Raw genomic sequence first — 72,089 nt, 5'->3', positions numbered from 1 at the left:
ATGTATATATATATATATATATATACATACATTCTCACATATCTATATCTATCTATCGATGTATCTAAACCTCCAATTTCATATGTGTTGATATAGTGTCAGGAATTTGCTTAAAGGAATTTTAGATCTCATAGTGTGATATTTAGGTTTCATTTATGGGCAACTTCAAAGCTGTTATAAACTAGCACAGGACTTCACAATTAATAATTTTTTTTTTATCTGCACCTGAAAGCTAGAAGAAAGCCAAAGCTTGAAGGCAGCTTCTGATGAGAGAATTTAGAGGGGAGAGCCTCAGAGTGAATGAATGTAGAGTAATATTTGGAGCTATAGAGAAATACTTGAGAATAATTAAATGTTTAAATTGTGGTATTATGTTTCTGATTGGAACATAATTTAATTCAAACTTCTTGAAGATAACAAAACTTCATTACTATATATAATCAGTCTTAATTTTATATATTGTTATACTGATTTAATAGCTGAGACAATATTTCCATTTTATTTTCTTTAGTGTTTTAATTGAATACGTTCTGAATAAAGAATCAAAAACCAAGCAATAAAAATCACACTTTGGAACATGATCAAATGAAGCACAACATAATCAATCTGATGTCAGCCCTTCAACTACAATTAATAAAAGACATAATCAAGTACCAGTGAACATAGCTTTTAGTATAACTCTAGCTAATTGCCTTTAATATATTATATTTCCATATAAAACTATTTCCTACATGTTAAAATGGTTCCTTGGTTTATATTTTTATCCCCCAAAGTATGGATAATACTTAAAATGTTAATATAATTGAAGCCTAGAGTTGTACTACTTATATGGTATGCAAATCAAAAAAGGTATTAAAATGCATGTGCCATTTATAGAAAAAAATATGGGTATTTATTTATAATGAATCACAGTTTACCTTTAGCTTCTATTTAAGACAATAGCTATGTTTCAACTCAGTTCAGCAGTCTCACTGTATAATAAAAATCACACTTAAAAATGCCTGTAATATTTTAAAATCACTAGTTAGAGGTAAAAAAAAGATAATTATTTGAGGAAAATATCATTAATGATAGCAACCAAGTTAAAATATACAATGTAAGACTGCTTCTTTGGGACATAAGTCATGTTTGTTGCCTTCATTTTTAAATTACATCATTGGCTTATCTTCCTCCTGCCATAAATATTCCCTCTTAAGTTTCCAAGCTTTTAGTCATTACTTCCAAAAGAGTTTATTTTGTGTAAAATGTGCTAATTGTTTATTTTAACAGTCTTAGTCAGGCTTCGCAAGTATTTGTTTAATGTATGTAGTAAGTTCTTTATAGGTAGAGCTGGTTTATCTTTCTGCACAGTAAGGTATCAAGTGCCATTAAAAGGATCATTACCATGATTTATTACTTCAGCAAGTGTAAATTTCCATAAACTATGTTTACTTTAAAAGGAGTAGTGTAAAATTAATTATGGGTGAGGCTTAACATTTCACCCTCTGTTCTAGGAGTTATAACTTAACTGGAGGTGTGTGTGTGTGTGTGTGTGTGTGTGTGTGTGTGTGTGTGTGTGTGTGTGTACAAGGGAGGGCTTAGAAGGGAGCCCCCAAACTAGAATATGCATGTGCACATATGAGTGTATTGTTTGTTTTTTTGTTATTGTCTTTCTCCAGGTCCATTATTGTGAGGAAACTATGATTTAAAATTTGAAGAGAATTCAGTAGCTCCCTTTGCTTTTTTTCTCTTTTGAAGTTGAGTTTTTGTCTTTTCAATTTCAACTAGATGTGATCATGAGTATAAGAGAATAAATAGCTAATTTCTAGTACTGTAATATTGTATTGTTTTTCTTCTTTTTAAACTGAAAAGATTGTTAAAGTGAAATCCCATTAATAGAGTTCATTGGATATATGAAAAATCTGTTTATGTAAACATAGTACTGTAATGTGGGTTAATAATATCCTCAAAATCCAAAAATCTATATTTCAATATTTTTCTCTACTCAAAACAATTAAACTGGAGTTTTGAAGTTAACTTCATGGTTTTACCATTGGCTGTATACTTGTTAATATTGTGATTAGAGGGGGGGAAATAGGCAATAACAGTGATTCTGACCAGCAAGCAAACAAAAGTACGAAGAGACCCAGGGTGGGTGAAACTGCTGCCTGGAGGGTAAAGAAGACCATAGGGAGAAATTAGAATGACCAGGTTTCCTGGTTTAAATTTCACTGCACTAAAATTCATTTCGCCCTGATTAAAAGCTAAATTTTTCTCCCTGCAGCCTGACAGTAGCTGAATAATCGGTGGAACCTATTATAAAAGTCCTAGTTATCTAAGGAATACTGGCAATCTACTATTGGTTCTTTTCAAAAACAGAAAAAAAAATCAGAATAGCTATGTACAGAGCACTACTGATTTTATTTCTCTTATGATTCCTGAAGTGATTGTCAATATATCAGGGCTGGCTTCTTCCTGAAGTGTCTAGTTTTAGCGCTGGGTGTCTGGGAACATTTCTACTTCTCAAATTTGATCATGAAATAAAAAAAAGTGGTATAAATTATCTTTTAAAAATTTACACTTTGGAATTATGGGTGCTTATAATTTCCCCATTGTTTCTAACCTATCCACACCCCCTCAAAACTATACCCAGTATAGTTTACAAAATGAAAATTTCTCTTCCTTGTTGTATTGTGGAACATTATTCAAAAGTAATGATGGTTAATTTGCAATGCCAAGGGTAAGAACATCTTGGTATTTTACCTGGTGACTCACATTTCTCCTAAAGCAACATTGTAGAAAAAGCTGTTTTTCACATTGGTTAATGGAGCCACCATATTTTGAAGTGTAAAGACATCTAATTTGAAGATGTCATCTATGATGGCTGGAGGACCGGGAAAAAAAATCACATTTGAACAACAGAATATAATAGCCCCAAAAATACTAAGTACCTATGGTCAACTTTTGATTGGGTATATGAGTTTTCCATTTTATGGGTTATCTGGACAACTTTTTAATTCCCCATACTTCCCCTATGACTTAAGCTTTCCATACTAGCCTAATTACAAAGACTTGGCGGGTGTCCAGGAAATGCAGATTGATTTTAATGCTAACCCAATTAAATCAGAATAAGGAAGATAAATAGCCCACAGGAAATAAATATTATTATGCATTCTAAAGCAAAGCATAAATAATTTTAGAATTATTAGCACCACAGCTTGCCTTCATTAAGTTGGAAAATTGAGAAGGCACTGTCAACAATGTATTTTCAGAAGTGATGTTGAGGAGCACTCATTGGGACTGAATCATTAACAAATGGAAATGTAATTGGCTTTTCAAAATACCTAAAAGTGTTTAAATTTTGAAAGTTAAATAGTTTAATATTTCAGTGAGTCTCTGATTTCATCAATATACATAGTCCCTACACTAATGTAGACTGAAACTAACATGCTTTTTCTCATGCTCTGTGACTCTGGGCAAGTCACGTAACCATCGTATGCCTTGTTTTCTTCCTCTATAAAATAGAAGTAATAACTTCACCTACTTCCCATATTATTTAGAATATAAGATGAGGTGATTTTGTAAAGCATTTTTCAAACTGAAAAGTGATGCATAAATACTAGTTATTATTATTGCTCTTATTATTATTATCCATATTCCCCCATAAACCCTAGAAATATTGGGAGAAGAATATTTTCCCCCAAGTGAACAATTTAGGAATATTAAAAACAGTATAATTTTTCAAACACTTTCAAACTTGCTTTCTCCCGTTGAATTCGGCAAACAGCTTATTAGACATCTGCAGTATCTATCACAGATATACATATACACATACACATACATATTGCTGTTTGTCCTTCATTTTGAAGAGAATGAATGACATCAGGAGGTGACATCTTGACTCAAGCTTGAATTGGATATAAGTGAGACACACTCATACAAAGTTATCAGTACCTTTCTCTCTTCTCCAGTGGCAAGACAAAAGTCAGAATGGCTAGCAATAGCCAGGGAAATAGTAGATAATCTTAGTGTCTTCAATATCTGAACAAACTCCAAGTGTTCTACAATGCTTGTTTTAGTGACCTTCATGGATGTTGAAACAAATTGCTCTCATCTACTCATTGACCTGGGGGAAGTCTTCACATACTTGAGGCAGAGATTCCTCAAATTCACCTGTGGGTTTAAGGTCTGTTGGTTTACCTCAACCTGGGTTAGCCTATCTACTGTGACAGTTTTACCAGGATTTCTGCTATTTATGCTATTGTTTCTTGTAAGCATGGGTAAAAGTTGGGTGAAGGTAGACAGAAAAGGTAGGTGAATCGCCCTGAAATGGGCTCAGGAAGCCCTCATAAGAAGGGTACTAAACCTCTCTGAACACCCTATACATCTCATATATATATATATATATATATATGTGTGTGTGTGTGTGTGTGTGTGTGTGTGTGTGTGTGTGTGTGTGTGTGTATATGTATCTATATATATATATATATATATACATATATATACATATATATACATATATACACACACACACATATACACACACATATATATACACACATATATATACATATACATATACATATATATGTGTGTGTGTGTGTGTGTATATATATATATATGTTGTTGTAATTGTTGTTGAGTCATTTAAGCTGTGTTTGACTCTTTGTGACCCTATTTTGTGGTTTTCTTGGCAAAGATACTGAAGTGGTTTGTCATTTCCTTTTCCAGCTCAATTTACAGACGAGAAACTGAGGCAGACAGGGTTAAGTAACTTGTCCAGAGTCACATAGCTAGTAAGTTTTTGAGGCTGGATTTGAACTCAGGAAGATTACTCTTCCTGATTCTAAGCCCAGTGTTCTAACCACTGTACCTACATATATGTACATAACTGTGATGTACAAAAAGAGACATAATTTCTGAGTAATTAATCATTTTATTAATTATGGCAATGTTCTTCAGAAGATGATTGGACCTAGTAGGCCACTGCATCTGGGGCTATCCCCAGTTGTCCTGATCTATATCTTGCCACTGGACCCAGATGGCTCCATAGGAGAGAGTGAGGCTGGTGACTTTGCACAGCCCTCCCTCACTTAAATCCAATTCACTTGCAAGTCATGACATCTCCTGCCTAATGTCATGGTCCTCTTCAAGAACAAAGGACAAACAACAACCTGACCTAGCAGAGAATGAGGAAATGGGAAGGGGAAAAAAAACCCAAATCCTCTAATATTAGTGGCTTATTAACATGAAACACGTCATCATTTCTCTCATATACAAATATACATATGTATGTGTGTGAAAACATATGTATGTGGACATATGTGTGAATATATATACACACAGACATAGGCATACATATGAGTATATATGTACATATACATACACACAGGCACACAAAACACATATTATATTTACATGTACATACACATAGGTATAAATGCATAAACATGCATATACATGTATATGCATATGTATCATATACACATATGCATGCACATACTGTATATATGTATATATGTGTGTGTTTCTGTGTATATATATATATTTGTGCATATGTATATATACATATATACATATACATGCATGTGTTTACACACACGTACTGATGGACTAACTCAAGAGACTGGTCATTCTAAGCATAAGCAAAAGGCATTTTGCAACTAATTTCTTACGTGTGCGTTGTTAGCCTAGTTTGTTTTAAGGAGTATGGATCTCCTTGAGAAAGCCCTGTAATGTTCTAGGAACTGATTGAATAAATACACTGTTTTTTGTTTTTATTTTTATTTTTTTGAAAAAGAGCAGCTAGTGGGTTTTGCTATCAGTAAGAAATCTTTTTTTTTTTAAATTTTGAGAAGGGGATAGGAACTGTACTTTGTGATTTCATTGATGTAGGAGATTCCTGAGAGAAAAAACTCCCTGCACCAATGCAGGTATCCTAGAGTACTGAGTGGTTAAATGATTTGCCCAGGGTCACCCATACAGTCAGATGTGGGATTTGAGCTCAGATCTTCCTGACTTCAGGGTTATGCCTCTATCATGTTACCTTCCATTTGGACCTTATGTCCTACATCATGGTGGCAGACATCTTTGCCGAACATGTATTTTCCTATTTGATTTACTTGACAATAATCAGAGGTTAAATTAACAGCTATCTCTGTGACTGCATTGAAAATAAATCATATATAATCTTTGTATATGCATGAAAAACTTCTCAAAGTGAGGGATGGAAATAAACATCTATATAGAATCTACTATGTGTCAGACATTGTTCTAAGCACTTTACATATATCTCATTTGATCGCAGGAAAAGAGACTTTAAGACTACAGTTTGCTCCACTGAGGCAGCAAAAATCAGATTTATTTATTTTATTTAATTTTTAAAAAGTCAACAAGCAATAAAACTAGCAGAATCTTAACTTATCTGTACTGTTCTGGTAGTACTGTGACTGCAAAGATGTGGTCTACTATAGAGAGTCATTTCTGAAGATATGCTTACTTTCTCAAATTTTCATCAAGTATACTCTCAATAAGCATGGAGTTCTGATTGAATATTTGGATTGTATGTGGATAGTGGTAAGAATGTTGTCTTCTGATATTTACTAGAATGCAAATGTAGGAGACCAGTAAAATAGAATTGACTCAGTCTTTCCAATTGTGAACAACCCTTTTTGATAACACTATCACATATAATATGCACATTAAATCTATCCATTTGCATTTTCATCTGTTAGATTTTTCTATTTATTCTATCCAAAAAGCAAATTTATTTTTGCTTTTCATTTTCTTTCTTCTTTTCTTTCCACCTTTTTACATAAATTTTCTTTAACTGAGCCGTGTAGAATGAATTTTCTTATTTTAAACCTATCTGCTACACCCTTTCTCTTGTTCTTGAAATCCACAATTTGGCCAAGAAATTTTTGTAAGACAGGGAACTAAGAAGCTATTTATCTTACTGAACTTTAATTTTTCATTCAGTGAGCCAAGTTCTTTCTACCACTTTGCTTATTGCCTGACCAGCTTCATAAAGGCTACAGCAGTGTTACCAAAGAGTTGTGTGTAACAAGTATCAGGAAATACCACTAGGGACAACGAAGTACCTTATCTGTGTAGTAGGCTGCTATTAGGTCTCAGTGACTTCACTTAGCCTTTCAGTAAGTGATTTGAAAGTGCCATAAACCACATATAATGAAGAATTACACCCCTTTCAGCCAGACTGTCAGCAACTTAAAATTTCTCAATAAAAAGAGATTTGGCTCTTTTATTCCACCCCCTCATATCCTCTTTTAACTGAAGACAGAGTGAAGACAGTTAAAATTGTGTGATAAATATATTGCCATATCCTGGGCTTTATTTTTATCAATTTGAAAATCATGTTTTCCTAGACATAATAAAATAGATAAGCATTCTTCTCTTCTTCTATGACAAGGAAAATCAATTTCTGTATTTTCCTGATCTCTGGTTCTTGTATAACCTACCTTGTTTTACATTTTATTTTGAGGAAAAAATCTTTTAGTATAACTTAAGGAAGATCAATTTAAGGAAGCCATATTTCTCAATTTTAATTAACTCCTCCTTCTACTTACTTTTTTTGTCTCAGTCTTTAGGTATTTTTATAATCCCACACAGAGATTAATTATCCTGTCATAAAATCTCAGGAATCATAATTATTCCTAAATATTGATTGCAAAATTAATTTAAATAGGCTATCTGCAAATTCAATTTGATATGTTCACATGTATGGAATTTCCTCAGTTCAAGAACTGATTCCTTTCTATATGATATTATAAGTGAAAACTAATTGCCTTAGCCATATAAAACTTGTATTTTATTTGTTATTTGATGCTCTGACAAATTGATTTGAGTATATGGCCAAAATGCTTTAATTATTCTAGTTAGGTAACCTTTGCCAATCTATAGTAAATGTTCTAACTGATAATGAAGGAAGGAAGCAAACATTTGTTAAATGTTTTTTTATTTACTCAGCAATATGGTAATCACTGGGGAGAAGAAGGAAGAAGAGGAGGAAGACAAGGATGAGAATGGTGATAATGACAACCCTAGCTTTTAGGAACTTGCATTCTAAGAGGAGAAGCTGGCACTAAAAAAAAATGCTAAAAGGGAGGAGGGGTGAGAGATTAATAAGTATTTTCTTGATGTTACTGCTGTCAACTTATTAACTATGAGTAAATATAAATGTCCAGATTTTAAATCAGTTTTGAGTTTTGAAGCTTAGTTATAAATATAGAAGTTCTAACTTTTTTACTAAATTACAGGAAAAAAATATCAAAAAGAACAACTAGGACAGTTTTCTACTTCTAGCTCTGCCACCAATTGGCTCTCTTAGTCTTGGTTTTCTCATCTACATGTAATCCATGGCCCAGTATTCCAAACTCTGGCTTTGTGTCAGCTGGATCATTTCTAGGAATGGTCCTGAAAAATCATGCCTGTTGCTTCATTTTGCTTCCATCTAGAATGTTATCAGGAAAACTTCAAACTACACAAATTATATTTAGACAAGAATATATGTCATGTCCATGTCTCTAGAGAAGTAGGTAAAAAATCCCTGATGCCCATGAGCATTGAAGGTAATAGAAAAAAGTGGGGCCAGGGCACTTTCATGTATACATTTTGCACACAAGACTTCGGCCTTACTCTAAAATTATGGCACAGAAAGGAGAGGTGTGATGGGTAAGAAAAAAAAATAGCTATGCAAAGGCAATATGACAGGTGATGAGAATAAGTATTTCGGGAAAGTTCATATATGATTAAAGTGAAGTATAAATGGGGCCCTTCCTAAAATGAAGGTCCCAGGAAGGGAGTCACTAATGAAGAAAGGAGGGCTCCAGGATGGAGGTTTCTCCTGCACTTAGCACAGTATGTGGTGCATAGTAGGTACTTAATACATGTTTATTGCTGTCTACCTAACTGAGGTGGCAATGGGGCAGGTGAGGAGAATAAAGATCTGCTTAATAATAATATATATGGCACCTATATACGTAGACTTTATGATTTATAATGTCTTTTCCTCCCATCACTGTGTGCTACACAAAGCATATATTGCCACCCTCACTTTATATATAAAGAACCTGAGGCTCAAAAAACAATTTACTTCTAGACACTTAAGATTTGGGGTTTCAAACCAATATCTTTTGATTCCAAGTCTATTTCTATTTCTACTACAAGAAGAAAATTTAATGTAGTTTTGCTCCAGGTTCTGAGCTTAATTTAATTAGACCACTGTACTACAGGTCCTGATTGATGTCATCCTCTTTAAAAATATTAGTCTAATCTTTGGAAAGCTTTGAAATGTCTTCAGGCTTATTTAGAAGAGTAAGATGTGTATGTCTACTATAAATATCTAGGTATAGATTTGTCTTAGCTCTTTACCTATCTTATTTAAATTAAATCATTAAATTATCAAAAGTAGAGATTTTATCTCAGTATGTGTTTTAGGCTTATATATATATTACGTTATATTATATATACGTATATTATATGTATATTTTTCCTCCTTTTTCATAATGCTCTCTCCCTCTATACAGAGATTCTTGCAGTCTGACTATCTGATTTATGGCAGACACACAAATATTTTTAACTGAAAAAATGAGTCCAAATTTCTGATTTGGCTATATTCCTTCATGTGTAGTTTAAATAGACTTTTTTTCCTGCATAACTGTCCCTCATATATCCCTGTGTTTTTACACAATGTGCTTATTTCTTAGAACTTGCTCTTTAAGAGACAATATGGTATAATGGGGGGAAATGCAAGCGTTGGAGTCAAGGGACCTGGATTCAAATACAGCTTCAGTATTTACTAGCTGTGTGGCCATAGGCAAGTTGTTTAAGTTCTTACAGCCTCAGTAGTCTTGACAGCAAAAAGTGGAGCTGATTGTAACTATCAAGTGACCTGCCTCATAGCCTGTTATAAAGAAGATGTTTTGTGAACTTCAAAACATTTATAAACATGAGCCATTATGCTTACTGTTTTGGTAGAGGTGCTTTATGGTCTGAAAAAGGAAGCTGAATTATATTAAACATAAAAAAGTTAAATACGTATTTTTTTCTGAAAAAGGACATTTCTAATTTATTTTATATGAAGAAAAATAGTAGAAAGAACACTGACTCTGAAATCAGTGGACCTGAATTCAAATTATATCTCTGATGCTTACCATCTGCCATGAGGATCAGTTTCCTCATCTCTAAAATGGGTAAAATGTCCTCTGTCAGTTCCTAATCTGTGATTCTATAATTTTATTGACACATACCATAAGTAAAATTACCATGCATGCTTCTAGTCTACAATGTAATATATGCTGTTTCAGCATGTTGGTTCTTGGAGGAGGATGAAGCCACTGGATATTTCTAGACACCTATGCGTCTCAGAACTAAAGAACTTGGGTTATTTGGAAGTGACAACGCAATCCCCAAAGTAATCCTCTTGTGGACTACTGAATAGGAACCTCCAAAGATTCAGTAGACCTTTAAAAGGAGTGACTTTTGCCTCTGCCATTTTCTCTCTTCCCATTGAAAAATCATGTAAGGACTATATAAGTCCATCTCCAAAGAGGTGGAAGAAAAAGAAACTGGTATTTTAGTGGATCTGGAACTAGGTCTGGAATCAAGAATGGATCCTTTGCACCAACTGCCCAAATGTATGCCAATAAGTTTGACAATCTAAGTGAAAAGGATGAATATTTACAAAAATATAAATTGCCCAGATTAACAGAAGAGAAAATAAAATATTGAAATAACCCCATTTTAAAAAATAAAGAAAAAGAAATTGAACAAGCCATAAATGAGCTCCCTAAGAAAAAATACCCAGGGCCAAATGGAATTACAAGTGAATTCTACCAAACATTTAAAGACCAATCATTTCCAATAGTATATAAACTATTTGGGGAAATGGGCAAAGGAGTCCTACCAATTTTTCTTAAATGATACAAATATTGTGCTGACACCTAAATTGGGAAGAGCCAAAACAGAGAAAGAAAATTATAGACCAATTTCCTAAATGAATATTGATGCAAAATTTTTGAATAAAATATTAGCAAAGAGATTACAGAAACTTATCCCAAGGATAATATGCTATGATGAGGTAGAACTTATACTAGGAATGCAAGGCTGGTTCAATATTATGAAAACTATCAGCATAGTTGACCACATCAACAACAAAATAACAGAAATCATGTAATTATCTCAATAGATGCAGAAAAAGCTTTTGACTAAATACAGCACCCATTCCTATTAAAAATACTAGAGAACATAGGAATAAATGGAGTCTCCCTTAAAATGTTAAGTAGCATCTACCTAAAACCATAAGCAATATGTAATGAAGATAAGCTAGATGCTTTCCCAATAAGATCAAGGGTGAAACAATGATGTCCCTTATCATCACTGTTCTTTAATATTGTACTAGAAATATTAGCTTCAGCAATAGGAGAAGAAAAAAAACTGAAAGAATTAGAATAGGCAAAGAAGAAATAAAGCTATCACTCTTTGCAGATGATATAATGATGTAGTTAGAGAATTCTAGAGAATCCAGTACAAAACTACTTGAAATAATAACAAATTTAGCAAAGTAACTGGTTATAAAATAAGCCCACATAAATCATTGGCATTTCTGTATATTACTAATAATGTCCAACTATAAGAGATAGAAAGAGAAATTCTGCTTAAAGTAACTGTAGACATTATAAAATATTTGGAGTCTACCAGCCAAGACAAACCCAGGAACTATATGAACTATATAAAACATTTTTACATGAATAAAGTCAGATCTAAATACTTGGAAAAATTTCAGTTGCTCATGAGTAACCTGAGATAATAAAATTTTTAAAAATGACCATTATATATAAATTAACTTACTTATTCAATGCCATACCAAACTACCAAAATATTTTATAGAGCTAGAAGTAATAATAAAATTCATCTGGAAGAACAAAAGGTCCCGAATATCAAGGGAACTAATGAAAAGAAATGCAAGGGAAAGTGGCTTAGCTGTACGAGATCTTAAATTGTATTATAAAGTAGTAATCATCAACATTACTTGGTACTTGCTAAGAAATAGAGTACTGGATCAGAGGAATAGGTTAGGTACACAAGGCACAATAGTCAATGACTACAGTAATCTGCTGCTTGATAAATCCAAAGACCCCAGCTTCTGGGATAAGAATTCACTATTTAACAAACCTGCTTGGAAAACCAGAAAAGAGTATGTCAGAATCTAGGCATAGGCCAACATGTTACACTGTATACCAAGATAAAGTCGGAATGGGTACATAATTAGATATAAAGACTGATATTATAAGAAAACTAGGTGAGCAAGGAATAGTTTTTCTTAACAGATTTAAGGAGAAAGGAAGAATTTCTGACCAAACAAGAGATAGAGAACATTATGAAATGCAAAATGGATGGTTTGATTACATTGAACTGAAAAGTTTTTGCACAAAAAAGCCAATGCAACCAAGATTAGAAGGGAAGCAGAAAACTGGGAAAGAAATTTTAGAACCAGTGTCTCTGATAAAGGGCCTCATTTCTAAAATATATAGAGAACTAAGTCAAATTTATAAGAATACAAGTCATTCCCCAAGTGATAAATTGTGAAAGGATATGAACAGGTAGTTTTCAAAGGAAGAAATTAAAGCTATCTATAGTCATAGGAAAAAATACTCTAAATCACTATTGATCAGAGAAATGAAAATCAAAACAACTCTGAGGTTCCACATCACTCCTATTAGATTGGCTAACATGAAAAAACAGGAAAATGATAAATGTTGGAGAAGATGTGGGAAAACTGGAACACTAATGCATTGTTGGTGGAGTTGTGAAATGATCCAACCATTTTAGGTTGGATGCTAAAAGGGCTACAAAAATGTGCATACCTTTTTACCTAGAAATAGCACTTCTAGGGCTATTTCCCAAAGAGATCATAAAAATGGGAAAAGGACCCACATATACAAAAATATTGTATAGCAGCCCTTTCTCTAATGGCAAAGAACTGGAAATTGAGGGGATACCCATCAATTGCGGAATGGCTGAACAAGTTGTGGTATATAAATGTAATGAAATACCATGGTGCTATGAGAAATTATCAGCAAGTGGACTTCAACAAAACCTGGAAAGACTTGTATGGACTGATGCTGAATGAAGTGAGCAGAACCAGGAGAACATTGTACACAGTAACAGCCAAGTTGTACAATGACTAATATTGATAGACTTAGCTCTTCTCAGCAATGTAAGGATCTAAGACACCTCCAAAAGTCTCATGAAGGAAAATACTATCCACATCCAGAGAAAGAACCATGGAGTCTGGGCCCATGTTCTTAAGATCTGGCCTGCTTGCATTAGCGATACAAATGCTTAGATTCCTTAATAGTGTGGCCAATATTGTGAGTCTTTAATAAGTCTTGTCTTTGGCTGAAAGAAGACTTGGGTTGAATTCAATTGACCAGGACCCATGTGTTGTGATTTAGGGGTCCCAGCACCCTAACATCTAAACCTCAACATTTTGATGACCCATGTGAGAAGCTACCTAACTCAAGCTCTTCTCCAGCCTGGACTGGAAGCTATCTAAGCCACCCCCACTCTTTCTTGCCCTGCAGTTGGGGTCACTGTCCAAGAACTTAGAAAAGCTTAGTGGTGCTTTTCTGGCAGACAATTAGGAGGTTGTCTTGCACTTGGCCTGATGCATTCATGCTCTTGGTCCATTGGTTCAGTTTGAGGCCATGGACCTGAATACACCTTCTGCAGCATGGAGGATGAGGACAGATGCACTATCTGGAAACATATGCCCAATTCTGTCAATTCTCTTGGCACTAAAGAATTTGGAAAACTACAGGTGCTTTTTGGTTCCCTGAGGCTTACTTACTCCTTTCCCTTTACAAATGATTCCTCCTTCATGGGGGCTACAGGGAAAACTCAGAACAGCTAAAAATATCTTAACAGATTTTAGAGGTTTTGTGATCAATCATTAAGGAGTTTTGAAACACCTCCTTACAACCCTGGTCACTCCCTTCTCCCACTCCCTTCTCTTGAGTCAAGAGGGCCATTAATCCCTCTCATGGGAGTAGAGAGTTTTCCCCTCCCCCCACATTTGAATTTTCCCTCCCCAACCTGGTAAAAGGAAGGAGGGGAGGGGCACAGCTACAGTGTGAGTCCCACTGGCAACGGCCTTGGTCCTGGGGCAACTTTTGCCTGGAAGCATCACCCAGGTTTGACATATCCTCTTCACCCCCCCCCACCCACAGCAGCTGTGGGGTAGAAGGAAGAGGGATGGATCAAGGTAAAGAAGCTAGCCAGCATCTAAACTTAGGTAAGCCCACTCTTTCAAAATTGCAATTTTAAACGTGTTAATGGTAAGATGCCAATGATTTCCTGTGTAAAGTAATCTGGAAATGCATTTTAAAAAATTGAGGTCACCTGATTGGTATAAATTTCACATTGATTACCTTTTCGTATCAGTTATATAAAGCAACTTTTCATGATTTGTTTACCACTAAAACAATTTGGCTATTATTGGTTATTGTTTTAATGTGTAAACTTGCCTAAAAGCTTGTTTGGGTTGTGGCTTGCCGAGAATTTGCAAGTATATAGAAATAATCTCTAAGGACTGGTTTTTAACACCAGAACAAATTTAAATTTGAGATGTAAATCCTGGAAAAGTTTTTCTTAATCTGTGATTAGTGAAACTTTCTGTTTGAGGTAAATGCTCATGGGACCATATATGATTTTATTTTGAGTTGTCTGATGGATCAAAATAAACCATCTATAATCAGAAATCTGCCATTTCTGAGAGAGGTGCTGAAGGCTACTCGGAGAGAATGTGATTCTGGTGGGAAATCTTCATTGAGAAAAGCTGAGAGGACAGTTTTAGCCTCATTCTAAGATGGGATTCTCCTGGCTCAGTTTCCCCATTATGTTCCTTTGAAAAGGAATGTTACCCATATGGCTTTTCTTCAGTGTGGCTATGAGGTAGATTTGATACTGCATGGTTGGAAAACTGTGAATTATCTGGATCCAAGCAGAGCTAAGGATATTTTATCCTCATCATATTTGGGCCCTAAAATTTGTCCCAGCTTTATCCTTTTATAGCAAATTTCTATAATGAGAGGAAGTGCTCAGTAAAAGATCAATGCAAGTGTGTGAGATCTGCTGTTTTGACCTAAATGTATAGTTGTTCAATACCCCAAACATCTAAAATTAAGTCAGAAACATCTTCAATTTGGTTTGGGAAGGAATATTTCATTGATAACTGAAGTGAAAGTCAGTCTTTAGAAAATTCATTGACCCCAGGAGTGGAAAACTTCTACTTGCAAAAGTGTTACTTAAACTTTTGAAAAAGTAATGAGATCAGATAATCCTGCAGGTCAATGTAAATGATTTTAATGGGGCTCTTACACTTTTACTTCCCCCTCTATCTGGGCTCTGCAGTCTTTTCTGTCAGATTTATGTCTTCCAGACTACAGACCCTTCACCTACAGTTGGTAGAAAACAGTGGGCCAGCCAATGTCCCCCCAGTCTGTGCTTGGTTCAAGTCAACCTCCTCTTTGGGGCCACTTGATTCAGGGAAAGCTCTATGCCCCTCACCAGCAGTAAGCAATTTCAGAAGTCAAGACCTTCATGCCTTACTCCAAAAGAATTTGGGTCCCATTTATTTGAGGGGGCAATGATGGGAATGGGATCTGAGCCCTTAAAAGGAAAAGACCATATCTTTGGGATCTGGCCCTCAAAAACGAAAATCCCTGGACTTTCCCAAATCTCTGACATTTGCCTGAGGATTACTTAACTAGCCTCTAATTATCACCTATGCCCAATTCTTTGTTATCCTTAACCTAGCCTAGCCCTCCATTGTCTTAACTGCCTGTGGTCCCAGGCTACTCCCCACCCTTAATACTATCTAAACTCCATTCTCCCTTGGATCCCTAGATCTCTCCCACATCTTTCATCCCCACCTTTCTGTATATAAGGTCCACCTTGTCTCCATTAAGGTGCTCAGATTCTTAAGATTTGGCCTGCTTCTTCCATTTCCTGGATCCAAGATGGGGAAGTGAAAAGGTAGTCACTCTCACTCTCCTCTATCAACCTCTGAAAACCCAGAAAATATCACTCCAGAAAAAAAACCTGGAACACCTGAACTAGAAGAAAGACAGGGAGCAGCAGTGCAGCAGTGCAGCAGCCCAGCAAATGGGTCTCAGCAAAAATAAGGGAGGCAGAACTACAAGGGGCCCCAGGCCAATAAGTACCGTGCAGCATTCATCTGAAAGGAAGTGAATAAAACAACCTAAAGGCTTCATAAAGCCCTGTCCTTGCTGGTTCCAAAACAATACCAGGTGAGTTCTCAGAGCCCTGCAGCCTCCAATTGCTAAGAAATCCTGAAACCCAGGTGATAAAAGGGGCAAACACCAAAATCTGGACCTCCAAAAGCCTCAATGAGGGCCTGGGGGGGGAGGGAACCAGTGAAAAACAGCTCAGAAAACCACTAGGAAAGAAAAAGCAGGCAACCTGGAATTTCCTGAAAGTTCCAGCCTTGCTGATTCCAGCCCAACACAAGGTAAGCTGCAAGAAACCTACAGCCTCCAATTACCAACATAAAAGCCTCCAGCACACAAACCCCTTGACCAAGACCTAAGCTCCCAACACAAGAAGCTTGTGTCAGTGCCCTCTGTTTTCCAGCAGGAGAGCTCAATCTCTTTAAAGGCCAGGGAATAAAGAAACACCATGAGTAAAAAGAAACGTACCATAGATTCATATTATGAGAAGAGTGAAGATCAAGACAGAAATTCTGAAGAGGACAACATTGTCAACAAACCCACATCTGAAACAATAAAAGGGAATATGAACTTGTCCAAAGCCCAAAAAGCCTTCCTAGAAGAGCTCAAAAAGGATTTTAATAGTCAAATGAGAGAGGTAGAAGAGTCCTTCAAAAATACAATTGGCCAATTGGGGAAAAAAATACACTGAAGAAAACAAGTCCCTAAAAAACACAATTGGCCAAATGAAGAAGGAAGGACAAAAACTAATAGAAGAAAACAATCTGTTAAAAACTAGAATTGGACAAATGGAAACTAATGTCTCTATGAGAGAAAGAATCAGTCAAACAGAAACAAAAAAATGAAAAAATAGATGAAAACGTAAAATACCTCATCAGTAAAACAACCTACCTGGAAAAACCAGGAGAGACAATACAAAAATTATTGGACTACCTGAAAATCATGATGAAAAAAAGAGCCTGGACAGTATCTTTCAGGAAATCATAAAGGAAAACTGCCCGGAAGTCCTAGAACCAGAAGGGAAAATAACCATAGAAAGAATCCACTGATCACCACCTGAAAGAGATCCCAAATTGACAACGCCAAGGAATATAATAGCAAAATTCCAAAATTACCAGATGAAAGAGAAGGTGCTGCAAGCAGCCAGAAAGAAACAATTTAAATATCATGGAACCACAGTCAGGATTACACAGGACCTTGCAGCTTCTACATTAAAAGACCTCAGGGCATGGAACATGATATTCTGTAAGGCAAAGGAGCTTGGAATGCAGCCAAGGATCAATTACCCTGCAAAAATGAGCATCATTTTTCAAGGGAGGAGTGGGTATTCAACAAAATAGGGACTTCCAAACTTTCCTGATAAAAAGACCAGAGCTCAACAAAAAATTTGATCTTCAAGTACAGGACTCAAGAAGGACTTAAAAAGGTAAATGGGACAGAAAGATACAATATGTTGTTAATGGGGGGGGCTGTTTAAACCCTACAAGGGAATATGACACTTGCAACCCTTGAGAACTGTATTGTTATTATACCATGTTAAAGGAGTATACATAAAGAGGGTGGATATTAGTTGACTTTGATGTAATGATAAAAAAAATCTAATCAAGTGGGTTAAATGGATCCAAATAAGTGGATCAATCTGATCTTAGAAAATGTACTGAGAAAGGAGGAGGCAGACAAGGGTAAATTACATTACAGGAAAAGACACAAAATCCTATTACAGCAGAGGGAAAGGGGGGGGAGCATTGTTTGAACCTTACTCTCATCAGATTTGGCTCAAGAAGGGCATAACATAATCAGTTAGGTATAGAAATCTAACTTGCCCTATGGCAGTAGGAGGGAAAAGGGGAAAGAAAAGGGGGGGAAGAAGGGAGGGAAGAAGCAGTAAGAGTAAAGGGAAGAAAAGGGAAAGGGATAATAAAAGGGGGAGGGACTGAAGGAGGGTGGTCAAAAGCAAAACACTAGTGAAGGGGGAAAGGAAAAAGGAGAAAGAAAAGTAAATAGGGGAAAAAGGATGGAAAAAAGACACAGATAGTAATCATAACTGTGAATGTGAATGGGATGAACTCCCCCATAAAATGGAAATGTATTGTAGAATGGATTAAAAACCATAATCCTACAATATACTATTTACAGGAAACACATTTGAAAAAGAGTGACACACACAGGGCAAAGGTAAAAGGCTGGAGCAGAATATGTCAGCTGAAGTAAAAAAGCAGGGGTAGCAATCCTGATCTCAGACAAAGCAAAAGCAAAAATAGATCTAATCAAAAGAGATAAGGAAGGAAACTACATCCTGCTAAAAGGCACCATAGACAATGAAGTAATATCATTACTAAACATATATGCACCAAATGGTATAGCATCCAAATTCTTACAGGAGAAGTTCAGGGAGTTACAGGAAGAAATAGACAGCAAAACTATACTAGTGGGGGACCTGACCCTCCCCCTCTAGGCACTAGCTAAATCTAACCACAAAATAAACAAGAAAGAAGTTAAGGAGGTGAATAGAACATTAGAAAAGTTAGGTATGATAGACCTCTGGAGAAAACTGAATGGGGATAGAAAGGAATATACTTTTTTCTCATCAGTACATGGCACATACACAAAAATTGACCATGTACTAGGGCATAAAAACCTCACAATCCAATGCAGAAAGGCAGAAATATTAAATGCATCCTTTTCAGATCATGAAGCAGTAGAAATTGTATGTAATAAAGGGCCATGGAAAGATAGACTAAAAAATAATTGGAAACTAAATAATTTAATCCTAAAAAATGATTGGGTGAAACAACAAATCATAGAAACAATAATTTCATTCAACTGAATGACAATAATGAGACAACATACCAAAACCTATGGGATGTAGCAAAAGCAGTTCTTAGGGGAAGTTTTATATCTCTAAATGCTTACATAAATAAAATAGAAAAAGAGGAGATTAATGAATTGGGCATACAACTAAAAAACTAGAAAAAGAACAACTTAAAAATCCTCAATTAAACACCAAATTAGAAATATTGGAAACCAAAGGAAAAATTAATAAAATGGAAATTAAGAAAACTATTAAACTAATAAATAAAACTAATCTTGTTTTATGAAAAAAACAATAAAATAGATAAACTTTTTGTTAATTTAATTAAAAAAAGAAAAAAGAAAACCAACTTACTAGTATCAAGAATGAAAAGGGTGAAGCTACCACCAAGGAAGAGGAAATTAAAACAATAATTAGGAATTATTTTGCCCAACTATATGCCAACAAATTTGACAATCTTAGTGAAATGGACACATATTTACAAAAATATAAATTGCCGGGGCAGGTAGGTGACACAGTGGATAGAGCACCAGCCTGGACTCAGGAGGACCTTAGTTCAAATCCGGCCTCAGACATATAACACTTACTAGCTGTGTGACCCTGGGCAAGTCACTTAAACCCATTGCCTAGCAAAAAATATATGTGTGTGTGTGTGTGTGTGTGTGTGTGTGTGTGTGTATTGCCTAGATTCACCAAAGAGGAAGTAAAATACTTGAATAACCGCATCTCAGAAAAAGAAGTTGAACAAGCCATTGATGAACTCCCTAGGAAAAAATCTCCAGGGCCAGATGGATTTACATGCTAATTCTATCAAACATTTAAAGAACAATTAATTCCAATACTATATAGACTATTTGGGAAAATAGGTGAAGAAGGAGTCTTACCAAATTCTTTTTATGATACAAATATGGTGTTGATACCTAAACCAGGAAGAGTCAAAATAGAGAAAGAAAATTATAGACCAATTTCTCTAATGAATATAGATGCAAAAATTTTAAACAAAATACTAGCAAATAGATTGCAGCAACTTATCACAAGAATAATACACTATGACCAGGTAGGATTTATACCAGGAATGCAGGGTTGGTTCAATATTAGGAAAACTATCAGCATCATTGAGCATATCAACACCAAAACCAACAGAAACCACATGATCATCTCAATAGATGCAGAAAAATTTTGATAAAATACAACACCCATTCCTATTAAAAACACTAGAAAGCACAGGTATTAATGGAGTCTTCCTTAAAATAATAAATAGCATATATCTAAAACCTTCAGCAAGCATTATATGTAAGGGACAGGCTAGAAGCATTTCCAATAAGATCGGGTGAAACAAGGATGTCCATTATCACCACTGTTATTCAATATTGTACTGGAAATTAGCTTTAGCAATAAGAGAAGAAAAAGAAATTGAAGGCATTAGAATAGGCAAAGAAAAACAAAGCTATCACTCTTTGCAGATGACATGATGATATACTTAGAGAATCCTAGAGAATCAAGTAAAAAACTACTTGAAATAATAAACAACTTTAGCAAAGTTGCAGGCTATAAAAATCCACATAAATCATCAGCATTTCTTATATTACCAACAAAGCCCAACAGCAAGAGATAGAAAGAGAAATCCCATTTAAACTTACTGTAGACATTATAAAATATTTAGGAGTCTACCTCTGAAACAAACCCAGGAACTCTATGAACACAATTACAAAACACTTTTCACACAAATAAAATCAGATCTAAATAATTGGAAAAACATCAGTTGCTCATGGGTAGGCCAAGCTAATATAATAAATGACAATCCTACCTAAGCTAATTTACTTATTCAGTGCCATACCAATCAAACTACCAAAAAATTATTTTATAGAGTTAGAAAAAATAATAACAAGATTCATTTGGAAAAACAAAAGGTCCAGAATATCAAAGGAACTAATGAAAAGAAATGCAGGGGAAGGTGGCATAGCAATTCCAGATCTTAAATTGTATTATAAAGCAGCAATCATCAAAACTGCTTGGTACTGGCGAAGAAATAGGGAGGTGGATCAGTGGAATAGGTTAAATATGCAAGACACAGTAGTCAATGACTATAGTAATCTATTATTTGATAAACCCAAAGACCCCAGCTTCTGGGATAAGAACCCACTTTGAAAAAAACTGCTGGGAAAACTGGAAAAGAGTATGGCAGAAACTAGGCATAGACCCAAATCTCACACCATATACCAAAATAAAGTCAAAATGGGTTCATGACTTAGATATAAAGGCTGATACCATAAGTAAACGGAGAACAAGGAATAGTTTACCTATCAGATCTATGGAGAACAGAAGAATTCATGACCAAACAGGAGATAGAGAACATTATGAAAAGCAAAATGGATAATTTTGATTACATTAAATTGAAAAGTTTTTGCACAAACAAAGCCAATGCAACTAAGATTAGAAGGAAGGTAGAAAATTGGGAAAGAATTTTTACAACCAGTCTCTCTGATAAAGGCCTCATTTCTAAAATATATAGAGAATTAAGACAAATTTATAAGAACACAAGCCATTCCCCAATTGATAAATGGTCAAAGGATATGAACAGACAGTTCTCAGATGAAGAAATTAAAGCCATCTATAGTCATATGAAAAAATGCTCTAAATCATTATTGATTAGAGAAATGCAAATCAAAACAACTCTAGGTACCACATCACACCTATCAGATTGGCCAACATGACAAAACAGGAAAATGATAAATGTTGGAGAAGATGTGGGAAAATTGGAACACTAATACATTGTTGGTGGAGTTGTGAAATGATCCAACCATTTTGGAGAACAATTTGGAACTATGCCCAAAGGGCTACAAAAATGTGCATACCCTTTGATCCAGCAATAGCACTTCTAGGGCTATATCCCAAAGAGATCAAACAAATGGGAAAAGGACCCACATTTACAAAAGTATTCATAGCAGCTCTTTTTGTAGTGGCAAAGAATTGGAAATTGAGAGGATGCCCATTGGGGAATGGCTGAGCAAGTTGTGGTATATGAATGTAATGGGATATTATTGTGCTATAAGAAATGATGAACAGGCTGACTTCAGAAAAACCTGGAAAGACTTATATGTTCTGGTGCTGAGTGAAGTCAGCAGAACCAAGAGGATTTTGTACACAATAACAGCCACGTTATGCAATGACTAAGATTGTTAAACTGAACCCTTCTCAGCATTACGAGGATCTAAGACATCTCCAGAGGCCTCGAGATGGAAAATGCTGTCCACATCCAAAGAAAGAACTGTTGAAGTCGAATCGCTATCACTTATTTTTACCTTCTGTTGAGTTTTGTTTCATCTTTCTGATGGTTCCTCCTATTGGTTTTAATTTTTACTTGCAGCTTCACTAATGTGAAAATATATTTAATGGGAATGTAAATGTGAAGCCTATATCAGATTGTGCACTGTCTTGTGGAGGGTGGGGGGGGAGGAAGGGGGAGAAAAATTTTCAACTCAAAAGCATATGAAAGTGATTGTTGATAAATCAAAATAAATTAAGAAAATTAAAAAATATATATCTGGTCTGCTTGCTTTAGCTATACAAATCCTTAGATTTCTTAAGAGTCTGGCCAGTATGGTGGAATTTTAATAAATCTTGTCTTTGGCTGAAAAAAGAAGAGCTATAGAGTCTGAATGCAGAGCAAAGCATTGTATTTGCTCTTTTTTTTATCTTTTGTTTTGTTTTGTTTCTTCTTTGTTGTGGTTCTACTTATTGGTTCTAATTCTTATTTATGACATGACAAATGTGAAGATATGTTTAATAGGAATGCATATGTAGAGCCTATATCAGATGGCATGCCATTTAGAGGAGGGAGACTGGGAGGGATTAGGAGAAAATTTCAAACTCAAAAGGTTGTGGAAATGAATGTTGAAAACTAAAAATAAATTAATTAATTTAAAATAAGAAAGAAATAATGAGCAGGAAGACTTCAGAAAAACCTGGAAATACTTATATAAGCTGATGCTGAGTGAAGTGAGCAGAACCAAGAAAACATTGCACACAGAACAGCAGCACTGTGTGATGACTAACTTTGATAGATTTAGCTTTTCTCAGCAATGAAAGGATCTAAGACAACCTCAAAGGAATCATGATGACAAATGCTATACACATCCAGATAAAGAACTATGGAGTCTGAATGCAGATGGAAGCATACTTTCTCTCTCTCTCTCTCTCTCTCTCTCTCTCTCTCTCTCTCTCTCTTATTTTGTTTTGTTTCTTCTTTCTCATGGTTCCTCCCACTGGTTCTAATTCTTTTTTACAACATGACTAAGGTGAAAAGAAAAAGCAAAAGAAAATGCCAGAGGAAGAATCCATATAAAACAAATTCAGAGAGTGCTGGATAAGTATGAACTAAAATGTGCTATAACAGGTTTTTCCTGGATAGACTTATTGACCCAGAAGAACACAATACAATATTAAGCAAGTGAGGAAAGGGCTATGAGGAGGCCATTCTGTTGGATTCCAACTGGCTATTATAGTTTTCTCTGATTTGAAGTAGTTCAGGCATGCCATGAAATCCTGAATCCATTACGGGGGCCATTTGGAAAAGAACATTCACTGCTTTGCTTCTGAGAGTCAAAGAAGTATGGACTTAGAACCAGTTTACTATCAGCACAATATGGATAAGCATGCACTATAGGGGAAGGAAACAAAAGAGAATGAATATGCTAATTGTCATCGGTGGAAAAGATTTTCCTCGTAGTACTAGGGCTTCAGTACTAGAGGCTAATTGCTTCTAGTACATGTGTTAGGCCTTTTAGGTGAGCCATATAAGTTGATAACATGTTTTGGCTGTAAGCAGACCATTTGTAGATTAAGAAAGAGTGTATTGTGTCACTAATTATAGTGTGTGCTAGAGAGAGATTAGCTAAAGCTGGGAAGCATGACACAGCTAAGGGCAGCATGAATGATCTTTTCTATCTGTGACACCATTGCAGTGTACAGAGATGCATCTGTTGATGCATCCAGGGCTCAAGCTGCTTTGGAAACCATAAAGTATCCTCTCTAGAAAACATGAAATATGCACTGTTAAGGGATTGAGCAAGGCTGTGTAGATGACAGATGGACTGGAACTGGGAAGGACCAAGTTTGAATCTGACCCCCTGCTATGTACAAGCTATGTGAACGCAAGCAATTCACATAACTTCTGGAATCCTTAGTTTCCTCATCTGTAAATTTGGGAGAATCCCAATTGGAATTGGTACCAATCTTATAGAATTATTATGAGACCCAAATGGGAACATATACATAAGAATTTATTAATCAGAAGCAATGTGATAATTGATAAGACCTTGATTCAAGTCACACATCTGACAAATAACAACTCTGACTCTGGGCAAGGTGCTTAACCTCCAAGTCCTCCAGACAACTCTCGAAGACTATAGGCTGTAGAACAGTTTCCCTTCTAAATTCCTAGAGGGAGTTTGCTCACCTGTCTTTCCCTATACTTGGCTTTATCTTAATTTCTGAACCCTGAATAAAGTGGCTCAGTGGTAGCTATATGTATGTTAATACATAACCTCCTCTCTAGATTAGTTGAGAGTCTCCATGTGTTACTCTGCCAAATTTCTTGTCATGAGCTGCTTCTAAACTTAATGAGTCTTGTCATTAGATTACACATACACATGCATATTTCACACACACATACACATACAGACACATGTGTATACATACACATACATATAACATATGCATGTATATAATCTAATGACCAGATTTACTATGTGTGTATATGTGTATATGTATAGATGGATATAGATATACACATACAAAGAGAGAGAGAGAGAGAGAGAGAGAGAGAGAGAGACAGACAGACAGACAGACAGACAGACAGACCATTATCTATTTTGGTAAGAACTTCCAGTATTTGCATTCTGCAAGGGTAGTCAGTGACAGCCCAAAGTCACCTCAACCATGCAGTAAGACAGAGATCAAGACGTTGTTAGTGGAAAACAATCAAAATAATCCCCAAATCATTTCAGAAAATGTGCAGAAATTCACAGTTGGTGGGGTTAAATGGAAAGTATGTTTAATATGAATGATCTCTAAAGGATTTTTAGCATTGTACTGAATAAACTATGCTTTAATCTAACCATGGTGAATACCACTTAATAGTTATGGGTGATTTTCAAGAGGCTTTAAGAGATATAATTTAATCTAGGTGCCATCTTAGCCAATTTAATTACAAGTACTGTACTTCTAAAAAGTACTTTCCTAAAATCCACAGAGAGACTTTATTTTATATTTTAACAAGAAGAGAAATATTTTAAAATACTTTTTATGCAGGTTTTTTTTTCTCCATTTGGGATCTAACTCAGAATTTGGGACCATGAAAATTCAAGAATTGTGCACAGAGAAAAAAATAGTTAAAAATATTAGCGGATTTACCAATTTTTAAGGACACATTGGTTGTTGATATTTTTTTCTCTTTTTCATCCCCTCCTATTTTCATATTTTTTTTAAAAAATCAGATTTTTAATCCTTGAGAAGCAGTTGACCTAGTAGATACAGAACCATCCTTGAATCCAGAAGATCTGAGTTTCTATTCCTGCCTCTGATACATATCAACTTGGTGACTGTGGCAAGTAATTTAAATTCTCAGTGCTCTAGATAATTGCCTAAGGCTATAAGCTGCAAAGAAGCTACTGATCTGCTTTGGCAGAGGGTTTTTCCCCACCTAGGAGTTCCCTATACCAAGAAAACCACAAGTGCTGTCTCTATTTCAACCTTATTGGTCTTTAGATTAATTCATAGACTTTAATATCTTTGGAATGTCTTTGATATTCTGCCTCTACCCTCTCTTTGTGTCTTGGTCATTAATGAGAACAATACTTTCTCCTGCCTAAGGGAATATCTTCAAGATAGCTAAAAAAAAACCTTTGAGTAAACTATCCTGAGCTCAGATTGAAAGGATACTGTCTTATTCAAAGTTACATGAAGGATAAATTTGACTCTTTTAACTTGAGTATTACTCTTTTTAACAACTTCTATTGAGGACTCATTAGTCAATCAATCAGTCAATAAGCATTTAATAAGTACCTTATTATATAGGATTGTATGAGAGTAAAAATTTGTGTGAAAATATCTGAAGGTTTTAACAGACTTTTGGCCCATTGAGTCAACTGAAAAAGTTAATGTCATCTTAGGCTAAATGAAAACAGGCAAAGTGCTGAATGAGTGAGGTGATAATTCCACAGCACCTTGTCTTGCAGTTTTGCTTTCCATTCTGTGTAGTACATTTTATGAAAGACATTCACAAACTAGATATAGATCCACAAAAAAAAAAAAGTGGTCAGAGTTTTCAGGAAACTGAAGATCTTTATACATAAAGGCTTATTGATAGAGTTGTTTAGCTCAGACAAGAAAAAATGTGATCTGATTGCTATCTTCAAATATTAGACTATCAAATTTCCAAGGGGTCCCCAGAAGGCAGATCGAGGGGCAATGGGTGAATATTTAAGTAAAACAGAGTTAGTCTCAATGTATGGAAAGGACTCCTAAGAGTTAGAACTAACCAAAAGTGAGATGAGTTGCCTGGGAAGAAATTAGAGCCCCTCTGCTGCCGGGCTTCACCAGAAGCTGGATTAGCACCTGTATGTAGAGAGGATTCTTTTTCAGGAGTCAGTTAGACAAGATGTCCTCTGAGACCCTTTCTCCCTAACATCTGTGATATTCCCTAGGATTCAAAGGCTAGTGTACATAGTTCTCAAGTAAATCATTGTTACATGAGTGAGGTTAGGAAGGAGAGGTTTCAATATCTAAAATGTGTTATACTGTATTTTGTTACATAGGACTGAAACCATAATAGAAAAAAATACACACACACACACACACACACACATTATATATATATATATATAATTTAAAAAAGCCCACAATAACAAATACAGTACAAAGAGGCTAGGATATTTATAAAACTGTGTGCTGCTCTGAGACATACAAGTCTCATGATTCCAAATGCTGAATTGTATCATTTAAAGTTTTGCAGGATGCTTTCAATCCTTTCTCAAGAAACAATGATCATTTTAACATTTCTAGTTACTAGACTGGGTAATTCTCAAGTGGTCTAAAGGCAGCAATTGTCACACAGTACACATCACTGCTACTGTAATGGCAAGGTCATTTGGCACCAAAAAAAAAGCAATGGCCCATCAAATGGAGTTAGCAATATACTACATTTCTGCAGTTTGTTCTGTATCATTTACACTCCTGGGGGACATTTATGTTTCATCTATGGAACCTTGTTATCTTAGAAAAGGCCATTTTCCATTTGCCCCCCAGTTTCCCTAAAACTGAGCCTAAGCTACTGGTTCTCAGAGAGCAGACTCTGGGAGGGAAAGATAAACATTTAAAGAAAAGAAAAACATTTATATAGAACCCACTGTGTGTCAGTTTTTGTTGTTGTTGTTACTGTTTTTAACAAGCATTCTCTTTTGAAGCCTGTGAAGTATGTGATATCCTTATCCACACTTTACAGTTGAGGAAACTGAGACAAATAGGTTAAGTGACTTGCTCAGGGTCACAGAGGCAGTAAATATCTGAAGCCTGATTTGGAAATAGGTCTTCTTAATCCCAGGTCCAGTGCTTAGCCCACGGACTGGATCTACCATGCCAACAACTCCTTCCCAGCTATAGAACCTTTTCCTGACATTCTCTGGGTAAAGTCTTACATGTATTTGACAGCTCTTTCAAGGTGACCAATTTCCTCTTAATTGTCAAATCTAGTAGCATTTCATTCCCATATTCCTTAGTCTTTCTGAAGCATTTGGATAATCCTAGTCATTCCCTTCTCCTGGTTATTCTCTCCTCCTATACTTCCCATGCCATTGATCCCTTTGGTTATTCTCCTCCCTGTCTGAGTGATCTTTGTAACCCTCTATTCCCTTTGTACTCTAATCATGAGAAAGCCACCAAGACTTTCTCATAAGTCCTGCTGTCTTCTCCTTTCATTCTCCCCTAAGCTCATTTCATCTGCTCCCATAAGAGCAATGGTCACATCTACACAGATGATTCCCAGATTTAGTTATTCAGTCTTAATCTTGCCACTGATCTTCAAACTTACATCTCCAGCTACTTCCTGAACACCCAGATGTTACACCAGTACATCAAATTCAATATACCTTAAAGAGAACTTTCCCCTTAACCTGGACCCTCTTCCCAACTTTTCTATTTCTCATATCACTGTCCTCCCAGTCATCTAGCCACAAACTCTCACTCACATTAGATTCTTCTCTCTTCTTCCACCTTTATATCCAAAAAAAATTGCTGGGTCTAATCAATTCTATTTTCACAATATTTCTAAAAAACATTATCTCCCATCATACCTCTGTCACCAATCTAGAACCTCTCACTTGATGAAGCTGAAATATTTGTGTGAATGTGTGTGTGTACGTGTGTGTGTGTGTGTGTGTACCTAAAAGTAAAGAAATATATCCTTTTTTTTAAAGATTTGGACATGTATCTCTCTCTTTCAAAGACTGGGACATGTAGGACCTTAGGCATTCTGTCACTCTGCCTTGCCTTAAACTAAGAACTTCATCTAATAGTTGGCTTGCCACAAAGGAAACAACAAGGGAGGATGCTGGTCCACCAATGTTTTAAACTGTTTTCCGAAGCTTTTCAGGGACAGTGGACACATTGAAGGTTTTGCTAGGGATATGGTAAGGGAGAGATCATTAACTTCCTTCTTCAAAGCATCGAACTTCAGTTTGGGCTTTGGGCTGCAAATGTGCACAGAGAACAATGAAAAATATTGTGTTGTTAAAGGCAAAGTAGTACATTTTAAAAGTCAATCTTGGGTCACAACAGGGCATTCCACTCTGTCTATAAATCTCCATTCTGCCAAGATTCATTCTGCAAAATTATGATAGGGAAAAAAAAAACTGAGCTAGGATATTCCGTTTTTAGCCAGTGAGAGCTATCGTAATTGGACTATGATTTAGATGCTTATCGAGTTTATTTCTTCACTGATACAGTTAATGTAAACATTATCTAAACCTAAGTGACATCTGAAAGAGGTGACAAGGAACAAATCAATCTTTGTTAATTTGAAAAATTCTTTAGTGTAAGCTAAAAGATGTAGAACGTGTGAATATGCATGAGTATTTTGAATATGTATGAATGCTATGAGGAAAGATCCCTCTTGACCTGTAAGTCCGAAGTCATGATAAAGTCACAAGTAAGCGTATCTTGCTTTTCGATTAAGACCGATTTTGTAGAATAAAGTAATGATCTAATAAATGGTAATCAGTAGCCAACTTTACTTAGAATAATTAATTTCCAGGAGCTTAAGCTACATTAATTTTTGGCTTATTTATTATTACTATTATTATTATTATTATTATTATTATTATTATTATTATTATTATTATAGTAGTGTCTATATGTAGGGAGGAGGAATACAAAGGAGATACCTACACTTTTATTGTAATTAGACAGTGTTTCTCAACTATTTTTGGTCTCAATATCTCTTTGTTTCTTAAAAATTACTGGGAACCCTCCCTCCAAGAGCTTTTGTTTGCATGGGTTATATCTACAAATATTTATGATATTACAAATTAAAACATCATTTTAGTGTTATAAAAATGTTTGACTTCACTGCCCCCAAGAAAGAGATTCTAGTACTACACTGAGAACCTGTTGTAGGGAAATTCTAGTGAGTCAGGTCCCTTCACCAATTCAAAGCATAAATTGTTTTCCAATGCAAAGTCTTGCAGAGTTGATTGGAGGCTGAGAAATCAAATGAGTTGTGATGAGTCAGAAGTAAGGTTTGAACCTTGATCTTCTGAGGTTGGTTCTCAACTATGCTATACTCTCTCTCTCTCTCTCTCTCTCTCTCTCTCTCTCTCTCTCTCACTCTCTCTTTCTCTCTCTCTCTCTCTTTCTCTCTCCCTCTCCCTCCCCCCTCCTTCCTCCCTCTTTCTCTCTCTCTCTCTCTCTCTCTCTCTCTCTCTCTCTCTCACTCTCTCTTTCTCTCTCTGTCTATCTTTCTCTGTCTCTCAATTAATATTTTATAAATATTGTACTATGGCCATCATGTAGATAGAAAGCACCAAAGTTTATAAAATATTTTACAATACTATCTCATTTGATCTTTACAACAACCCTAGGGAATGTGTTCTCTATTATTACCCTATTTTATAGTTAAGGAAACTGAGGAAGACAAAAGTTAAAGGATTTGCCCAAGATCCTAGGAAGTCTCTGAGGCTAATGTCTTCCCAATATCAAGTTCAGTGCTCTATCCACTGTGCCACCTGACTACCTTTGTACTAAAAACCTCCAGTAGCCTGTCATTTATTTTAATTTATGTTCATCTCAAATGAGTTAGTTGTATTGTGATGAGAATGGCTTTAGAGTTGAGGGAACTCTACACCAAATCTTCCTTGGTGTATCAGAGCACCAAGTGAGACCTTGATGAAGCTGCTCAAGGAGGCCAATTTGAGTTCTCTCCTGGTTTTTCAATTATCAGAGAACTTTTAATCTCTATTTCAGGATTCAGGTTGTTAACACATATGATCTATAAGTTTCCCAAGGGAATGTGCCTATCAGTTATGGTATCCAACCTTAACTGCCTGCTCACCACTGAATGGGACTCCTTTTTACTAATCTTTGCTTGACTCTCTCATCTAACTCCTCATAATGACTGTTCCAAATTATCTCTTGTCTACTCATAGCTCCAACCAGGCTACCATCTTCCTTTCTCCCAACAGGAAAATAAACATCTGCAATTTAATACATCAAATTATATGTCCCTGCCCACCTTCTCATTTTTCTAGTCTCAGCAGGTAAAGCGGCCCTTCTTAGAAATGTGAACTGATTAACTATATCAAGCAAGATATAAGGTAGGGAGATATGTTTACAAAGGTGTTTGTACTATCATGAAGGATCTCCATGAGAGAATCCAAATGGAAGAGGAATTCTCTTCCTACAGTCAGATCATTCAAATCCTGGCAGATGACATTGAGCTAATTGCATGAAGCTCTGCAATAAAGTATGCCTATAAAGTGATATCCATAATTACCTAAAGGAAATTAACCTTGCTGTCTGACTGACTAGCCATACAGAAAAAAAAATAAATGGATAAAAATAGCTATCATGAAGATTATGCAGTGTAGTTGAACTGATGACTCATGGTTAGAGCCATTCCACCAGTAAATGTATTTTAAACAGATAATAAAGTTTAAAAGTGAATCAGGCTCCACACTGGAATTATAGTAGGTCTGTTTTGCCTTTGGGAAATTACAAACTTTCTTTAATAGCCTCAAGCTTCTGCCTAAAAGTTCTTCCTTTTGATATAACCCTAGTTTAAATAGTTTTTCACTGAGACTTTGGCTATTATTCTGTATCTTTAAGAAGGCAGTAATAAGAGCCTTGGGGAAAAGCTTATTTGTCATTTAGAAGAATTTGCTGTCATGGCTGAGAGACACTATATGAGGCACAAAGAGGAAGGACTAAAATAATTTCTGTCCCAAGATAGTGAGTGAGTTAACTGTCATCTTTGAAATTAAGATAGAAAAAAAAACATTTTGAGAGAACTGCATTTAGCTCTGATTTTATGATGAGGTATTATTAATCCCTGAGTGATTTGAATTACCATCTTAAGCTGCATTTCTATAGTGTAAAAAGAATCAGTGCCATAGTTGGTAAGAGTATTCAATTTAGTGTATCTTTCTCTTGCTTAAGGGTGATGTTGTACATAAAGGTAATGTTGGCTGTGAATTTTACTTGATTTGCTACATTGCAAATCATTCTTTTATTACTTGTTGTTGTAATTAATGGTATAATGATTAACAATGATGTTGTCTAAGCCTGCTTGATCAAAGGTGTTGAGATTGATAGAAAAAAAGGAGAAATGAAAGTTTACAGGAAACCTTTATTCAGAATGTACGTGTGTAGGGATAGAGGGACTCGAAAGTAATTGATTAAATAATGAAAGAGATTGAACATTTCTATCAATTTATGAGGCTGTATAAGAATATGTGTTCTTGATTTCCTTGGAAGACAGAATTAATAAGGGTAGAAAATTAATAAAGATATGGGCCAGTAGCAATTAGAGAGGGACAAAGATTGAGGCAGGCGTTAACTACTATAATGTATTGCATATTACACATAGACTATGCATGGGGTCAGTGTCTCTAAAACCTCCCATCTTAAAATTAAAATTTTTACATTGATACTATGTCTCTGAACCATGTAACACAATTGTCCATGAAAAACTGAGTTTTGGTGTTACTCCAAAGGAAATGGTGACGTGTCTTGGATAAGAGTAGGTTATGTAATACCAATATAAAATTATGACACAAAGGATACCAGAGAAGTATATAACCTGAAATAGATATGGGTGAGTCATTTGGTGAGAATGAGAAGTAATCAAAGGTTAATTTATGTAGCTTTATTGATAGTCAAGAAATATGAATTTCCCTTGGTAGAGAATTTGTAGGTATTCATGGACAAGAAAAGGATTAAAAGGCCTGCATGGGTTTCAACTTGCACTGTTAGAGGAAGTATGCATATAGATGAAATCATTAGTTTATTAGAGTAAACATTGAATTAAGTTTAGATATGGTCTTCTTTACCTGTCTTTTCCAAAATTAGTATCTTCAGTCACCAGTATTGACAAAAACACCATGTGTCCCTAAATTTCATACCCAGGAAGTCATAATCTTTCTGACAATCATGTTTATGATGTTGAAATTTTACAGATGTTGTTGAAAAACTAGTCTGGACTGTTACTTATTAATATTTATACCAGGATAATTAAGACAGAGAGAGATAAGTTGATTTTTTAAAAAAATCCTTTAAAATGTGGTTGAGGTTTTCCAAAGTATAATGGTGATAGTAATAGGAGTTGCTATTAATTGTCAGGAAGACAAATGAAAACAGTCATCAAATTTTAATAAAATCTCATGAATGCTGATGAACATAGTACTCAATTTTGAGGTATAATTGCTAAATAGTCTCTTATTTGGAGATTGGTGGCCAAATTAATTGCTAAATAATCCATTTAGAATATCATCATGCCTTTTGCTTCTAGATGCAATACCACCAATCTCTTTAATATGACAGTGAAGTTTTTTTTTCCTTCTAAGGAACCTTAAAAACCATAGCAAATTTTGAAGTATGTATTCTTCTTTCAAGCTTCTGAAGAATTCTCTCTTTACTAAATTTCTCAGTTCTTTCAAGGTTTCCTCCATCTAGATCTACTAATTGCTGGAAGACACATTTGTTTATATTGCAGAACTGTCCATTATTGGTGATGAAAACATGAAGCAGCAGTGGACCTGTCAATCAGCTTCACCAGCTCCTTCCAGTCTCTTCCTAGGTGAATGACTTCTTTACCATCTTCTTCCTTCATTCTCTGATGCATTCACTCAAGAATTAATAATCTAAGAAATATTTTCTAACTTTCTTCCAATGACATCATTTCTACATAAGTGAATATTCTTCTACCTAAGAAATGGGTGTTAGTCATTTCATTTGACAAGTACTGAAGGATTTTCTATCAATTCCTGGTCACATGGTCTGGGAAGAAGGTTGTAAAGAGACAGACAGACAAGACAGAGACAGAGAAACAGACAGAGAGACAGAGACAAAAAAACAGAAAAAGAGTCAGAGAGAGCAGAGACAGAAACAGATAGAGGCAGTGGTGAAAGTTATATGAAAGACTGAGTATATAAGAGAAAATTGAAGTGAGTGAAAAGATAACAAAAGCAAAAAGACAATTTTGGCCCTTAGTTAGAAATTTGGGTTGGAAGAATTGTAAATTCAACAGGGTATAATCCAGATGAATAGTTCCTATTTATAACACTACTCAACTAGACTTTCAAAATTGAATCTATCAATAGGAATTACTAATATCTAAATGTGAAAACTTTGCTAGATAACTAGTAATTTAGTTTGTATTTCAGAAAGAAATTCTTCCAATTTGGAAAAAAAATGTTCAGAAAATGTTATTTTAGCAAGGTAATTGCTTAAATTGCTACCAAAGGGCCAACTGCCAAGATTGGATGTTCTTAGACTTACCCAGCCAACATTTCATTACAAGATGCAACTCATATTGTTTACTGTTGTGATAAGATACCAGGCACTGAGATCCTTTCTCAAACTAAATTGCCAAGCATTCAAACTCTGCTTTAGAGAGCACAGCTCCAAGGGGCTGGCCATGTTCTCTAAATATAAAATACACGCTTGCCAAAAAGACTGTTCTATGAAGAACTCACACAGGGCAAGCATTCACATGGTGTTCAGAAGAAGTGATACAAGGATACTCTCATGGTCTCTCTTAAGAACTTTGGAATTGACTGCGTGACATGGAGAGACACTAGCACAGATCTCTCAGCATGGCATGCCCACAGCAGAAAAGGTGCTGTGTTCTATGAGCAAAGCATAACTGAAATAGCTCAAGAAAAATACAAGATGTGCAAACTTAGAGAATCCACTTCAAATGTTCACACAGACTATTTGTGCCCAACCTGTGGTAGAACATTCTGAGCTCTTGTTGGTCTGATCAGCCAGAGTTGGATACACTGAAATCTGACTCCAGCATAGTAACGTCATTTTGGTCCTCTTTGAAAATGAAGGACAACAATCAATCAACAGTAGTTATAATCCTTAAACTAATGAAAAGCAAAGATTTTTATTTCTCATTGTTTCAATTGATAAAAATTCAATATTTTGGCCAATACAGATATGAAGAAGTTCCTAAAAGTTTATATTCTGATTCAATAGATTTTCCCTGCTTTTCCTTTATATTTAAAGATCTTGATTTAGGCAAATCCCTGATACATGTTCAACTTCTGGTAAAAATATAATTGGAAAACATCAGATTGGTAAATCACAAACTGAGTCCTTTATCCCCTTTTCCATAAATTTAAACCCAAACAACTAGTATTCCCCAGTCTTTTCTTCCAAGATTTCTTCCTTACATAGAGAACGAAAAACAAACAAAGCCTTGTGCCTTCAGGTCAATCAATCCTTATACTCTTGGGTTATTCTATGGTGATCTTGAAATTTCTTTCATGTGAAACCTTAGCAGGGAGTTTTTCAACTCTTGTGAAATCTTAGCTGTTTGATGTTTGAATCACAGTTCAATCATAAAGACAGGAGAAGGAAAATTATGTTGGAACCATGTCTATAGGTAGAGTTGTATTTATAAGGAAGAATGTGACCATTGAACACCAAAGGAAATATGACATTTAAGACATTAGTTATTTCATTAACACATTATTACCACCTTCTTGTCTAACAAGTGAGGGGAAGGTAAATGATATGAAAGGAAGAATACATACCAGAAGTACAAAAGAAGAAAGCTCACACCCTTAAAATATTTTAGCTATAAACAGAAATAAAACATAGAGCCCAAGCATTTTCTTTTTGCCAAAACCAAGATGCTGGCATAAAACAAATAACCTCTTGCTTTAATGTTCAATAGAAACACTTCAATATTATATCCAAAATTTTTGTGTTGGTATACTAGATGAAGGAATAAATGAAAGTATAAACAAGTTACAAAAGGCCACAAAGCTACACAGTATAGGTATTTTGTGTATAATTAAATGATACAAATGAGCATTTAGATTGGCTATAACAAAGGGTTGAAGTAAAAAAAAAACAACATAGGGGTAAAAGAGAACTTGGGTTCAAAAATTAACTTTACTAGTATATTCTGGATAGTCGGAGGTGGGCTAAGATAGTAAAGTGAAGGCATGCGAAATTCTCCTCCAAACCTTAAAACAATTCCTCAAAGCAAATTCTGGAGTGGTGGAACCAACAACAACAACAAAAACAAAACAGGGTGAAAACAGTTTTTCAGCTCAAGACAACTTAGAAGATCAGCAAGAAAGATTCAGAGGTTAGGCCATGCCTCAGCAAACCAGCAGCAAGTCTTGGAGGTGACTGAATCATGGGTTGTGACAACTTCCAGAATCCAGCCCACAGATGGTAAGGGAGGTGGAAAACTACTCAGAAGATTATAGGAGACCCTTCATTGTCACTAAGTGAAGGACTCTGTCATGTTGCCCATATGTGATTATGGGTTATAGGCCCAGGGAAGGAGAAGCACTAGCAGGAGCAGGGACCCTGATCACATCCCAGGGTGGAAAAGAGTGCTTATGGTCAATCATACACCAAAGCCTAGGCCAGGAAAGCATTGATCATTCCTCTCCTGAGATCATACCATTTTGAAAGAACTGAAACTTACATAACCCTACAAGTAGCTGTGAACACAGCAATATGAAAAACTTGAAGCTTGGGACATTCCCCCCTCTACCCTGGGAGCACAACCTCACTTTAACATAGAGTTAAAATTAAGAAAAAGGCTAGAAAAAAATGTGCAAACATAAAAAAAAAACCTGACCATAAAAGTTACTATGCTGACAAGGAAGACCAAAATTCAAACTCAGAAGACAATTAGATCAAAACAGCTACATGCAAAGTCTCAGGGAAAAAAAATATTATTTGGTCTCGGGCCCCAGAAGATATCAAACAGGATTTTAAAAATCATATAATGAAGGCATAGGAAAACAGGGAAAAAAAATGAAAGTGATGCAGAAGAGAGTCAGCAGCTTGGCCAAGGAGGAACAAAAATATTGAAGAAAATAACACATTAAAGACAGAATAGACCAAATGTTAAAAGATACACAATCCACTAAAGAAAATAATTCCTTCAAAAACAGAATTGGTCAAATGGAAAAAGAGGTACAAGAATTCCATGAAGAAAAGAACTCCTTCAGAAGGAGAATTATTCACATGAAAAATGAGGTACAAAAGCTCTTGGGGAAAAAAAAATTCCTTAAAAATTAGAATTGGACAAACGGAAGCTAATGATTCCATGAGACATCAAGAAACAATCTAAAAAAGATCCAAAAATTTAAAGAATAGAAGAAAATTAGAAATGCTTCATTGGGCGATATATTGAACAGAGCTTTTTAAGAATTATTGGACTAAAGACTCAAGAAAAGCATGAAAAGGTAAACAGGAAAGAGATATCATAAGGGATTTATTTAAGTTGAACTGTTTACATTCCTATGTGGAAAGATGATATGTGTAACTCATGAGACCTTTGTCAGTATTAAGGTAGTTGGAGGGAAAAATAGATAGATAGATAGATAGATAGATAGATAGATAGATAGAGAGAGAGAGATAGATAGATACAGATATATATGGATATAGATATATATGGATGGATGGATGGATAGATAGATAGATAGATAGATAGATAGATAGATAGAGGGCACAGAGTGAGTTGAAGATGAAGGGGTTATATCTAGAAAAAATTAAAGGATTAAAGAAAGTTATACTGGGAGAAGGAGAAAGGGACAAGTAAAATGGGGTAAATTATCTCACATAAAACAGACAAGAAAATGCTTTTACAATGGAGGTGAAGTGGGGGGAGGTGAGAGGGAATGAGTGAATCTTATTTTTGTTGGATTTGGCTTAAGGAGGGAATAACATACACATTCAATGGGATAGGGAAATCTATCTTAAAGTACAGGAAAATAGGGAGGAAGGGGATAAGAAAGGGAGGGAAGGAAAGGCAGATTGGGGGAGGTGTAATCAGAAGCAAACACTCCTGAGGATGGACAGGGTCAAAAGAAAGAATAGAATAAATGTTGGGTGGGAGAGGGTGAAGGGAAAAAAGTTAGTTTTTCACAGCATGACTACTATGGAAGTGTTTTACGTGATTATATCTGTATAACCTGTACCAAGTTGTTTGCTATCTCAAAGAGGGTGAGTGGGGAGAGAGGAAATGAGAGAATTTGGAACCCAAAACATTATAAACAAATGTTAAAAATGGTTTTTACATGCAACTGGGAAATAAGATATACATGCAATGAGGTATAGAAATCTATCCTGCCCTACAGGAAAATAGAAGGGGAAAAGAATAAAAGAAGGGGAGGGTGATAGAATGGAGGGCAGATTAGGGGAAGGGGTATTCAGAATGCATTCTTTCTTGGGCTGAGGGAGGGGAGAGATGGGGAAAAATTTGGAATTCAAAATCTTGTTAAAATGAATGTTGAAAACTGAAAGAAATAAAAACAATAGCAAAAACAAAATATTAGACTTCCTAAAAGCCACAATCAAAAAAAGAGCACACACCTTATATTTAAAGAAATTATTAAGGAAAATTATCTTGATATCCTAGAAACAATAGGTAAAATAGAAATTTAAACAATCCATTTATCACTATCTAAAAGAGATCCCCAAATGAAAATTTTTAGGAATATTCTAGACAACTTATACAGCACACAAATAAAGAAGAAAATATTGGAAGCAACCTGAAAGAAAGAAAAATCCAATATCATAGTGACACAATCAGAATAACTATTTGGTAGCTTCTGTATTAAAGGACCAAATGATATAATAGCCAAATTCTTAAAGAAGAAGTTAAGTGATTTAGAGTAGGAAATAGACAGCAAAATTTACTATAGGGCACCTCAACTTGTACTTTTCAGAAGTAGATAAATCTCACCAAGAAGTCAAGGAAATTAATAAAATTCTAAAAAATTAGACATGATAGATGTCTAGAGAAAATTGAATGGGAAAAAAAAGAAATATACATTTTCTCAGCTGTACACAACACCTACACAAACACTGACCATGTATTAGGGCATAAAAACCTCACAACTAATTGAAGAAAAACAGAAATACTGAAATAATTTTTTGTTCATAATGCAATAAAATCATGTTCAATAAAGGGTCATGGAAATACAAATTAAAAATTAATTGGAAATTAAATAATCTAATCCTAAAGAATGAATAACTGAAAAAACAAATCATAGAAAAATCAATAATTTCATCAAAGAGAATGACAATGATGATACAACACAGTAAAATTTATGGAATGCAGCCAAAGCAATACTTAGGAGAAAATGTATATCTCTAACCATTTACATCAATAAAATAGAGAAACAGTAGATCAATGATTGGGACATGCAATTACAAACAACTAGAAAAAGAATAAATTAAAAATCCCCATTAAAATAACAAATTGGAAATCCTGAAAATCAAAGGAGAGATTAATAAAATTGAAAGTATGAAATCTGTTGAATTAATACATAAAACTGAAGCAGGTTTTATGAAAAAAATAAAATAGAAAAAATCATTGCTTAATTCAATTAACAAGAAAGAAAAACAAATTATCAGGATCAAGAATGAAAAGAGTAAATACATCACAAATGAAGAGTAAATTAAAGCAATTATTAGAAGCTCTTTGCTCAGTTATATGACATTAAATCTAACCTTCTAAGTGAAATGGATGAATATTTACAAAATGTAAATTGCCTGGATTAACAAAAGAAATAGAATACTTAAATACATCTTCTTAGAAAAACAAATTGAACAAGCCATCAGTGATTTCCTAGGAAAAATCTCCATGATCATATGGATTCACAAGTGAATTCTATGAGACATTTAGGGAACAATTAATTACAATATTATGTAAACCATTTTGAAATACTATGTAAACACTATAATATTAAATATCCTATAAAATATTACATAAACTATTTGGGAAAATAGGGAAAGAAGGAGTTTTGCCAAATACCTTTGAGACACAAATACAGTGCTGATACATAAACCAGAAAGTTCAAAAACAGAGAAATACAATTATAGACCAATTTACCTAATAAATACTGATGCAAAAAAAAATCCAATAAAATACTAGTAATGAGATTACAGTACTGTATTACAAAGATTATACACTATGGCCAGGTGAGATCTATATCAGGAATGCAGTTTTAATATTATTGAACCAGTGCTGGTTAAACATTTTTTAAAAGTCAGCATAATTGACCATATTGATAAGAGAATCAATAGGTGCAGAAAAAGCTTTTGACAAATTATTATACTCATTCCTATTAAAAATAATAGAAAATAAGAATAATAGTGATTTCCTTAAAATGATAAGAAGCATCCATCTAAAACCATCAGCAAGCATTATATGTAATGGGGATAAGCTGGAAGCACTTTCAATAAGATCAGGAGTGAAACAAGAATGCCCATTAACACCACTGTTTTTCAATATTGTAATAGAAATCTTAGCTTCAGCAAAGGAGGAGAAAGAGAAATTGAAGGAATTAGAGCAGGCAATGAAGAAGCAAAACTATCATACTTTTCATAGAAAATCTTACAGAATCAACTAAAAAACTACTTGAAATAATTGACAATTTTAGCAAAGTTGCAGTGTATAAAATAAACCTACATAAATCATCAGCATTTCTATATATTACCAACAAAGATTAACAAGAGACAGAAAAAAATTTCATTTAAAATAACTGAAGAGAATATAAAATATTTATAAGTCTATCTGCCAAAACAAATACAGGAACCATATGAACACAATTACAAAACACTTTTCACACAAATAACTTAGATCTAAATAACTGGAAAAAATCAGTTGCTAATGGGTAGGCTGAGCTAATGTAATAAAAATGACAATTCTACCTAAATTAGCTTCTTTATTCTGTGCCATACCAATCAAACTACCAAAAATTATTTTATAGAGCTACAAAAAATATTAAGTTCTGTCTGGAAGAACCAAAGGTCCAGAATATCAAGGGAACTAATGAAAAGAATTGCTACAGAAAGTGGTCTAGCCATACCAGATCTTAAATTGTAGTATAAAACAACAATGATCAAAATTATTTGATACTGACTAAGAAATACAACAGTGGATCAGGGGAACAGGTTAGGTATATAAGATACAGTAGTCAATGACTATAGTAATCTACTATTTGATAAACCCAAAGACCCCAGCTTCTGGGATAAGAACTCATGTTGACAAAAACTGCTGGAAAACCTGGAAAAGACTATGGCAGAAACTAGGCATAGACCAAAATCTTACACCCTATAACAAAATAAAGTCAAAATGGGTGCATGATTTAGATATAAAGGCTGATACTATAAGCAAACTGGGAAATCAAGGAACAGTTTACCTGTCAGATTTATGGAGAATAGAAGAATTTGTGACCAAACAAATGTTATAGAACATTATGAAATGCAAAATGAATGATTTTGATTACATTAATTGAAAAGTATTTGCACAAACAAAGGCAGTGCAACCAAGATTAGGAGAGAAGCAGAAATCTGGGAAATAATTTTTACAACCAGTGTTTTTGATAAGGGCTTCATTTCTAAAATATATAGAGAACTAAGTTAAATGTTCAGGAATACAAGTCATTCTGAACAGGCAGTTTTCAAAGGAAGAAAATAAAGCTGTCTATAGTCATGGGAAAAATGCTCTAAATCACTATTGATTAGAGAAATGCAAATCAAAACAACTCTGAGGTTCCACATCACTCCTATTAGATTGACTGACATGACAAAACAAAAAAATGATAAATGTTGGAAAAGATGTGGGAAAACTGGAACACTGATGCATTGTTGGTGGCACTGTGAAATGATCCAACCATTTTGGAGAGCAATTTGAAACTATGCCTAAAGAGCTATAAAAAAAAGTACATACCCTTTGTCCCAGTAATACCACTTCTGGGGCTGTGTCCCAAAGAGATCATAAAAATGGGGGAAAGGACCCATATGTACAAAGACATTTACAGAGACTTTTTCTGTGGTGGCAAAGAATTTGAAATTGAGGGATGCCCACCAATTGGGGAATGGCTGGTATATGAATGTAATGGAATACTATTGTGCTGTAAGAAATGATGAGCAAGCAGACTTCAGAAAAACCTGAAAAGACTTGTATGGGCTGATGCTGAATGTAGTGAGCAGAACTAAGAGAGCGCCATACACAGTAACAGTTACATTGTGTGATGAGTAACTTTGATAGACTTAGCTCTTCTCAGCAATGCAAGGATCTAAGTCATCTCCAAAAGTCTCATGATGAAAAATGCTATTCATATCCAGAGAAAGAACTATGGAGTCTGAATACAGATCAAAACATACCATCTGCTTTTTTTCTTTTTTCTTCTGTTTTGATTTGTTTCTTTTTCCTTGTCGTTCTGCCTATTGGTTCTAATTCTTCTTTACAACATGACTAATGTGAAAATATGTTTAATACGAATGTATATGTACAGCCTACATCAGATTACATGATGCTTAGGGGAGATAGGAGAGGAGAGAGGAGGAGAAAATTTAAAACTCAAAAGTTTATGGAAGTAAATGTTGGAAACTTAAAAATAAATTAATTAATTAAAAATAAAATAACTACAGAATGTATTAAAAAAAAAAAGACCGATGTGGAGATTTGTTTCTTTGGACTATGGATGTTTGTCATAACTGTTTTTCTTTTCTTTTCAATGGAAATGGTGGTGGGATGGAGAAAAGAGGTAAGCATGTGATTTGTGTAAAACAAGAGATTAAAAAAAGCAATTCTAGAAAGAATCAGTGATGAACAAAATAGCTTTAAAAGTTATGTTTAAATTATTATGTACTTTAAAGGAAAGTAAATTCTATACACAAACACACACATATTTGCAGTTTCATGTACAATCTTCTCCTGTTCTAAAATGTATATTGAAATGCTCATTTTATTTGGTATTTTTAAAGTTATAATTAAAAACAAACCACAAAAAGCCTGAACTGACACATCAGAGAAAGAAGAGAAGGTTCTCATTAAATTTCAATCAGGTCCTGAGTTTGTGAGCATATGTTTATCTGTATAGCTTCCTAAGCTTGTGAAATGACACAAGAGATAAGTCAATTTTTTAAAAAATCAGTTTTGTTATATGTCCACCTGCTTTGCAAGGTTATTTAGGATTTGCCTTTCCCTTGGAAAGGGGAAGCTCATTTTTCCTCCCTTTATCCTCACTTTGTTGGTTTGATTTTTTGTTTGTCTTATATCAGTTTTAAACATCATTCTTTTTATTGTTTTTCATTAGGATAAGATCACAAGACAGATGTTTCTTATGTTTAAATTAGTCACACTACTGCTTCGTTCAATTTTTTTTTAATTGACTCCCTGTTGCATGTAATTGAAATCCAGGATACTTGGTCTGACATTTAAGGCCTTTCTAAATTCACTATCGTTTAAAGTCTTCAGGCTTATGTCATATTATTATCCTAATATATATTCTACATTCTATTCAAACTAGACTATTACCTGCACTCCATAACATTATGTACTCTTCCACTTCTTTGCATTTAATTGTTATATCCTACACCTGAAATATTCTCCTTCCCACTTTTCATATTTTCAACTTCAACTCAATATTAAGCCCAAACTTACATCTTGTCTCCTCTGTGAAATCTTCTCTCGTCCCTATCTATGGTCAGTAAAAATATATTATCTATTGCCATCTCTTAAGCTGGTGAAGTTCATTCTCAGAATCTCTGGTCTATGACTTCTAATGCACCCAGAATTCTGTGGGTAAGCAAAGGTAAATATTACTTGCTCCACATCCAATGCAGTCATTATAGGTTCTGGTGGAGAAGACACTATGTGTACCCAGGTTACCCTCGTATCATAACATAGGCCCCTTTGCTATGTTCTAGTACCTTTTTTGAAGTAGGGAAGGTGGAAAAGAAGTCCTAAGAGAGTGAATTGTTCTGTCAGTTGATGTTTATACACTGCAGAGAGGTATGACTATTGAAACAAGAATCTATCCTCCCATATCATAGCAAGACAATCATTTTGTAAGTAATCCCATTCACTGAAAACTAATTCTGTCTGGCCTCTCTAGACAAGAAAGCTGCCTTTTAGAGTCTCCAAAACTATGGATTAACTGGTCACACTGTCTGAACAGCTTATTGTAGTGAATAGAGACTCACACATCAATCCCCCTTTCTCTATATATACATTTAGCATGTGATTAAAATTAATAGTTCAGATATTTTTGGTAGTAAGATGATGTTGCCAATTTTCTTTTCCCTTACATATTTTTTTCTTTAGACTCAGAATTCCTGCTTCCTTTAGATCACTTCCTCTATTACAAGCAAATCCACTATCCTTCCATTTTCTTCTTTTTAAATTACTCATTTAATTTCACAAGAATTGATTATCTCTTCCTTCCACTGTCCCTTCCATGCTGTCAACACATTTCTCACTTTTGTCTCAGATTGTTTTGATTTTTCCTTTTGCTCACAGTATTTTTCTTTTCTATGAGTTATTTTTCAATATGAAATTACTATCAAAGTAATATTTACATCATTAGCATAAATAAAATTTTGGAAATACCAGTGTTATTCTAAAATAAGCTAACTTAGTTTCCAAATGAAGAAATGAAACATTGCCCATGCTTTATGAGTTTATAATTATCCTCATCTTCATCCTTTTCTTCCTGCTTCTATTTTTTTCACTTTCTCCTTTTTCCTCCTTCTACTTTTCCTCATCCTCCTTTTCCTCCTTCATCTTCATCACCATCTTCTTCTCCTTCTCCTTCTTCTCCTTTTCCTTCTTGCCCTTCTCCTTCTCTTTCCCCTCCTCCTCTTTCTTCTTCTTCTTCTTCTTCTTCTTCTTCTTCTTCTTCTTCTTCTTCTTCTTCTTCTTCTTCCTCTTCTTCTTCTTCTTCTTCTTCTTCTTCTGCTGCTGCTGCTGCTGCTGCTGCTGCTGCTGCTGCTTGTTGTTGTTCAAGCTGTCAATTTCTTTATTTCCTTTCTCTAAGAAAAAGTGTTGAATATGCTTTGGCATATAAATGTCCATCAAATACTTTTACGTATTTCTATAAATAAAAATATATAATATACTTTTGACATAGTTCCTTTGGCTAAAATTGAGAACAAATAAAATATTTGTTATTTGTCAGTTCTTTGGGGATTTTCAGACAAAATAACTTAATATTGGCAGTCAAACATATCTTTCACTACTAGGCCTGTTAAGTCAGCCTTTTGTAATCCATCTTTTAAAACTCAGGAGATTTAATGCTTAATGAGAAAGTTTATCTGTTAGGAAAGATGATGGGTATTATCTAAAACTATTTAATTTATATCTAAAGAGTCTAACAAAATGTACTTTGTTTCTCATTAATTAAAAATATAATCACTAGAAATCCATTTGGGTGTTGGTAACTGTGAAGAAACATTTTAAAATAAATTTGTTTATGCCTTCTCTTGATTTAGACTTTTTTATTTCTATGTTTGCATTTTTTTTTCCTAAGGAAGGTAGTTAGAAAAATCAGTCAATTTTATCTTTATTATTCCATCATCAGTGGAGTCACATGGAAGTCATTATGGAAATAGAAAAGCTAATAAATGGTAGCAAGGTAATTTTTCATGGAAATATTATGTATGGTTTATTAAAGATATCAACACTTGTTTTTTATCCCCTATTAGTATATGGTATCTCCTAGGCTTTTGGGATATACCAAACCTTTGGACAATTCAATGCAACTTGGAAATTTTCTCTTTGGTATATTTCTAACATTTTACTTATAAAAGATTGTCATTTATATGCCCATTCTTTGATATAAAATGAGAGCCTATCATATGTCAGAACTGAATCATTTTCTCAGCATTGATGTGTCCTATCTAATTAATTTTTAAAAAATAACTCATATTTGATAGAACTTTATGAATATCTTTTCTTCACAGCATTCTTAGGAGGTGTAGATAGTTCATGTGCAGGACACACAGAGATAAAGAAGTCCATAAAAACTAACCAAAATATCAATTGTGTAGCAGGATATGCAATGAGAACCCACAACCATGCTTCGGAATATATGATTTATCACCCCCCCACACCTATGCAAAAAGTAAGGGCTATGAATTTTCACATCATCTTTTTTGGAGGGGGGGAAAGTTTAGCTTTTTTATTACACAGCACTGTTTGTTATTATTGTTATTACTGTTGTTGCCCTTCCAATTCTATTGTAGTGATTACATATATCATTTTCCTGATTCTATTTTCTTCACTTTCTACCACTTCACATATTCTTGCTATTTCTTTGCATTCTGTATATGCATTGCTTCTTTTGATACAATAATATCCCATTACATTGATCGAACACAACTTTTTTCTTGTAATTCCCCAATAGGTGATCATCTATTTTGTTTCCAGGTCCCTGCTACTATAAAACATTAAAAAATGTACTGTTATAAATATTTTAATGTATTAAGAATCTTTTTTTTTCTATCTTTGATCTCTGTTGACTATACAGCTATCATACACTGCTTAATTGGGCTTTTTCTTTGGAATATCCATTGACACTTAATGGTTTTTATTTTCTTTTTTCTTTGGTTTTCTATATATTTTGCAGGGAATCCAAAGGACATAGTCTATTGGTTATAAAAGAATAGCAAAATATTTTTCATTTCAATTAATCAAGCAGCAAAATTTTATTAATCGCCTGTAATATCTCAGGAATTATGATAGACACAAAAGTAAAAATAAAATAGTTTATGACTTCAAGAAGCATACAGCATATTGTGAAAATAATATGTTCATATGTAAATATATGCATGTTATATATGTGCACATATATTTGCAATACATATATGTCTGCATATACACTTAGGTGTGTGTGTGTGTGTGTGTGTGTGCGAGAGAGAGAGAGAGAGAGAGAGAGAGAGAGAGAGAGAGAGAGAGAGAGAGAGAGATTACACCAGAATTTGTGTCTAGAATTGCTTTTGGTAAATAAGAGCACCTGGATCATCACTATTGATTTAGTGGCTGTTACTCTGATTTATTTGTCATTTTTTCCCCCTTTGAAATACTTCAAAACCCTGAAAATAATAAGAAGAATATTGCTAACAATGAAGGAATGCAGTTATGCATTTAGATGTTGAATGTTATTCATGTCATGTTACTCTGTGCATGGGGGCTGCAGAAGCAAAAGACTGTGTTTGGAAGACTGGTTTGGTTGTATTTGTAACTTTTTATGACTATTTCATAGTCTCTCAGGAAGAATTTAATTTTTTTATCCAGTTGTTGCATTGGCAGTAGAGTACAGTAATACTTACTGATAACCTTGTTTTTAGGACTCTGAAATGAATAAGCTGTCACCAAAATCATTACTTGAACATCTACAAGTATATTGGTATAGCAGTAGTGGCACAGAGGCAGTAACTTATTAGGGCCATGCATTTAGGTATCACATGGTGAGAAATATAACCCCAAATTCTGCTCTTTTAGGAGTTATATGTGCTAGCCTGAGGGAACGCATCTGCCTTTGTGGAGCCTAACAGAATTAACCATCTAACACATTAGTGCTCAGAACACAGACTGTGAGTTTTAGAAGTAAATACATGAATGAACATATGTTTTTCTTGAAGGTTTCTATTTAGTGCAAGAATGCCTTGAGACTGAATTTTTTTTCAACATTAATATGCATTGCAGAGCATGGAGATACAGGTAAAATGCTGTAACTGAGAGTCATGGCTATAGGGGTGAGGGAAGTAAATGCAGAAGACAATCTAACTGAGGTCTGCACAAAATTTGATGCACCTTTCTTATAAAGAGCATGCAAAAAAAATTGTCCAGGGGTACTTGTACCATAGGTGATCCTCTTCAAGGTCCAGGAAATTTTCCTCTGAGTTACTGTATTAAAAGGTATCCAAAATTTCTATCACTGCTACTTGGATAATCCAAAGGGAGTTCCTATTAATTGCTTAAAGTTAAAGTAGACTAAAAAGAAAATTTAGAAAGGTTTGAAAGAGACAAGGGCACTTCAAAAAGGCTTAAACATTTAAAATTGATAATGGTATTTTTAGGCCAGAAAGCAAAGCCTATCCTGTGGCTTCTTATCCTATGAGGATCTAGGACAAATTGCCTCAACTTGTCATAAGTAATGCAATTTTCTAGAACTGATTAAATGTAAAACAAAAAATCATGAGCTATCAGAATATGTTCTAATTAAACTGGTAGCCATTCATATTTTAAGCTTGAAATAGCCATACAGCAGTCACAAAAAACCTTAATCATCAGAAAATAGATTAATTACAGCCTAAAACAAAAAATGCCTTTCCTAGTAGATTCAGCAACTAAGACATCCAATAACAAAATTCTACTGTACAGGATAGTTCCAAGGTTCCCACAAATGCTATTATCCAGGAGGACTTCCACCACCTGGTAGTACAGGCTTTGGAGCTAATATTGTCAGTTTGGATTGGTAAGTTGTGTCCCTAGAGAACAATGGACTAGATTTCCCCTCTTGGTCCTAGAGGTAACACTGAGGATTGATATCTTCTAATTTTATATTACATGAGCCAACACCATTGTTTTTCACATACTCATTATTAATTAATTTCAATTAATCAACTAGACTCAGATTTTAGAAACTGGTATTTACTAAGATGGGAGAGTAAAAATGATACAATACACCTCCCCCCAAAAAAAAGAAAAAAATCTTTGACATAGCTTTCTCCCAGTACATTGAGTCCAGGGGAAAGTGTTTTACTTTAGGATTAGAGACCACTTGTGGTAAAAGAGCAAATGATAGCTGCTGGTTGCTAGAAATCTTTCCCCCCTTTCATGAAGTTCTCATTCTCCTTAGTTATGGTCTAGCTTTCTTTCTGGTCTCCTTGTAGGCCAAATGCTGCCTTTTCTTAGTGTTCCTAGTTTGTCTTAGGCTTCTGGTGCAGATATTACCACCAGTCACTGCCATTCTAGGGACGCTGGTGGGATGCCAAAGAGAATTAAAAAAAAATTTCAAATCATTGAAAAGTCACAAGCTCATCCAGTCAAGAAAGAAAGCCATAAGAGACCAAGAATTTACTCTTCCCCTCTTCCTTTACATCTTGGCTGGAACCACTTTCTCCTCTAATGTGTTAGACACTCAAATTCTAGACTGAAAACTGGCTTATTATATTTTAGAAGCCCCACAGAGTAACTCTGGTTCACAACTAGTTCATACTGATTGATTGGTTGACTGATTAAAATGTTTCTCAACTGGTAAAGGTATTACAGCCATAGTATTTTATTAGTTTCTTCATTTGAGGTGAGGTGATTTAATGATTCATTCAATCAACCTCTATCCTTATTCAATGGGAGATATGCATTGGCACTTTTGTCTCCTTTCTTAGTTGTACCTCTTTAAATTTATATCTGGCTTCATGCTTTAATTCCAGAGAAATACTATTTCAGAATATGATTGAGTGAAAAGAGAAGTAAATTTGGAGTTAGAATATATGGGTTTAAATCCTAGCTCTGTTCCTTGCTACCTGTGTGGCCTTACTTTCCTCATATACAAAATGGGAGTATTAGGTTAGACACATCTTCAGTTGCTTCAATTTCTAAATTTATGTGCCTATGATATTTCAAATTCAAACCAGTGAAAGACACAGACAAAGCAGAGGAAAAAAAATCTTCCTCCTGAAGGAGTAGATATCAGAAACAATGAAGAAGGCATCCTGTTGGAGGCTAGAGAGGGAGTGAGAGCCAGAGAAGAACACTGAATTAAATGGAGACATGAAATGGAAGGATAGGCACAAGAGAGAGCCAAAACATGAAAGAATCATTAATTCTATATCTTCATGAGTACTTTGAGTCATGTGAATTGTGTAGGTCCCTAAGGAAAGCTATTCTATCACAAAACAATGATCTTTGATTCCTTGTTCCTGGAAGGCCCACTACCTAAGGCAGTATTATAAATCTGTAAGATTGTATAATTCCCCATGAAGGGTGAAGGCTCTTTGGGTGGAAAAGAGAGGGCATTGAACAGAAGTTATCTTAACTGATATTGGATTGGGTATTAATATTTTGTATTTTCTACCAAGGTAAATAATACTTACTCTTGGAAGGGGGGCTGGGGTGCACTAAGGAAAGACCCTTGGTCAGAGAAAAACAAGCAAAATGTGGCTTATTCCAGAGAAAATCAGTGGATGGGGATTCATGTTCATATGGACTCTGATCTATTTAACCCAACAGCTGTGGATTCTGTTCTGCAATTTACATCTACAAAGTGTAGGTAAGTAATGTTTATGCTATCTTTCTCATGTGTTTAATAGAGAGAAAATGCATCAAGAACTTTGAAGTGCTGTAAAATATGAGTTGTGATGATGATGATGACAATGACAATGATGATGATGCAATTCATTATTAAAGAAACCTATTCTTTATATTACTTTTATACGTAGTGCCAAAATCATAATCAACCTGAATAATTTTTGCTGGACTCAGCAAATGTCACTGTTGCTCCTTGATAATGTAATGTTATATTTTGACAGCTCTGCATTAAATAGTCTCCCCACAGAAATCAAACAAAAAAGGAACAGAACACATTATCATCTTTGCTTATCAAGTTTTTCATGAGGTCCTGCTTGTCTTTAAGTTTGTCTTGATTATTTATCAGCTATCCTTATCTGTATTGCTCCCAAAAATCATCATTCCATCAGTGGATCCAGTATCACAAAGAGTATCAAAAATAATCTGAATTCTTTGAATGTACATCTACATATATATATATATGAATATACATATGAATATATTTATACACATACATATATAAGCATGTATGTATATATGTATGTATATATCTTTCTATATCTGGCTGAAGCTATGAGGAAAGAGTTTCCTATACATGGGAGACTCAAGTCCCTTATCCTCCAGGATATGTAACCTTATATACTTCAAATCATGTACCAATCTCCTCTCAATCCATTAATGCTTGTAAACATTCCTTCTTCCTTGATCCTATCCAGATATCACTCAAATATCAACACCGGATTGCCTATTCAGGAGTTTTTTTTTTTTACTACGGTGTTCATAACCTTGCATATTCCTCTTTCAGATTCAAGCTATATTATCTTAGATAACTATTGTAACTTTATGTTATTGCCTTGTTTCATTTTTAGTCAATTTGAGATTATTTTTTCTTTTTCTTAATAATTTATTGATAATATATATGTAATGTACATATACACTTAAATAAGCATGCATACATGTATGTGTATATACGTATGAGAATTGACATGTAGATATACCTTTACCTACACAATATATATGTGCATATATCTCTATAATATACATAAATAAGAATAGATACATGTGTGTGTATATATATATGAGAATGGACATGTATACACATACATATATACATATATGCATACACATGCATATTTGTATATGTGAAAGAGAGAAAAAAGGAAGAAAGGAGAATCAGTTTTCAATTACCACCATAGGCAAATAGAACTGTTCCTTTCAGTAAGGAAAAAGATTTGAGCAAAAGCAACCACCCATATCCTGCCTGAAAACTTATGCAACATTTGATACTTTACCCTGGCTTCTCATTCTGGCCTTTATATCTTTCATTCTGATATTGCTACCTGCTTATAGACCTTTTTGTTGCCATTTTTTTCCACTAAGCTCACAGGATAACAGACTAAGAGCTCCTTCCTCACTTTGCCAATTCTAGCCATGAGAAAAGTAATAAAACAAATACTCCCAAACACTTATACCTGACCTTTCCATGTTTGTATGTGTTTACCAATTAGAATGTAAGTTCCATGAAATCAGGGATTGTGTTTGTATTTCAAACACTTACCATGGCCCTTTCAACATATCACTTAATAAATGATTTTTCATTCTATTCCAGTTCTGGAAGGGACCTTCGATGCCATCTACTCTAAATCCCTCATTTTACCCATGAGGAGATGGAGGCCTAGATAGGAAAAGGGATTTATTAAAGGTCCTGAAGGAAGGTAAAGGGGGCATCCTTTTTTTTAATGTCTTTTGTATATTATGTGTTAATTTCTCAAATAAAGGATTTTATTCCCCTTCTTATTCTACACCTGCTTTTACTCTTAATGTAATAGAATGTTTGGACAGATTTACATCAATTCACCTGAAGTCAGAGAAAGTAGTTTAAAGCCCTTCTAAGGACCTTGGGACTTTTTTTTTTCCAGCACAGGAAAAGATGAAAAATTACATGAATTAGATTGGACTGGGGAGGGTTATTCTGAATCATGAAAGCTTTTGAGAGAGAGAAAAAGCACACATATGTGCAAGAGAGACAGAAAGAGAGAGAGAGAGAGAGAGAGAGAGAGAGAGAGAGAGAGAGAGAGAGAGAGAGATGGAATGAGTCAGAGGTTGGCATCAGCAGCTCAGCCTCAACTGCAACTGCATGGACAAAGAACACAGAGTATACACACATATATACATGCATACATACATACATACATAAAAAGATACATAAACACAATCATATATGTAGATATACATTTTTGTGAGATAGCTTTCTATTTATAAGTACTGATGAAAATATCAAGTTTTCTGTATAGAACTACCTACTACCCTGTTTTTATCTGTTGTTCTTTTGTGCTTGATTTATATGTGTTCCTTATGTCTTTTAGTCATAATTTTGATTTTCCCTCCTATAAAATCTATGGTCAACCACATAAGTTATATATTGCAGGTTTGCACTTTGATAACGGTTTGAGGGAGCTGTTAATGGGAGGCAATAGTAACTAACAAATTCATACATTGATTAAAAAAGTGAGAAAATTCAATACAGATCTGGTCACCAAAGAGAGGATATGATCTAGGGGTTCAGGATATTATTATTTTTTATCAATAATTGTTCTTATCAAGCTCCTGAAAATAATGAAGAATAAAATGGTGGTCACATGAACCTGCCAGATCACTGCCCTAAGTTAAAACAATGAATAGTATAGGCAATAGCATATTGGTTAGCTTGAACAAGAGTTACTTAGGTTTTCTCCAACAAGGAAATGGGGAGTATGGTTGTGAATAAAGGAAGGTAATATCCAAAGTCATGTCCCCACAGGCAGTGACAGTCATGGTCTGGAAAGACTGATATCCACCCATTTCTGGAAAGGAAAAGAGAGAGAAGTGAGTATTATCTAGCCAACTTTGATCTCCACAGCATCATTTGCTGATTATATTGGGATAGTCAATATGAAATCTCAGATTCTTAACATGGGGGAGAGAGGGGGGGCACAGAGTGAGTTGAAGATGAAGGGGTGAAATCTAAAATAAATTTAAGGGGTAAGAGAGGATTATACTGGGAAGAGGAGAAAGGGACAGGTAGAACAGGGTGAATTATCTCATGTAAAACAGACAAGAAAAAGCTTTTTACAGTGGAGGGGAGGGGAAGAAGGTGAGAGTGGATAAGTGAATCTTATTCTCATCAGATTTGGCTTAAGGAGGGAATAACATACACACTCAATTGGGTATTGAAAGCTATCTTATCCTACAGGAAAATGGGGGGGGCGTGGAAGGGACAAGAGAGCAGGAGGATGATAGAGGGGAGGGCAGATTGGGGGAGGGGGTAATCAGAAGCAAAAACTTCTGAGGAGGGACAGAGTCAAAAGAGAGAATAAAATAAATGGGGAGGCAGGATAGGATGAAGGGAAATATACTTAGTTTTCACAACATGACTACTATTGAAGTGTTTTATATGACTACACATATAAACTGTATCTAGTTGCTTGCCTTCTGAATGAGGGTGGATGGGGAGGGAGGGAGGGAGAGAATTTGCAACCCAAAGCTTTAAAAACAAATGTTAACAATTGTTTTTACATGCAACTCAGAAATAAGATATATAGGCAATAGGGTATGGAAATATATCCTGCCCTACAGGAAAATAGAAGGGGAAGGGGATAAGAGAAGGGGAGAATGATAGAAGGGAGGGCAGATTAGGGGAAGGGTTATTCAGAATGCATGCTGTCCTGGGGTGGGGAAGGGGTGATATGGGGAGAAAATTTGGGACTCAAAATCTTGTGGAAGTGAATGTTGAAAACTAAAAATAAATAAATTAATAAAACTATAAAAAACGAAAAGCAATAAAAAAGACTTACAGGACTTAAGAGGTATAGAAGCAGATGATACTTCCAAAAACTCAATCTCTGGGACTATAAAGTCTTAGAAGCTAGGGCCATTATGTAGTCTAACTCCCCTCCTCAATCATGGAAGATCATTATCAGTTTGGAAATCTGAAGATTCATCATAGGCCCATCATAGGTTCTTGGAGGAATATATGTATTAAGCAACTACTGTGTACCATATACTGTATTCAGTGTTGGGAAAGGGCAAAGACAGTCTTTGTTCTCACAGAGCTCATGGTCTAATTATGTATACACAAAATACTTACAGGGAAAATTAGGGAAAAAAATTAGCAGAAGGAAGGGACTGGAACTGAAGGTGTGGGGAAAGGCTTTCTGTAGAAAATGGGATTTCAGTTGGGATTTGAAGGAAGTCAATAGAGCATTCCAGATATGGGGACATCTAGTGAAAATTTCCAGTGTTGGGAGATGGAAGGTCATATTCAAGGAATACCAGGGAGCCTAGTGTTACTGTATTACTGGGTGTGTATGTAAAGAAACACACTTAAAAGACAGGCAGCTCAGCTCTTTGTGAAAGGATTTAAAAGCCAAACAGGGGAATTTATATTTGACCTTTAAAGTAATAAGGAGCCACTAGTTTATTGAGTAGAGAAGGATGATATGACAGCCCTATACTTTAGCAAGATCACTTTGCAAGCTGAATGGAAGATGCCATTGGAAGATTAAGTAAAAGCCAATAAAGGGGAAAAAAAGAAAAATAAATTTACATAATAACTATTATGTACTTAATATATATTTAAAAAGAATAGCAAGTTGTACATAATAGATTTGTGGTTTCATGTGCAATTTAAAAAATGTACTATGTTATTGAAGTGCATTTTAATTCCATAAATTAAAAATAAAATAAAAACAAATTTTAAAAGTCTGTTGCTGTTTCTCAAGGTAAGAACTAAAGAGGACCTAAACTAGGGCATTGACATTCTGAGTGGAAAGAAGAAGATGGAGAGGAGATAATAGTAGGTAATGTTTATATTATGTTTTAAGTTTGGTGAATTCTTCTATAAATATGACCTCATTTGATACAACAACCCTGTGGGCAATGTGGGAATTGAATTCAAGAGATTGGGGTTGTGTATACAGATAGAAATGCTAAGAGAAACCCATGTATGTACATTATGTCATGGGATCACAGAGTCACACAGTTTCAGAGCTGGAGGGAATATCAGCAGCCTTCTAATCTAACTCAAGGTAGGAAAAATAGTCTTCAATGAAATTTCCTGAAAAAGGGTCATCAGTCTTTGCCTGAAGACTTTTGAGAGTAACTCTACCAAAGTAAACAGTCTCACTACAGAATTGTACTACATGCCATGAAGTTCTTTTTCTTTACATCAAAACCTACCTTTACCTATTTAAAATTTTCACCCTCTGTTTCTACATCTACTCTCTAGAGAAGGAGATTTCATAAATCTAATTCATTTATCACAGGACATCCTTTCAGATAGTTATCTTGATCCCCTGAGTCCTCTTTTCTATAAACTATATGTATTCAATTCCTTCAACCACTTCTAATATAATACATCTTCTAAATTCGTCAACATTTAGGTTGTTAACCTCTGGGTTCACTCCAGTTTATCAATCTTTCTAAAATGAGTCAGCCAGAACTACACATAATTCTGCATATATAGTCTGAGTAGATCAAAATACTGTGGGATTACAATGTCTTTGTTCACAGAAGCTATGCCTCTCCTAATGCAGCCCAAGATCACATTAGCTTTTTGGACATCCATATCATACTGTTGGCTCATACTGAATTCCACTTCATTCACTAAAACTTTCATTTTTTAAAAAAGATGAATTGTTTTAAAGCAATATCTTTCACCATATTGTGTTTGTGAAATTTATTTCTTGAACTTAAATGTGACTCAAATTATTCTTATTAAATTCTATCTTATTGATATTCAGTCCGATATTATAGCTTGTCAGGATACATTCAGATTACAACTGCCATCTGATTGTAGCTATTCCTTTTACTTTAGTGTCATCTAAAATTAATAACATTTAAACCTACTTTCTGCCAAACTACTTGTCCGAATACTTCTTCCAAGCAGTGCTAATTGAATGATAATCCTTCCTATACTAGGTTCTGTTTTTGAACTAATTGGACACTACTAAGTCCAATGGACTTTGTTTAGTCTTCATCCTCCCTGATCTCTCTAATTATTATTTTGACAATGTTCACCATGCCCTCCTATTTTTTGTCTCTGTTTTGGCTTATATAACACTATTTTGCTTCATCCTACTTAGTCAAAAATACTTTCTGAATAAGCAAAAAATTTCCAAATCATTAATTGTGACTAGCCCTCATGGCTCTCTCTTGACTATTTCTTCTTTCTTCCTCTTCCTCTTCTTCTTCTTCTTCTTCTTCTTCTTCTTCTTCTTCTTCTTCTTCTTCTTCTTCTTCTTCTCTTGCTTCTTCTGCTTCTTCTTCTTTTATGCAATGGCTTCCTATAGCTTCTTAAAGAAAGTGGAAGATTCCTGTTTAATGGAGGCATTTGGGGGATAGCCACTTCCTACAACCCTACCCTTCATGTTATCTCAATTTATAACATCTGTGGAGTTCATCTAAGCAAAAGAAAGACAATTATTCTGCAGCTCACATATAATCATCCTTAGAGGCACTGAATTTCAAATGATCCATAAGATACAATCTTGAGAGGAACAGTATTAATTATATCTGCAAAATTTCAAATTCAAGTTGTTGCATTCTCTTTTCTAAATTTCTTGTATTGTCACCAAAATATTATCACTCATCACCTTCCATAGCCTAAGAATAATGCTTTATTTTATAAGGAGAGGTTGGGAAGCAATTTAGCTCATTTTGTTACCTCAAGACAAGGTCACTCCTAAAATTTTCCTGCCAAATGAGACCTTTTACTCACAAAAGAAAAGACAAGGAAAAAAAAAGAACTCAAAGAATCTGGCCTGGAAAATTATAGTAATCAATCTAGGTGCTGATGGGAAAATAAGGAAACATACCTCCCTCCTTTCAGCAGACAGTTGGGGGAATTCAGGGGCAGACTGTTGAATAAATTTTCAGATAAGGTTGATGACCTATCATCCTGATTTCTCAACAGCTCAAACTCCTCCACACTTCTTTGGGATGGAAGACACACTGAAATGGTCACATCTTAGACTTGTCTTTGTTTTGGAATTTTATCACTTGTACACTTTCTGGAACTTCAAAATTTGATCTCTTATTTCCACCTCATATACCTCTACCTCTGTCTCACTCACACTAAATCTGTGCTTCATCCTTTTTCATGAAAACTTCATTTCATTGGACCATCCTCTCCCATATTGATCTTCCTCAATCTGCTTGTCTTTATAATCTAAGATTAATCTTTTTTATTATAATTTTAATTTCTTAACTCAAAAATTTCTCACATTAATGTTTCAATACCTACTAATGCAGTATCCCATAGCTCCCAGTTTTCCATAATTTTATTATATAATTCCCCATTTCTAGCTAACCCCACCTATTATTCAATTTATACATTTCTGCTCCAGGATTATGGAATACTTTTGGAGAAAATTTCATAACTGGTGTTATTTTACCCACTAAAATTTATGGTGTATAACATTGGCTAAGCCCTTATCAACAATTCTTCTATTTTTACCTTTTTAAAAATTTAAATCTATTTATTTTTAGCTTTCAACATTCACTTCACAAGATTTTGAGTTCCAAATTTTCTCCCCATCTCATCCCTTCCCCCACTCCAAGATGGCATGCATTCTGACTACCCCTTCCCCTTATCTGCCCTCCCTTCTATCTCTCCCTTCCCTTCTCTTATCCCTTTCCCCTTTAATTTTCCCATAGGGCATGATAGATTTCTACACCCCATTTCCTGTATTGCTTATTTCCCAGTTGCATGTGAAAACAATGTGTTTCTAAAACTTTGGGTTACAAATTTTCTCCCTTCCTCCCTCCCCACTCACCCTCATTGAAAAGACAAGCAGCTCAATATAGGTTATATATGTGTAATCATGCAAAACACTTCCATAGTAGTCATGTTGTGAAAAACTAACTATATTTCCCTTCATCCTCTCCCATCCAACATTTATTCTATTCTCTCTTTTGACCCTGTCCCTCCTCAGAAATGTTTGCTTATTATTCCCCCCTCCCCCAACCTGCCCTCCCCTCTATGTCTCTGTCCTTACTTGTCCCCTTCACCCCCTATTTTCCTGTAGGGTAAGATAGATTTCCATACTAATTGAGTGTGTATGTTATTCCCTCCTTAAGCCTAATTCCCTCTTATCTTCCCCCATTTCCCCTCCACTGTAAAAGACTTTTCTTGTCTGTTATTTGTGAGATAATCTACCTGTCCCTTTCTCCTTCTCCCAGTATAATCCACTCTCACCCCTTAATTTTATTCTCCACATATTGCCCCTTCATCTTCAACTCATCCTATCTATCTAACTCTCTATCTATCTATCCATCTATCTATACGTACATATAATTACCCCCTCCAACTACCCTAATACTGACAAAGGTCTCATGAGCTATAAATATCATCTTTCCATGCAGGAACATAAACAGTTCAACCTAAATAAGTCTGTTATGATTTCTCTTTCCTGTTTGCCTCTTCCATGTTTCACTTGAATCTTGTATTTGAAAGTCAAATTTTCTATTCAGCTCTAGTCTTTTCATCAAGAATGCTTGAAAGTTCCCTATTTCACTGAATGTCCATTTTTCCCCTGAAGAATTATGCTCACTTTTGATGGGTAGGTGATTCTTCATTGTAATCCTATCTTCTTTCCCTTCCTGAATATTATATTCTGGTCCCTAAAATATAGAAGCTGCTAAATCTTGTGTTATCCTGATTGCGTTTCCACCATACTTGAATTGTTTCTTTCTGGCAGCTTGTAATATTTTCTCTTTGACCTGGCAACTTTGGAATTTGGCTACAATATTCCTAGGAGTTTTCCTTTGGGGCTGTCTTTCAGGAGGTGATTGGTGGATTCTTTCCATTTCTATTTTGCCCTCTTGTTCTAAAATATCAGGGCAGTTTTCCTTGAGAACTTCTTGAAAGATGATGTCTAGGCTCTTTTTTTGATCATGGCTTTCAGATAGTGCAATAATTTTTAAATTACCTCTTCTGGATCTATTTTCCAGGTCAGTTGTTTTTCCAATGAGATATTTAACATTTTTGTCTATTTTTTTCATTCTTTTGAATTTGTTTTACAGTGTCTTGATTTCTCATAAAGCCACTAGCTTCCCATTGCTCCATTCTAATTTTTAAGGAAGTATTTTCTTCAGTAAGCTTTTGGACTTCCCTTTCCATTTGTCCAATTTTGCTTTTTAGGGCATTCTTCTCCTCATTGGTTTTTTGGACCTCTTTGGCCATTTGGCTTAGGCTATTTTTTAAAGTTATTTTCTTTAGTATTTTTTGGGTCTCCTTTAGCAAGCTGTTGACTAGCTTTTCATGATTTTCTTGCAACACTCTATTTCTCTTCCCAGTTTTTCCTCTCCTTCTCTTACTTGTTTCTCAAACTCTTTTTTGAGCTCTTCCATGGCCTGGTACTGATTCATATTTTTCTTGGAGACTGTATGTAGGAGCTTTGACTTTGTTGTCTTCTTCTGGTTATATGTTATGATCTTCTTTGTTACCAAAACCAAAGGTTCTATGATCTTACTTTTTTTGTGCCTTTGTTTGCTCATGATCCCAGCCAATTACTTGAGTTATAATCTCTTTGTTGAGGTAGGGGTCTTCTTCCAGTGTGGAGAATGTACTGTTCCAAGCTTTGGGGTTTTATGAAGCTGTTTTCTGAGATACTTCTAAGGACCTGTAAATTTTGAGTTCTTCCAAGGTGGTATGATAAGGGGCAAAGTGTTTACTCCTTTCTTGGCCTGTGCTCTGGTCTATGAGTGACCACAAGCACTCTTTTCTGCCTTGAAACTGTGAGGAGGATTTACTGTTCATCACTACAAACTCTACCATGCTGGAACTTCTCCTCACCCCAGTATAGCTACCCAGAGCTGTGACCCAGATCCAAGCACAGATAAAACAAAAGAATCCTGCACCAGCAGTGATCCCTACATTCCCCTTCTGATCAGCCAATTGATTCCCAATCAGTCTCCATGCAAGAAGCTCAGGAAGCAGCCACTGCCCTGGGACCATACCCGGGGACTAGGGCTGGGACTGAGCTTCTTTCTCATTGCAATCACAAACTTTTCCTACTGACTTTCTAAGTTGTCTTTGGCATTTGTGGGTTCAGAATTCTGTAAACTGCTACAGGTGCTGTGCTTCAGTCCTCTGAGGACTGCTTCAGGTTTGCTGAGGCCTGTTTTGTCTGTGGGCCCACACCAAACTGCACTCCTCTCCCCACCTGGCATGATATACCTTTCTGATCAACTATCCAGGCTGTCTTGGGCTGTAAATTTGTTTCAGTCTGTCTTTTTGGGGATTCTGCTGCTTTAGCATTTGTTTAGATCCATTTACTACAGGTATTTGGAGGCGTTTGAGGGAGAGCTCAAGCAAGTCATTCCTTTTACTCCACCATCTTGGCTCTGCTCCCCTGTTACCTTTTTTGAAAGCTCATCTCAATGCATGAAAACTCTAACCTTCTTGCCACCACTTATAACACCAAGCAACTCCCACAAATTCAATGTCTATCTTTTTACTAGCCACCATCTGCCTAATTCCATGAAAGTAGATTTGTATTTAAGCTACTGTAATAAAATATCTTCCTTTAAGGTTACCAGTGACCTAATCACCAATTGTTTCATAGTTCTACCAAAAATGTATTAGTGTACTTACCATTCCACAACCCCTCCATAATTGACTATAGAATTTGTTTTTTTGGTGGGGGTAGGTCATCTCTGCCAATTTGTCAGATTTGAGGTGAAATCTCAGGACTATTTCAATTTTCATTCACTGTTAGTGAATTAGGACCCACTTTTATGTGGTTGTGATTTTCTTTGCAATCCTTCTTTGGAGACCTGTTCATACCCTTTGACTGTTTATCTGTGAGAAATGGCTATTACACACAGAGAAAGACATATGTGTATACACAAATTATATATGTATGTATACATGTATACATATACACACATATCTGTATACATACACACATGTATGTAGGTATGTGTCTACATGTGTATGTATGTATTAAATAGCAAACCCTTAGAGAAATTGGTTGCAAATAGTTGACAGTTTTTCTTTTCAGAACTTTTCACATCTTTTGACCATTTTTAATCAAATATTTTTTCTAAGTAATTTATGTTTTCCATTTTATCAAACAATGGGTAATTGAGTTCCAAAGTTTCTGATTCTCTCTTGCCTAGTCTGTTCCAATGATTTATCTCTATATTTTATCTAATTTAAATGATTTTGATGATGGATGATTTATAATTTATTTTGTGTTTGGAAAGTACCATACCACTTTTGTTTTTACCTCTTTTCATACTTTCTCTTGATATTCTAGATCCTCTATTTTGCCAAATGATTTTTTAAAAATTTTATGAAGTTCTATAAAATAGCCCCTGGTAATTTGATGGGAATAGCATTAAAAGGGTAAATTAACTTTTCTAGTGTTGTCATAATTAATATATTGGCCTTGTCTAGTCATGAGTACTGAATAAACCTCTAGCTGATTAAGTTGTTCTTTATTTTGTTAAGCAATATTTTGTATTTGAAATTATACAAACCTTGTATTCACTTTTGTAGAGCAAGTCCCAGATATACATATTTTTTGCTTTTGTAGTTATTTAGAATGATATTTACATTTCTACTACTGCTCTTGGATTTTGTTTTTATTATATGTACATATATACATATACACACATATGTATGCATATGTACGCACATATATATGTAGGTGTATAGATATAGGTATAGAGATGGATAGATAGTTGATTTTAAGGTTTAATTTTGTAACCTGATGTAACTTTAATGAAGCTGATAATTATATCAATTAATGCCATTGCTTATTTCAGAGAATTTTCCAAATTTACCAAATTATCATCACAAATAAAGATAGTTTTATCTTTTCTCTACCAATCTTTATGCCTTTAATTTCTTCCTTTTTTCTCATTGCTATAACTAGTTTTCCAAGAATTATATTAAATAATAGTGGGGAGAATGATCATCCTTGCTTCACATATATGTGTGCATGCATGCATGCTTTATTTTTAAAATCTAAGAATAAAGCACATATGTATTCTATGTGTACATATGCATTTATGTACATACATTAAAATATTGTGCACTGTATTATTATGTAACACACATTATACCTGTATATTAAATGTTATATTAATTTGTTATTTATATATGAACAGAGAAATAAACATGTATAGTATTCATATATTGATGCCTTCTGTTTATGTATAAATGTTTATGCAATTATTAACACATAACACATGTTCTATATAAATATTATATTAATATAATATATAAATGCACATAAATATAAGTATGCACATTCACACATGTGTGTATGTGTATGCATATATGTTTGTATGTGTATATAGAAAAGCACATGATATTTGCCTCTGGTTTTAATTATACACTTTTTGCGATATTAAAACAGGGCCCTCTGTATTGAAACTTTGTAGAGCTTTTAGTACAAGGGAGTATTGTGCTTTATGAAAGGCTTTTTCTATACCTTGAGATAATCATATGATTTTGGATGTTTTAGATTTTCACATGATTAGATTAGGTTGTTTGTTTTCCCAATGTTGAGCAAACTGTGTATCCCTAGTATAAACCTAAATTAGTCTTAATAAATTATTTTTCAGTTAAGTTCTTTTGTCCTTTGATAGTTCCTTCAGGACTACTTCTATTTCCTTTTCTGAGATCTGGTTAGGTAAGATCTCAAACTAGTTTTATGACACTTTGAGAAATTTATATTTTAAAAGTATTCTATTTTTTCCATGTTTCTAGTTTTGTTAACATTTAAATGTACACAATTTGTTCTGATAATTCTTTTTTTAAAAGTGTATCTGGTTTTCTTGTGATTTCACCTTGTTCATTTGCTATTTTGTTGATTACTTTCTGCCCTCTTCTTTTAGATCAGATTAACTAAAATTCTTATCAGTTTAATTAAATTTTTTAAACAAACCAATACCCACTGTCCCATTTACACGCTATCTGGTCCTATTCCCTCTAATTCTCAGTTCTTTGGCTTGCTGGTTCACAGTACTTCCATTTTTGTGCTATTATGGCTAGATCTGATTTCTCTGGCTTGCGGTTTAATTTCCAAAACTCTTACAGAGGGTCAAGAATTGTCATGAGGCAGAGGAAAGAGTAGAATTGAGTTATTTTTCCAGCCCAGACATGACTCATATTCTTTTCTTTCTTTTCTTCCATTATACTGGAAACATCTTTTGCAATACATAATGATGACAAGGCCTCAGAAAATTTCTGCACTTTGGAGGCTGGATCTCCATCACAAGAGGGAAGGAGAACTAGGATATGGCATTTTATTTTGTTGCAAGCCCATTGTTCATACTCCCAAGTGCAGCCTAGCTTCCAGGAGGATGTTGAGTATTAGGATAAGAAGTGCTAAGAGAACTCAAAGTGAGTGTTAGTTCACAGAGATTTTTTTTTTACATAATTTTGGTTCCTGCTCTACTAGGCCATGGAGATACTGAAATTTCTGCATCCTAGGTACATAATCTCTGTTTTTGAGAGGTCTGAGAAGTTATGAATACCGAAGAAAATGTATAATCCTCAATATTATTGGTTATATGATCTGAAAGTCTAAAAATAATTTAATGACCTTGATTTTAATAGTGTCTGAAGTATGGCAATGCAATTTCTATACCTGTCATTTGTACTTAATTATTCGTCTTGGGATTACAGCATCCTTTATGCCCAACATTAATTTTGCTATTCTTTTATCTACTTCTAAGAAGTATCTTTGACATATTGACATACAAATAAACATGTAACTTGATTTTTTTTTATTTTTATAGTATTAGATAGTAAATATTATGAGAACAAATCTCCCTAAGTAGTTAACTACCTTTATTTCTGTAAAGTTTTTTTTGTTGTTGTGGTTAAATTTATATTTATTTAAATCAGGTATTTGCCTCAATATGTTAACACTAAAACATAGTTATACACTGTTGTTATTTTAAATGGAATTTGATATACCATTTCTTTTTTAATTGTTAGTGTTGACAGGAAATGCTAAAAAGTTTTGTAGACATTTTGTTTCCTGCTATCTCACTGAGGCTACTGTTGTTCCTTTATTAATTCAATGGGGTTTGTACATTTTCATATTATCTATGGGTAAGAATAATTTCATATTCTTCTTGTAGTGTTTATGCTTTTAAATTTGCTCTCTTCTTACATTTCTATGGTTAGTAATTTTAATATTCTCTTAAATAAGAGGGAAGATAAGGATCATTCTTGTTTTAAAGCTTGTTAATATTTTCTGTTCATCATATAAAAAGAAAACCTTCCCATAAAGTTTATGCTTTTATATATATTTAACAAAAATTTGTGATGTGCTTTGTAAAAAAAATTCAATTAAAATATTCATAGTTTTGTTACTTATGCTCCTATTATGTCTTATGATAATGCCTATCTCATTGTTGAATAATTCTTGTATCTCTGTATTGAATTCAACTTGGTCAAAATTATTTTCAGGATATATGGCTACAATTTGTGAAAAATTTATTGAATAAATTTTCTATCAATATTGATTAGATATTGGTCTGTTGTTCTCTTTTCTTTTTTCTCTGTCTCTGATTTTCATCTCAAGACCATATTTATCACATAGAAAGAACAGGAAAAAAGTGGTTTCTGTTTTTGTTTTTTGGAATTATTTTTGTAACATAAGTACAATAAATACACTTTAAAAATACTTGCTATAATTTTAATATGAATCTGTTTCAGAATACTGTGGTGGATGCTGTTTCAGAATCTCATTAATAGCTTGCTTATTGTTTTTCTCTGAAATTAGGTTGCAATATCTCTTGTTATTTTGGTTTTGAGTATTTCATATTTTGTAGATATCCATCAATATTCTTATAAATCTTAGTTTTTCTGGCATGTAGTTGACAGTTAATTCACTTCACCTTTGTTAAGATTTCTTATTATTGCTTTATTTGACAACTTGATTTTCTCTATTTTTCTTAATCATATTTAAAAATGTTAATTAATCAGTTTCATACTTTTATGTCCATTTTTATAATTTTAAAGATTTCTTCTTTGCATTTATTTTAAGATAAATCATTTGCCAATTTTCAAGTCTTCACTGAATACTAAGTTTATTGATTCTCTTATTGACTATTTTGGTTTGAGGAATTTTCAGAAATATAAATTATCCACTGAGGGTTGGATTGGTTGTACTGTACAAATTTCCATATCTTGTCTCATTGTTATTATCTATCATAACATACACTTATTAATTATCTTTATAATTTTTCTTTGTTCCACTCATTATTCATGATGCCACTATTTGTGCTTTATGTATGTTTGTATTTTTGTTTATATTTCTTAAAACCATTAATATTTTATTCTCTAATTCTCTGTTAATAATTTACTTATTTCTAATTTTTTACATATGTTTTTAAGTTCTTCTAGTGGGGCATGTGATCTTTTTCTCATGGACATCATGAATTCTGAAAATGTGTATTATATAATGTGTGATTCAGAAGCCACAATGTCCATCAAGTAAACATTTGCTAAGCTCTATAATTTCCTTCTTTATTTTGTCATTGACTTTATTAACACTTGGAAATGGAAACATTAAAATATTCTGATATTAGTAAATCAATATTATTGCCTTTTCTCATACACATAGGTTTTATTTTAAAATGCTATTTCCCATTTGAGTTTTGCATATAACAAATCTTTTTTTAATCTCATTATCTATGGTTCCTAATAATGTCATATTGCTTTTGTATCTCTTGATGTTATAAATTCTAGTGATATCTTATTTGGAACTGTGTTTGCTACTCTTTTATTTAGAGATATCTGAAGTATTTTTTATAGATGTTCTATAGATTTGTAGATTTTTGCTCCATATGTTTCTATATATTTTAAAATGTATTTCATACGTAGAAAATTGTTGGAGTCATCCATTCTTCATTCTCTTTGTTGGGGCAGGTGATGTAATTAATTCATATTTCATTTTTATGTATTAATTTTGTTTCTTCAATTAAACATATGCATTGTGTTTGGTTTTAGCCATCTTTAGTCATATTCAACTCTTTGGGAACACATTTATGTTTCTTTGGCAAAGACATTAAAGTGTTTTGTCATTTCCTTCTCCAGCTCATTTGATAGATGAGAAACTGAGGCAAATAGGGTTCAGTGACTTTCCTAGGGTAACCCAACTAGCAAGTGTCTGAACTCAGATTTGAACTCAGGAAAATGAGTCTGCCTAACCCCCAGGTCCTACACTCTATGCCCTGTGAAATCTAGCTGCCCAAATATATGCATGCATAGTAATATACTCACACACACACACACACACATATGCCAATAGGAGATAGTTTTGTATAGTGCATATAGATTTTTTAGGGTCAAGAAAACCTAGCTACAAGTCTTGTCTCTGACACATAATGTCTTTGTGACAATGAAAAAAATCTCTCACTTGGGAAGGGTGGGGGGAAAGAAGGGGGAGAAAAATTTTCAACTCAAAAGCATATGGAAGTGATTGTTGATAAATCAAAATAAATTAATAAAATTAAAAAAAATATTTCAGCACTATAGGTAGTGCTTTAACACTGTAAAGTGCCAACTTTCATCAGTAGAGGAAGTTTTTTCACATTGGAGGTAGCCATATAAATGAAATTGGAGGTCCATTCCCTATCAGTGATGATACTCTATAGTTCGCATTGATTAAACTAATCCGATTCTAGTCCCCTTCTCTTCCTTTAATTCTTGCTGTGTGACTGTTGGCTTGTCATTCTCTGTCATTCTCTTTGCCTGTGTTTCTATGTGTTTCAAATTTAATTATTCCTTCCCTTCCCATGTTTTATAAGACTGAAATACTTATCTTGTCTTTCCATGTATCTTTGTAACTCAGTGGCATTATTTTGTATTGTTCCCTTTCAAGAAATGCTATTTTTTATTCTATCCCCTTTCTTGATTTTTTTTTTGTCCTTTTAGGATACTAGAGTACCAACATAAAGAAAAGGTACTTCTCTTTAAAGATAGCTGGATTTCATGGGAATATTCCTATACTCATAGTCTAAGGACCCCTTCCTGTTCTTTGTATTTTCCGCATTGCTTATACCATTTGATTTATTCTCTTCTCCCTTTGAACCTATGGACCCTTGTAGGATCTGAGCTGTATCTCCTAAGGGTATCAACAATTTTCCCACTACTAAAATCTAGTACAAAGTCTCATAACCTTGCCTTGTTGAAGCTAATCTCCTTAAACCTTCCCCACAAGCAGAAGTTAACTGCAATACTGCTGTCTCAACTCTCTTTCACATCTATGGGGTTAATTTATAATGTTGTGAAATCATTCCCTTTCTACTGGTAATACAGAGTTCCTAATATTCCACCTGACATCCTGAAAGACACGGAGATACATTGAAAGCCTTATCTACTTCTTTCCTTTAGTACTAAAGAGGATTTCATATGTCTGTTTTCCCATTTTATCTCCTTCCTTAATTTACAAAAGTTACTCTGCATTATCCAATGTGCATAATTCTTATTTACTAATAAGAGAATGAGATTTTCCCTTAATTATTAATTCAATTTCTCTTAATCTTTCTTTGGTTTTCCCATTATATCTATCTAACTTAGAATTTTTTAGCACAGTGATGCTCTTTACTATCTTCAGATTTCTATGTCCACAGACAAATTCTTTTGTAAAAGACAAAAAAAAAAATTAGTGGGGAGGTGGAGATGGATGGATGACTTAGTAAAAGCAGGGACTCACTTGGCTTTCCCTCAAACCCCCAATACCTTTAAAATTATTTTAAACAAATTCCAGAGCATGAGAACCTACAAAAAGACAGTGAAACAAATTCCCAGCCCAAGACAACTTAGAAGGTTGGCAGGAGAGGTATGTTTTACCAAGTGAGAGAGGTGTAGTCCAGAACAGTTCATGCCATCACAGACTAGGCCCCAGCAAATTAGTAGTTGGCCTCTGAGTGACTGAATCACTGGCAGCAGTGGTGGTTTCCAGAACCCTCAGCCCAAATATGCCAAAAAAAACTCAGAAGGTCAGCAGGAAAGAACTGCCACACCTGGGTGAGAGTGGAGCACAGTCCAGCATAGCTTGTGCTAGCACAGCTCCAGGCACAGAAAATGAGGAGCAGGCCTTGAGAGTGACTGAATCAGCAGTTTCAGTGGCACTGGCTGCTTAAGAAGCTCTCAGCTTCTTAGATGGTAATGGAGTTGAACAACTGGACAGAAAGAGATTACAGGGGTCTTTTTGATAACACTAAGGCAAGACTGTTGCTAAGCCCATTCTTGGATCTGGGTCACAGGCTTTCATGGCAGTCCCAGGGCAAGAAGGAGCACTAACATACCAAAGCTTGCAAAAGCAGTGGAGCAGAAGCCCTCCTCACAATGCCAGGGCAGAAAAGAGTGCTTGTGGTCACTCACACAAGAGCACAGGCCAGTAAATTAGTAAACACCTATTCTTAGTTCATACCACCTTGGAAGAACTGAAAACTTACAAATCCCTAAACTGCAAACTTATAAATCTCTGAAAACAGCTGCACAAAACACCTGAAGCTTGGGACAGTGCACCTTCCACCTTGTAAGCAGAGCCCTACTTTAACAAAGAGTTAAAAGTCAACTAATAGGCTGGAGAAATGAGTAAACAATAGAAGAAAAAATACCCTGACCATAGAAAGTTAATATGTTGACAAGGAAGATTAAAACACACACTCAAAAGAAGACAACAAAGTCAAAGCTCCTACATCTAAAGCCTCCAAGAAAAAATATGAGTTGGCCTCAGGTCATAGAAGAGTTCAAAAAGGATTTTGAAAAGTAAGAGATTTAGAGGAAAAATTTGGAAGATAAATAAGAATAATGCAAGAAAATAATGAAAATTGAGTCAAAAGCTTGGTAAATGAGATATAAAAAAAATACTGAAGAAAATAACACTTTCAAAAGTAGACTAGGCCAAGTGGTAAAAGAGGTCCAAAAAGCCAATGAGGAAAAGACAGCCTTAAAAAGTAGAATTGGCCAAATGGAAAAGGAGACACAAAAACTCACTAAAGAAAATTATTCCTTAAAAATTAGAATGGAGCAAATAGAAACTGATGACTTTACGAGAAATCAAGAAACAATAAAACAAAAACAAAACAGTGGGAAAAAAAAAGACAATGCGAACTATCTCCTTGGCAAAACAACTGATCAGGAAAACAAATGCAGGAGAAATAATTCAAAAATTATTGGACTACCCAAAAGCCATAATTAAAAAGAAAGAACCTGTACATCACCTTTCAAGAAATTATCAATGAAAGCTGCCCCAATAATCTAGAACCAGAGAGTGAAATTGAAAGAATCTATTGATAACCTCTTGAGAGAGATCCTCAGAGGAAAACTATCACAAATATTATGGCCAAATTCCAGCATTTCCAGGTCAAGGGGAAAATATTGCAATAATTCAAGTATCATGAAGCCACAGTCAGGATTACACAAGATTTAGGTGCTCCTTCATTTTTTTAAAATTTTATTTCTTTCTTTCAATTTTTAACATTCAGTTCTATGAGATTTTGAGTTCTAAATTTCCGCCCTCTTTTTTTTTTCACAGAAGGGATAGGATTTTTTGGATTTTTTTGTTCTTTTTATCATCTTCATGACATTATTTTTTATTTTATTAATTTATTTTCATTTATCAATAATCATTTCCATATGCTTTTGAGTTTAAAATTTTCCCCCTTCCTCCCCACCACCCTCCCCAAGATGGCGCACAATCTGATATAAGCTATACATTTACATTCCTGTTAAATATATTTTCACATTAGTGAAGTTGTAAGTAAAAATTAAAACCAATAGGAGGAACCATCAGAAAGAGGAAACAAAACTCAACAGAAGAGAAAAAAAAGATAGTGATTCAACTTCCATAGTTGTTTCTTTGGATGTGGATAGCATTTTCCATCACAAGCTCTCTGGCTATGTCTTAGATCCTTGTATTGCTGACAAGAGTTGTTTCTCGATATTAGTCATTGCACAACGTGGCTGTTATTGTGTACAATGTTCTCTTGGTTCTGCTCACTTCACTCAGCATCAGACCATACAAGTCTTTCCAGGTTTTTCTGAAGTCAGGCTGTTCATCATTTCTTATAGCACAGCAATATTCCATCACATTCATATACCACAACTTGCTCAGCCATTTCCCAATTGTTGGGCATCCTCTCAATTTCCAATTCTTTGCCACCACAAAAAGAGCAGCTATGAATATTTTTGTACATGTGGGTCTTTTTCCCATTTGTATGATCTCTTTTTGATATAGCCCTACAAGTGCTATTGCTGGGTTAAAGGGTATGAACATTTTTATAGCCCTTTGGGCATAGCTCCAAATTGTTCTCCAAAATGGTTGGATCATTTCACAACTCCACCAACAATGCATTAGTCTTCCAATTTTCCCACATCTTCTCCAACATTTATAACAACATGCAATTTGATATAGGCTATACATGTACAATCATATTAAACATATTTCTGCATTGGTCATGTTGTAAAGAAGAATTAGAAGGAAAGAGAAAAATCATGAGAAAGAAGAAACATTATAAATCTTACATTCTGCTGTATACATGACATTTTTTTCTTTTCTTATTTTGTTTCTTTTTCTTTTCTTATTGTATATTTAAGTCATAGTAATAATAAAAAATAATAAATAAAAAAATGATGAGCAGTATGGTTTCAGAAAAAAACTGGGAAGACGTGAATTCATGAAAAGTAAAGTGAGCAAAGTAATTCTACACAGTAACAGCAATATGATACAAATGATCAACTGTGAAAGATTTAGCTACTTTGATGAAGACAATGATTCAAGACCAATCCAAAAGGCCCATGTTAACAAGTGTTATCCTCTTGCAGAGAGAAAAGTGATGAATTCTGAGTAAAGATTGAAGCATAATTTGTAAAATTTATTTGATTTTCTTGGTTTGTCTATGTTTTCTTTTGCGATATGGCAAATATGGAAATATGTTTTGTATGATATATCAGATTGTTTGCCTTTTCAAAGAGGTAAGAGGAGCTGGAGGGAGGGATAGAATTTACAAATAAATTTTAAGTGGTTGTTTAAAAAAAAAGCATTTTAAATGTAATCTAGAAATATTTAGCAAAATAAATAAAAGTTTTTCAAAATGCATATAGTAAAAGTTCATGGCTAGGCTGAGCCAATATAATAAAAATGACAATTTTATCCAAATTAATTTAAATATTCAATTAAATATTTAAAACTCAGTATTTTTACCTAAAATAATTTTAAATATTAAATATTGATTCAAATCACTCAAACTATCAAAGAAATATTATATAGATTTAGAAACATAATAACACAATTCATTTGGAAGAACCAAAGGTAAATGAAATCATTAGAATTAATGGAAGAAATATGAAGGAAGTTTGCCTAGTAGTACCAGATTTTGAACTATATTTCAAATCAGTAATCATAAAAGCAATCGCGTTCTAGCTAAGAAATAATGAGATGGATCAATGACCATAGCAATCTAGGGTTTGATAAATTCAAAGTTCCAAGCTTTTTGGGCAAGAACTCACCATTTGAAAAATAAAAATTGCTAGGAAAACTGGAAAGCATTTTGGCAGTAGAAGGAATGAATCAACATCTCACAGTATCCCAAAATAAAGACAAAATGGGTAAATGATTTAGGTATAAAGGTTGATATCAAAAGTAAATTACAGAACTATGGGAAAATATGCTTGTCATAGCTATAGATAAGGGAAGGCTTTTGACCAAATGAGATAAAATCACAGGAAATGAAATGGATAATTTTGATTAATAATGGTGAAAAAAACTTTTGCAGAAATGAAACCAATGTAGTCAAATATATAGATAACTAAGATATATTTTTAAACATAAGAGTCATTCCCCAATTGCTAAATGGTGAAAGGATATGAACGGGCAGTTATCAGCAAAAGAAAGCAAAGCTATCAACATTCATACAAACCTGTAATAAATCACTACTGATTATAGAAATGCAAATTAAACATGATTTTAATGTAGGGAGTAACTACCTATGTTGTTGTTAATGTTCTAGTTCTAGAGCTTGACTACTATGTTTCTTAATGTGGTAAATATCAGATTCCTTCACATGTTGGATATCCTTAAATGCCAAATAGAGAATTTTATATGTGAACCTAAAGACAGTAGGGAGCCACTGGACATTATCAATTAGAGAAGCAGTAATGTTTTCT

Source organism: Phascolarctos cinereus, unplaced genomic scaffold (assembly GCF_003287225.1).
Source record: "Phascolarctos cinereus isolate Bilbo 61053 unplaced genomic scaffold, phaCin_HiC Scaffold_5;HRSCAF=322, whole genome shotgun sequence".
In the NCBI taxonomy this organism is placed as follows: Eukaryota; Metazoa; Chordata; class Mammalia; order Diprotodontia; family Phascolarctidae; genus Phascolarctos; species Phascolarctos cinereus.
Note: the sequence above shows the minus strand (reverse complement) of the source record.